Source organism: Lepidochelys kempii, chromosome 9 (assembly GCF_965140285.1).
Source record: "Lepidochelys kempii isolate rLepKem1 chromosome 9, rLepKem1.hap1, whole genome shotgun sequence".
Classification (NCBI taxonomy): Eukaryota; Metazoa; Chordata; order Testudines; family Cheloniidae; genus Lepidochelys; species Lepidochelys kempii.
The window spans coordinates 81,705,876-81,777,964 of NC_136388.1; the positions used below are offsets into that span (position 1 = coordinate 81,705,876).

General features: G+C 41.7%; 1 protein-coding gene across 4 annotated transcripts; it reads left to right on the plus strand.

The window, feature by feature from the left end:
- Window positions 1–5,361: 5,361 nt before the first annotated feature.
- Window positions 5,362–44,776, plus strand: LOC140917720 (ubiquitin carboxyl-terminal hydrolase 12). Of its 4 annotated transcripts, none has more exons than XR_012160960.1 (10): window positions 5,362–5,519; window positions 20,391–20,471; window positions 26,278–26,491; window positions 27,600–27,826; window positions 29,168–29,244; window positions 30,252–30,335; window positions 33,433–33,630; window positions 36,198–36,276; window positions 41,680–41,803; window positions 42,402–42,489. XR_012160960.1 is itself a non-coding variant. In XM_073361101.2 (10 exons), exons 1-9 carry the CDS (start codon window positions 5,472–5,474, stop codon window positions 39,298–39,300), a joined length of 1,026 nt encoding a protein of 341 aa, XP_073217202.1. In that variant the 5' UTR covers window positions 5,363–5,471; the 3' UTR covers window positions 39,301–39,347; window positions 42,402–42,489. The 4 variants fall into 4 exon arrangements, 3 of the variants coding, with proteins under 3 accessions (XP_073217201.1, XP_073217202.1, XP_073217199.1); XM_073361101.2 differs by lacking the exon at window positions 41,680–41,803 and adding an exon at window positions 39,283–39,347 and having other exon boundaries at window positions 5,363–5,519; XM_073361098.2 differs by lacking the exon at window positions 41,680–41,803 and having other exon boundaries at window positions 5,363–5,519; window positions 42,402–44,776.
- The last annotated feature ends 27,313 nt before the right edge of the window (window positions 44,777–72,089 follow it).

Here is a 72,089-nt window from a genome sequence, read left to right on the forward strand (position 1 = left end):
TGTATTTTGAAGCCTCTCAGAAAGCAATACCTTTGGGTGTTCGTAAGTTATTAGATGACACAAATAATGTCAATACTTTTCATTCTTATTGTTCAAGGGGAGAATCATTTGTTGATAGTTGCTTTATTTTTTTTAAATAGGTCATTGGTCAACAGTGTAACAATGCAATGAGTCTGTACTTAGACTGTGTGGGTATGTGTGTCAGCATTGTGCTAGGTCACAACTGTCCTTTTGGACATTTTAAAGTGAATTTAGTGCTGGTGATGGACTGTCAACCCAAGAGTCAAAAAAGGCCTACATACACCCCTGCTGTGCTGCTGTGCCCAGCCCAGGGAGTGATGGTGCAAGGCAGGCTCCAGTGTACATTAGGGCAGCCTTAATGTGTTCCATTGTTACAAAGATCTGTGTGTGGGTGATGAGCCAGCCGGATTTGGGAATACACCAGCCACTATCCTCTCCTGTCCCTGCCACACCTTTTGCACTGGAGCCTCCTGTAAGAGAAAAGGGTACAGAGCTGGCTATTCTGGGTCTGTTCCTTATACCCAGGAAATTCAGGGTCTTGCAGCATCTTTCAGTCACAGCATGGCTCTGAGTTCCCCCTAGAGTAGGTTTTAAGATCAAGAGTATGATGGTGACAGAAAACTAATGTAGCAGAATGGAAAATCAGGCCTCGGGTCTCCAGACTGCCAATCCTATTCTCAGTGCACTACAGCCAAGTTGTCAAAAGAGCTCCGTTTCCCATTTTCAAAAGAGCTCAGCATGCTGAGTGCATATTGGACGCTATGCTTTTGAAATCTGGCCTTGGTTCACAGTCGTCTAGGAAAATAGGCACAGGAGTCAAGTGACTTAGGAAGCTTCGGTTTCTCCCTTTGTAAAATGAGGCTGCTAATAATTACTCACTAAATAACACTTGTATTGAATTGCTATGGGAGGGCCAAGTTTTATTGCTTTGTAAACTATTATAGTCACTTCCAGAGGTGGGAATAGAACCCAGGAGGAACAGCTGATTCCCAGTCCTATGAATAAGCACCAGATCATGTAGCTTTTGGGGCATGGGTCCTCTCGCCACAGTTTCCAAATTTCTAAGAGTGACAATCTGAAAGCAAGTTCTCAAACATCAAATGATGAAAAATATGGCATAAGAAAGTTAATTTCAAAATTGCTCCAATTTCATAGAAGTTTTGTGGGAACAGGCCACATTTATTGGGGAGGGGCAGTGGAATTCTGATTGAATATATTGATCAAGTAATAATTCAGTTCTAAATGTGTTACTAAGCAAAAGTCTGAATATATTAAAAAAGCTTGATTTGAGGAACTCTTGTGATCAACTGGTAAAGCTGTCTTCTTGTGCCTGTCTTCCACTGGAAGATACTAATTAAAGGATGAAGGCGCCTTTGTTGTCATTAGCTATTGAAAGCATATGTAGATGAGTAATATACAAATAAGGCAATATATGCCAAACCACTGGGAGGCCAAAAGAGTGTCACCACAGGGAAAAGGCCAAATAAGTTAGCAATGTCACAAGGGATGTTGTGTATAAGCAAAAATGCTGATAGAAGAACATATACGTATTTAGAAGTCCTAAAGGAAGGCACAACAACTGATTTCAGTACATAATAGCAGAAACATTGTGATGGTCTTGTGATAGAAATGCCAGCTACTCTGACAAAAGCGTTCCTTGTTCCCTTTCTCCATTTATCCTGCTCTCTCACTTAGGCAAATTTCATGGAAGGTTGTTTAAGATCAATATACAGCAAAACTGTCAAGATATATTTATATACTTAAAAATAAATTTGTCACCTGTGTTACTATACCTTAAACTATTCAGCTCAGAAACACAGAACTGTAAGAGACAGATCCTCTGTAGAGGAAAATTGGTGAAACAATCGAGAATCTGGCCTGTGGTTATTTTTCACCATTAATACATCATTTCACTCAGGTTGGATCCTCAAACTAGACCAATCAATTTCTGTTTCTAATCAGTTTTGCTTTCAGATTCTTATGCACTATCACAATGCTCTTGAGTTTCTAACCATTATAGTTTCCAAAACCATGCAGAACTCCCTCTCCAGAACATATTTGTTGAAATTTTAAAAAATATATCATGAAACATTTTTATTCTCAATACGTTTTGAAAACCCAACAACCTTCCCCAACTCATTTCTATAAAAATCTTAAATTTTAGAATCAAATTCTTGAAATGGTTCTTTTAAACTATGTAGCAAAAGCCTGAGGCTTCCTAATCTTCTCTTTATCCAATTTTATAGATTGTCAAAATAGCATTTCACTGAGTGAAACCATATCACACTATTTAGGATTGTATAACTCAGAGTAAGAATTATTTTTCAAGAGGATCTTTATTATGTTGGTGTACAGTGGGTTTACATTTGACTAGGATAACATGTTTTTAATTAAACTTTCCCTGGAAAAACAATGGCTTAAATTAAGGGGGGAAATGTTTGCAAAACTCTAAGTATAGTAAAATCCAAAACTTTTTTCAATAGTTCTAGATGTTTCACAAAACACCCTTAGGGTGGTCCCATCCCAAGTTCTATGTGTGTGCATGTTGTGGGGAGATTGTGTTATTTATTTCTGATCCAACTTTCATACATATTTATTTACTAGTCTATGTTGCTTTTGGCTATAGCTTTAAATATGTGTTTTTACTTCTTTTATTTGGCACTCAAACACATTCAGGGAGGGAGCATCCTAAAAAAAATATTTTGCATTTCTAGCATATCTTCTATATGAGGATGACAAAGTGCTTTTAAAATTTTAACTAACCCTTGCAGATTTTACGGTGGGAGAGACAGATGAACAGAGAGGTGAAGCGATCTGCTCAAGGTAACACAAGTCAGTGACCAGGCTTAGAGTCAGACCTGTCTCCTATTCTTGTGTTTCAACTACAAGACTATTCTGCCTTCCCTGAAAATGTATTGATAACAACGGTTAATTTATATACTGTACATCCTCAGTTGTAGCAAACGGTCTCTGGACTGGTACATTCAGATGAGCCATTTTTGGGAAAAAAAGCTAAATAAAAGAGAAAATATACTTGTAGTAGGCTTTAGCTGATGCTGCGACAAGACTAGCTGCTGGCAGTTTGTGTATAACTCCTCTGACTCTGAATACATTTTAAACAACAATAGATTGCTCTTTATAGCTTTGTTTGACTTTCTTTGTGCTTTGTAACAGCCCTGCAGCCCAAAGGCCAGTTCTCATACCATACAGTGCTTCTGCACTAAACAAAAGTGGCATTTTTGTGATCTTTCTGCTCACTGTAGCTTAAAATTAGCATAATTGTGAAATGTACAAAAATATTCTTGCATTATATAAGAAAATGTAACAATAGAACAGTATCAAATATTGTGTATGTATGAAACAACCCTTACATTGCCTGGTCAGCCATTCACTTTGACTCGTGGGAAATATATTTTTTTGTTTTTGATTTGGAGGGAGGGGTAAAAGTAGAGTGTATGACCTAGCTACATCAGGAAATGCTATTTCAGAGGACTGTTCTTTTTATTCCATGTTTTACCTAGCACGTGGGAGTTCTGATTCTGATGGATGTCTCCAGATGCTACCATACTAAAAATAAATATTTGTAAGGATTTTGTTCTATTTTGGTGTAGGAGAGAGGGAACTAATTAAAAAAACTAGTTAAAGTTTCTGCTAATCTCATTGTCAATTTCCTGTTCCTAGTTTAGTTGCTTCACTCTCTATGGGAATGTTGAAAATAGTACTTAGCCTTCTTTATGTCTGTATTATCTTTTGAAATAACTGAATGTTCTCCCATGAGAGCAAGTACTAAATGACATGGAAAATGCAACATGTAAGAGGGAAAATAGCTGCAGGCAAACAACCCAGAGCTGAAGCCTGTGGGCCTCATTAAAAAGACTGACAAGTTTCAGAGTAGCAGCCGTGTTAGTCTGTATTCGCAAAAAGAAAAGGAGTACTTGTGGCACCTTAGCGACTAACAAATTTATTTGAGCGTAAGCTTTCATGAGCTACAGCATCCGATGAAGTGAGCTGTAGCTCTCAAAAGCTTATGCTCAAATAAATTTGTTAGTCTCTAAGGTGCCAGAAGTACTCCTAGTCTTTAGTATTATTAATCAGTACCTTTCAACTGAACTACACATGTAGCTAATAAAAAGTTATCAGATTATTTCTAGGTTTGATAAAGAATTCTACATAAAACTTAACTGTCCAGATAAACTCAGGCAATGTCCCTGGTATGCAATGTGCCATCAGGCAAAGCTGCAATAGCATTTACTGATTTTTCCCATTGATGTACAATGACCATTGTGATCACTCACAGAACTGTGCACTAAAAGAATCCATTTTGTAGTTCTGCTGAGATAGACAAACATGCTGCAGAAGGGCACAGAATTACTTAATGCAAAATCACTGTCAAGCTTCTTTATCAAATCAAATCTATCTCTAAAATCCAATTTGTTGGTGGTCCGGTCTCTTGTCCAGCATACAGAAAAAAAATCCTAATAAAGAAATTTCCATAAGGTCCTTCATGTCCCCTCTTAGTTTCATGACGAAAAATGTCCACCCCATGAGGCATGAACATGTACACCTCTCCTTATAATTATGCATAGCTGTAAACTCGCAGTGTCTCTCTCTACATTTGTTCAAGGCACAGTTCAATAGGTTGATCCTGAAGGGGGCCCCGGGGGCATATGCCAGAACAACTAATAAATATTAAGAACACTCTTCCTGAGTACCTTCTGCTCATGGATCTCAAAGTGCTTCACAGAGATTAATAATATCTCAGGTTTCAGAGTAACAGCCGTGTTAGTCTGTATTCGCAAAAAGAAAAGGAGTACTTGTGGCACCTTAGAGACTAACAAATTTATTTGAGCATAAGCTTTCGTGAGCTACAATTCACTTCATCGGATGCATTCAGTGGACTCACAGCACCTTCTTACGCAGTAGGTACCTGTGAGGTAGGTATTTTTTACCGATGGGGAAACTGAGGCACAGCAGGGCTAAGTGACTCGCCCCAGACCACTAAAGCGCTGGAGCAGGGGCGCTTCCCATGTGGAAGGAAGGCGCAGTAACTGCTGGGCGCATCCCGGGCCTCAGCAGCAGGGCCAGGAGCAAAGCCGGCGTCTACTGACATCCAGCCCTGTGCCTCGGCTCCAGGCCGCTCCCGCTGCTGGGTCGGCTGCCCCGCCAGGCGGGACCGCGGGGCCTGGAGCAGCGGCGGGAGGCGGGGGACTGGTCCCACGCGCCAGGCGAAGGGGTGACCTCCGGGCGGGCAGGGCGGAGGGGGGCGGGCCTTCCGGGCAGGGCAGCGCGGGTACCCGGCGCCGTTTCGCTGCCGCACCGGCAGCGCCCGGACCTCTTTGGCTGGTGCGCCACCTGCGGCTCTGGCTGCCGCTGTCAGTTGGGTGGCTGGGTCCCAACATGGCGTCGGCGGCCGCGGGGGCGGCTGCGGGGTCCGGGGCCGGGTCGGGCGGATGGAAATACTGATGACAGTCCGGAGACTCGCCTCCAGCTGTACCATGGTGAGTGTGGGGCCGGGGCGGCGGCGGCGGCTGGGGGCCCCCGGAGGCACCGCTCCAGGGCTTCTCTCCCCAGGTGGCAGGAGACTCATGTCCGCCAGGGCCCCCGGCCTGGCGCGGTGGGGTCCTTCCTCCCTTAGCCGCCACCTCCCTGGGGGCTAAGAGATCCCTTCCCCTCCCCCACAGGGCTCCCCTTCCCCAGGACCCCCGCCTGGCGTAATAGGGGCCCTTCCTTCTGCAGCCTCCACCTCCCAAAGGGCTGCCCTTCCCCCAGGGTCCCCGCCGCCGCCTCCCTGGGGGCCATGAGATCTCTTCACTTTTCCCCCAGGGCTCCCGACCGGCTAATGGGGGCCCTTCCTCCTGGAGCCTCCACGTCTCTGGCGTCCAGGAGATTTCCCCTTCCCCTCTCCCAAAGGGCTGCCCCTCCCCCAGGGCTCCCCTTACCCTGGAGCCTCCAGCTCCCTGGGAGCCAAGAGACCCTCCCCCCCCCGTGCCCTTTCCCCAGTGCTCACTCCTGGAGAGCGTGCCCTGTCCTTTCTCCTGACCCCCAAGGGATATCGTCCCTTGCAAGGATCAGGACACTCACACACACACATGCACTCTCCCTGGTATTAGGAAAATTTCCCTTATTGCAGGAGCCAGCTGATACCCATTTCTATCAGAGTAGATATCAAGAATTAAAACATTTTATTAGAATAATCCCCTTCCTGCCTCACCCCCCAACACTGTATAGAGCGTTGTATAGTTACTATTATTTATTTAGGTTGTGAGTGCGCCCACTGTGTGCAAGGTGCTTTGTAACCACACTAGGAGGTGCAGTCCCTGCCTTCAACAGCGTGCATTTTTAAAAAAAAGTTTTTATAATGCAAAATACAGGGATGACATGTTTATAAACACACCCTTATGAAACAAGGGGTGTGTAATAGGAAAACTATGTAGAAGGAAAGCTTCTCTGGCACTACATGATAGCTCTGATGAAAAATACTTAGGACAGGAAAGGCTGTACAGGCCTCCCTTTTTGTGCCCAAAGAGATTTCCCCAAACATAGGCCCAGAATCACACCAGTACAGACCTGCTCCCATGTAGAGACCACTGAAGTCCACGAGACTTGGTGCACCACATGATGGTGGTTCTCAGTTTAGGAATGGGGCCAAATCTGAATAGTAGTTTGTTCCACAATTCAAGAAACATGCCTCCTTTAAACAACCAGTTTGTCAGTTCTTTGAGTAGTTGCTTAGGCCCTGGTCCCACATGAACCTTTTAAAGTGTTTAAAAGTGAGGAGGGATGGACTAAGAGAACTGGAGAATGTCAAACTTCACACTTGCATTTGCAATCATTAGTCCCAAGAGGGAAGCTCCCATAAGCTAGTATAATCGTTCTAAATAAATTTGCAAACCTTCACTCAGGTTAATGTGTTGAATAAGAGTAGCATGAGTTTCGTATGTATTATTACTATAGGATTCATCAGACTGTACAGTAATTAAGGATTTTACATTTATGCAGCGCCTTTAATAAACTAAAACTAATACATGAATCGTGCGCCAGTTAATTTACCACTAAACACAGTTGCCTCTGCTGCAAAACGTTGCACCTGTAACACAATAGCACACGATAACTCTGCAACATTTAAGAACTCTTCTTCGTGCAGAAAAATCTTTTATCCAATGGAAATAGCTGCTGGAATTGAGGTTGGCAGGATATAATTATATGAACTAGAATTTGATCAGAGTGTTCAAGCTCAATGATCTTGTTCTTCATATAGATCTTAATAACCAGGAAGTGGTCAGAACCTCAATTTTCCATTGCATCCAAATGACAGTAAGTTTAGTAGCATCATGATCCTGGGATGTCAATTCACTATTGACTTGGCACCACTCTTCTTTCCTAGCAACTAGCCAGTTCTGCTTCCTGCAGCATTTTGAGGTAGTCTCCTGAAGTACTGACTACCCAATTTTCCTTAACTTGAGATCTGCCTGGATCATACTGTGTGGTATGGTTGCCGGTTTATAGTGCTAAGAGCCTGATTTAATTAAAAGTATAAATATAACAGAGTAATCTCTGCTACTAGTTTTTCTAGAACAAACCTCCCAGCTACAGGTTTTGAAAACTCCTCACAAGTCCATAGAAAAGTACACATGTTCATGCATGCACTTATGTTTCCCCACCGTAAACACAAGTGAAAATAAGGTCATGGGAAGTGGTTGGACAGTTGCTTTGATGCAGGGTTTGATGAAGAATTCCCTGCCCACCTTGCATGTGATTGACTCAGCCCCAGGTAGTACTCTGGACAAATTCCCCAGCTCAACAGGCTGAGCATCAGAGTAAGAGGATTAGGAGGGCAAACGTAAGGTTGAGTGATCCTGTGATCATGCAGCCAACTTCAGGTCATGCTTCCAATATTCAGTGGTTTGTTCTTGGTAACTATGGCCACAAGCATGCATTTTTGGATTGGTTCTACTCCTGTCCTGGTTTTGCTTTTGTTTGGTGTAATAGATTAGTGACTCGCAGATGCCCATGTTATATCAGTGTTCATCTTGAGGTACAACTTTCTGCAAGAGTAGGTAGTTAACCCTTTGTGTCCTCAGCAAATTCCAACTTTAGGGAGGTAGATTCTGCCTATTTGAATGCTCATTTTTGTTTCAGACGGAGAAGTTATTTTTCACGTCTACAAAAACTGTTATGCGGTGCTATTGGTGCAGACTGCTTTGCTTCGCCCCAGAGAGGACTGCTTGCTTAAAGATCCCTAATTTATGCACAGCATAAAGTGTTATGGCATTTTTCATGGTAAACATTGATACAAAAATGTAAAGTTATTTGATTTGCCTTGGCTGAGTTTATTGTCAAGTTCACCTATAGTTTTATTTTCAACTAATACAGAAACATTAGTACAGTATGCTGGTTGCAGTGGTTTTATTTAATTCAAACCAATATACTGAAGTTTACACCTTTGATGATTAAGTTAATGTCTAGTAAATCCAAAATATTATAATCTCTTCTACCATAATGTGAAAATGACTCTGAATAAACTATTTAATTACTTAAACAAGGTATGTTTGGGAATTAACTTTTCTTTAGGAGTCTAATGATGTGACACATGTTTTACATCTTCAAAGTACTCTATAGGCAATCCTCACAACACTTCTGTGGTGTTATCTATGTTTTATAGACTGGGACACTAAAGCATGAGGAAGTTATGACTTGCTCATAGTCACTCAAATGAGTCTGTGGTAGAACCAGGATGTATAGCTCCCAGATTGGAGCTGCTGACTCCCAGTCTCATTCCAATGGACAATACAACCTCTTTAAAATAAACAAATAGAAGATTAAAATTGATCATTTAAATTCTGTCTTTGTACTGTTGAGTTTCAATCCTAACCAAACCACCCTCCTTAAAGGGATCACAAACTTTTTGTAGTGTGGATCATATCTCAAGTGTCTCATGGACACCCTCCTTCCTCTGTGTGATCACCCTCCTTCCCATTCACAATTTAGAACATCCTGGGCCAACTACAGTTATTGCAAACATTAGAAATGGATGTAAGGAAAATATTTCATGTATTGTAACAGCCTTTGATTGTGCCTCCCCCCCAGGTAAGCGCTGCTTCGCACCCCAACCCCCTGCCCCGAGCCCCCTGCCACACACCCAAACTGCTGCTTGCCCAGGAGCTGGCCGACTTGTGCAGCCCCTGAGCCAGCCATGCCAGCCACTGCAGAAGTCACAGAGGTCATGGAAAGTCACAGAATCCGTGACCTCCATGACAGACCAGCAACCTTACCCATAGGCCATAGCCAAAATCTGTGCTGGGCCTGCTTGACTTTAACTCCCTTCCTACCAACAGATGTCTTTGTCACATTTTCCATGAGGTTAATTTTTGTGTAAATGGCTGTGATACTTATTAGGAGAATGTATGGGAGAGGATATTGGTGACATTTCCTTACATCCCCTTATGTCCCTTGGACAAACACATGGATCTTGTGCTGAAGTTTTTTAAAATCTCATACCTGAGCAGGTATGGTCCCAGTTATCTCTAAAATTATGTTAAATCATATGCTACAGCCTTCAAGGAAAGAAACAAGATATTATAGGACATTCATTAGCCCTGGCAGTACAGCCAGTCTGAAAAGCTTCCTCCCTCTGCTAGTCATAAAACTGAGCCTTAACACAGAAACCTTTGAATCGGAAATCAGCTTGTTTTATTGCTTTATCTGTAGCTTTTGCATTGACAGAACTGCAGCAGAACACTTGTATAGCAATGAGTGATGAAGCAGGGATCTGAACTTTTCCTATTTCAGATTCCTGTGATGTGTCTTAACAAGGACTTAACAGTAATGTTGGTGTATCACAGTATGCTAATTAAGGCCACTTCCCACTAGAGCCTCATCTAATTGCTCTGCAAAGCTAGCAAGGCACACCTGGAGAACACAAATTCAGCATACACATTAATGGTAGTCCTATTTTTGTCTCCCAGATCAGTACAGCATGGGGCCTATTTATTATCTTTATTACTGGTGCAAGGGAAGACTGAATACTGAGCATAGAAAACAACTTGCAAGAAATGAAATTAGTATTTTTACTATTCATTTTGTGCAGTTCACTTGCAAATAAACATGTCAGTTGCCATATGAGCCACACACGATCCACATCAGTGAAGCTTTTGAATTGTCTTGTTGCATTTTCACTGACATATTTTTAAAACTTTGTTATACTGGTAACTTTATGGGGAAGGTAACATCTATGGATAAAATAGTAAATAATGAGGGGAAATAGTTCAACTTTTAACTCAGACTTTTGTTTCCAATTGTGTGACTTGTATTACTTAAAATTCAGTTAAAGGAAACAAAAAGTTAGCCCCACTCTAAGATCAGAGATTAGATAGTTAACACTAACAAATATTACTCTTTTTAGAAAAAATTGTAACTGTATGTAACTCTTGGCAAATCATATAGTATGTCCTTTCTGGAAGATTTATGCTACTGCCATTAGTACTTGAATTTGAAGCCAGGCTTGGCAATAGCCTTTTCTTTGTGGAAGTTCCCATTCCGAGGTGTAAAAAAACCCCAAAACACAAAGTGGTTTAACAAGATGACTGACATCTTTCAGTACACACCTTTCTTAGGGAAGACTCTAGGCTTCTCCTCTGTAGTCTGGGAGTGTAGTTTTACTTTGCAGTTGGTGGTGCTGTCTAGTTTGGCTCTACACATGTGATGTCTCTCCCTGTAGTGGCTAGCCCAAAAAGATGGATAAGGAACCAATTATTGCCACCAATTGGGGAGAACTTCTTTAACTCAAGTGGGTAGAAGTTTGCAGTTTTGGAGCTGGGGTTTTAGTCCCAGCTCCAAAGGGATGCATATGATTTATCTAGTAATTGCCTCTTGGCAACACATAGATCTATTACAGTGGGTGAAATCTGGGGAGCCTGTGTAAGGGACATGCATGCGCTCTCTACATTGTGCATTCCTCCCTGCATGCTTCTGTGAAGTGGAGATTTGCAAGTGAGGCCAGTGAATGTGATGTGATTCATGGATCCACTGGTGCTGGGCAAGAACAGAAACTCCCTTCAGTTGCCTAAGTCGGCATGGTGGAGTCCTCTAATATTACAAGAGGCTGTCATGAAAGAAGGTTGAAATCCCATAGAAGGTCAAGAGACATCACCTTGTACCAATGCTAATTCTTTTCCTATTTCCATTAGCAGGGATTGGGCTGAGCTTCTCAACAGGCCCCTGGACGATTCTGGTGGTCCATCACCAGTCATTTGAATTGGTCTGTGGCTAGTAGATATCTGGTAAATTATTCAAGGTCAGCTGAGTCTCTGTAATTGGATCATTATGTTAAATGTTAACATGCTTTCCATGCTTTCACATAAAAGCATCATTTGTTCCATTTGGATTTATAAAGTGAAGCCATAAGATTTTCTGGGTATATGAAAAAATAAAAATATGCATATCTTCTTGGCCAATGTCAAACTAAATAAGTTGAGATAGAGATACACACTCTGATTTTGTGTTTTAGTAAGTCAGATCATTGCTCATCATGCTCCCTTTGCTGTGAAGCACAGAAGCTAGCAACTGTGGTTGAACTCAAATAGGAGGGAGAGCAGCAGCTGTTACTTTCTCTCCCTTGGCTCCAGACACCTCAGAAGTCCCAGGGAGCTATGGAGCTCAACATAGGGACAGAGAAAAACAATGGAGTTGAGTAGCTGTTCTCTCTAGCATGCTTGCCTGAGGGGGAGCGGGGTATTTCTAATTGTAGTTTGTGCTGTTGCACCATCCCTTTCAGGTGGTGGGGTTTTGAAGCACTTGTCAACAAGGATTGGCAATGTGGATCCTGAGGGAGCCTTGGAAGCTATACTGTAATCCCTTGGTCTCCACAGGGATGCTTCTGTAACATGTAGAATCTTGATATACCCATTATTCTCAAGCTAGCCACTGGTTTAAGGATCCAAACCCCTAGGTTGTTCCATGGAGTGGAGCACTATTACCCTCACCCAAGGGAACCATGGGAAACCTAGGTAAACTCACACTGAGGTGGCATATGAATCTGTTGTTCGAAACATTCACTGACTTGTGTATTAGAACCTTTTTGACATTGTGCTATGAGATGCTGACAGCTTAAACAGTGGGTTGTAATTAGGGAGAGCCATTAAAATAGCAAAATGTACCTGAGGTGATTCAAGTGGTGTTATGTATTGCTGCCTCTTCCTTGCCTGTTCTGCTTACAAGTGTGAAAGTTAGAGTAGTCACGATGTAGTAAACATAGTGTAAAGGTATATATGTCCTCTCCTCCTTGCACACCATGAACTGTGCCATTGTTTGGGACATGAGTTCACTTTCCCTGGCTGGTTGATCAGGTCATCAGTTTACAATGCCGTATTTTAAATGAGCAAGGGTTTCCTGAAATTTGTGAAAGTTTGAGTCTGAACAGAGGGTTCTATATTTCCTATCATTTTATCCATCAGTCTCTTTCATACCTCCTCCTTAGGTGGGCTCTTTAGGACTACAACCTTATTCTAGGACTGCATACAATTGCTACTCCTGAGAGAATTCTGCACTGAAAAATTAAAAATTCTTTGCACAATATTTTAAAATTCTGCAAGTTTTATTTGTCAATAAATAAAGACAGAGGTTCAAGCATGGCAGTGGGGAGCACAGGCCACTGGCTGCATGAAGATGGGAGATCACCATGCAGCTCCTCCCTTCCCGGATTTAGTGGTGAGGCTGCACCCGACTCTGACACAGCACAGGGGCTGGGCCTGCCCCAGGAATATTCTGGGCCCCTGCTCCTGTGCACTAGGTGCACCAGGTGTGGGGCAGGCAGGATCCAAGTGTGAAGGGGCTCAGTGTGGAGAGATCCAGGTGTGGGGTGAGAGGATTCTGTGTGGGACAGTCTGGCAGGCTGTGCAGGCAGCTCAGTGAGGGAGTCTAGGTGTGGGGGGATCTGGATGCACAGAGGCTCGGGGGAGGGCGGTGTTCCAGGTATAAGGGGAATGGGACTCTGCAGAGGCTTCCAGGTGAAGGTGGTTGGGGCTCGGCGGGGGGTCTGGGTGTGGAGGTCTTAGTGGGTGGTCTGGATGCTGAGGGAGTGGGGGGTCTGGGTGCAGCTAGTTGGGGGTCAGTGGAGTGGGGGTCTGGATGTGGGGGGGCTCCAGATACAGGGGTTGAGTTTCAGTGGGGTGGGGTTCAGGTCTGAGGGCTGGGGAGGGTCTGAATGTACAGGGTGAGGTTTGGCGGGGGGGTGGGTTCCAGGTATGGGAGGTTATGATGCATGGGGGTTTTGAGGATGGGGGAGCAGCTCCTCGTACACTGACCCCTCCCCCCGCATCTGAGGAGTGATGGGGCAGGAAGCAGGGGAGGATGCTGAGCTTCCTGTAGTCAGGGGAGGTTTCTGGAGGGTATCTGACACAGCATTAGCCACTTCTTGCAGGGGAAGAGGAAGCCCCATCCTCTCCTGCCTCCAGCTCAGACAGGACTAGCAGCTGATCCCGGCACAGGGTAAGAGCCACCGGCTCAGGTGTCCCCAATCCTGTGGTGATTTACCTCTCCGCTGTCTGCTCCTGGTGCCTGAAACGATGTACCTGCAATGCGAGGGAGGAGTGCATGACCACTCTTCCAGCTTCCCTTTGCTTCTCTATCAGAAAGACACTTTTCTGTGGGGAAGCAAAGAAATCTGTGGGGAACATGAATTCTGCACATGCGCAGTGGCGCAAAATCTCCCCAGGAGTAAATTGCAGAATATCATCAATGTGTGTGAATTACTGGCAGTTCCATTCCAAATTACTGCATGTTGTACATCAGTAAATAAGGACCACTTCCTGTGAAGTCATGAGAGCCTTTAAAACTGATTTAGGAGCACTGACATCTGGAAATCCATCATGGAGTATCTGGAGAGAGGAAAATAGCAGGGTCCGCAAAGATCTGTACTGAGACCTCTGCTGTTGAACATACTTGTAAATGATCTGGAAAGAGGTGTAAACTGTGAGGTGGCAAAGTTTGCAGATGATACTAAATTACTTAAGAAAGATAAGGCCAAAGCTTACTGTAAACTGTTACAAAGGGATCTCACAAAACCAGGTTAATGGGCAACAAAAAAGCAGATGAAATTCAGTGTTGATAAATGCAAAGTAATGTACGCTGGAAAAAATCTCAACTATAAATATAAAATGATGGGTTCTAAAATAGCTGTTACCACTCAAAGAGATCTTTGCATTATTGTGGTTAGTTCTCTGAAAATATCTGCTCAATGTGCAGCAGGAAAGAGACATAATAAGACAAAAAATATTTTAAACCCACTATATAAATCCGTGGTATGTCCACATGTTGAATACTGCATGCAATTCTGGTCACCCCATCTCAAAAATGATATATTAGAATTGGAAAAGGATAGAGAAAGGCAAGAAAAACTCATTAGGGGTATGGAACAGCTTCCATACAAGGAGAGATTAAAAAGACTGGAACTGATCAGCTTGAAAAAAGAGATGACTATGGGAGGATATGACAGAGGTCTATAACACCACGATTGGTATTACTCCTGGGGGAATTCTGTGCCATTGTGTGCATGCAGAATTCATGTCCCCCATAGATTTCTTTGCTTCCCTGCAGAAAAATGATTTTCTGATGGGGAAGCAAAGGGAAGCCGCAAGAGCAATCATGTGTCGCTCCCCAGCAGTGCGAGTGCATGGTTTTAGGTGTCAGGAGCAGCTAGCAGAGAGGTAAATCACTGCGGGGGAGGGCTGGAGACGCCCCAGCCAGTGGCTGCTACCCAGCTGCTAGTCCCAGCTGGGCAGAAAGGCACTTCCTCTTCCCCTGCAAGGAGCGGCCAGGGCTAGGTCAGATCCACCTTCAGAAACCTCTCCAGCCTAATACCCCAATGTTCTCAGAGCTACAAAAAAAAGCCCACACCAGTTTGTTTAGGTGTGTGTGTGTGTGTATATATATATATATATATATATATATATATATACACACATATACACGTACATAGGTTTTAAAAATATATAATTTTCAAAAATTTCACTACTTCAGCCCTATTTATAATATATTCAAAGGCTTTAATTATTCCTCCCTAGATTACTCTTAATAGACGGAAGCTCAATTGGTTAATTTAAAATAGTGATTCCATGGATAATTCCACACACACAGTGGATATATGACCGTGTGTCATTCTGCTAAGGTAACAAAGTTAAAATAATTTTTAAATTCAGAGCAGCATATTAATTTTATCATCACATATTTTATATGTCCATTTTTGGATCCAAAGCCAGTCTGTCAGTTGAAAGATTTCCATTGACTTCAGCGGGCTTTGTATCCAACCATAAGACAATATTTGTGCTCTTATAACAGAATAGAATGGAATGGTGGAGGTCTCAATCAGGACAGATTGTCACCATTCCTTGGAGCTCCGTAGGATTTGCAGTATGCTAGAAATTGCTGGGCACAAGTGAGTGTGGATTGTTTCTGATTGTCATGTGGTGTAAATAGTATCACCACTTTAGTCAAAACCATGAGGATGTGTTCTTAGAATCAGGCAGCCTTTCGGATGGAAGATTTATGCTGACTGGGTGAATTTATAATTGATGTTTAGTTTCTGCTCAAATAGCTACGTATAGAAAGTTACACAGTACTTCCTCTCTGAACCACTGTGTCAGAACAGTTTCTTACGGATAAGGTATTTATATTACAAGTTTCCATGGACATACTCTAAGTCTCATGGATGTACCTTTTGGAAGCTTTATAGATGGAATAATTTGTCCCTGGGGGTGGTAGATAATGAATCAGTTCTAATCTTGTACACCTAACAGCTTTATTTATACTACAAAGGCGTTACTTTGAAATACAAGCCTGCTGAGAAGTGAGAGAGATACAGAGGTGGGAGACAGAGTTCCTGTGCAAAAAGCAAGGAGAACCAGATTTAAATAAAAGTATTTCATTAAATGTTATTCTAAAAGGTAACATGATACGTGTGAATTGCCAGTGTTAAGATCCTGAATCTGATTTAACTAGGCTTAACCGTAGGCTTTTGAGTACTAAGGTGATTCAGAGTAGCAGCCGTGTTAGTCTGTATTTGCAAAAAGAAAAGGAGTACTTGTGGCACCTTAGAGACTAACCAATTTATTTGAGCATAAGCTTTCATGAGCTACAGCTCACTTCATCGGATGCATACTGTGGAAAATACAGAAAATGTTTGTTTTTATACACACAAATCATGAAAAAATGGGTGTTTATCACTACAAAAGGTTTTCTCTCCCCCCACCCTACTCTCCTGCTGGTAATAGCTTATTCAAACCTAATCCCCCATACACAGCTTGAATCATGTATGTTAAGTAAACCAAAATCTTGCATGTCTGCATTATAGGTGACACAGTCACTGTTGGTTTTCCAGCAAACAGCTTGCCATCCGGTCAAATGTAAATTCTCTTCCTGTATTTATCACCGTAGAATTCAAAGCTATTGTATTGCTGTCTATATATGGAATATATAACACTTTCCATTATGTAGATTTACTGCAAGCACAAACAGTTATGACTTCTCAAATGACAATTTATGGTAAGAGTTAGTAATACTTTTTGCACTTTTAACCCTTTAGTTCAATTTTGAATTGTAAAGAGCTTCCTAATTCCAGCACTTACGTTTGGAAACCAGGTACTGTTCTTCATTAACAGATTATATTTATCTGTCCTAAGGCAGCTCTCTAGTTAAAAATAAAACTGAAGTCTTGCCTCTTTACTTATTCTTTCAAAGTACAGTTCTAAACTTTTGCACAGCCTAGGTTGTTTTTCTTTTGTTGGGCAGGGGGGAAGAGTGCCAGGGAGATCTCTTTCATCCCCCTTCCCCAGTTTGCCATTGTGAGCATGACTATGTGCTTGCTCCATCAGATTACATTTTTAAAGCTGATTAGCACAATTTTATGATGTTTGAAACTTGTAGCATTTGAATTTATCTGATAATGTTAAAGAGCATTTCTTTGAAAAATGTGTAGCAAATTGCTATGCTAATTGAGGTCAATTATGCCACAAACAATGTGTGCTGTAGAAATTTGGCTACTTTTAAGCAGTCCAATTTGTCATCTAACAGTAGAATTAATTTGCAAACTATTAGAAGTAGTGGCAACATGATCTCTGCTCTGAAATCCGAGCATTAAAGGGACAGACTGTTTCTGTCATTTCAGCTTTTCAGAAGCATCATATTTTAATAACATCATGACCCAGGTTATTGTACAATCTTCAGCCTTCTTTGTCTGTCTGTTGTAGCTCTGCACTCTAACATTTTGAAGATTTTAGTGTAAACATTTTGGTGTCCCATAGGCATGGTTTTACCTAGGACTGTTGCTGATGAGTTTTTGGAATTAAATTTTGGGCTGTGACACCTCAGCAGTAACCTAGTTAATTTTATCACAAATCATGTTGCTTCTTATGTTTTGTGATTCCTTTCTATTTCTTCAATCTAGGTCATTCCCTATAGATTTGAAATAAGAAATCTGACTGCAGCGTTTCGCTACCTCTAGTTAAACTAGATTTTTTTTATAGTAAGTTTTCTACCTTTTATAACTAGTCATATCAGCTTTACAAAGTTACCATCATTTGTCCTAGTGATTGATAGTAAAAATGCTTATAGTATTTACTTGTTCATTAAAAACATTACTAACTGTGGGGAAATGGGTGAATAGCACTTTTCAAGGCTGAGCTATAGCATACTTAAACTTTTTGTTTTGTTTAATTCTTCTTCAGGGTTTCAGTGATTTAGGCTTGGTCTATACTTAAAATTTTGGTTGACATAGCTTTGTCAGTCAGAGGTGTGAAACATCCACACCCATGAGCAATGCAGCTATGCTGACCTGACTCCCAGTATAGGTGCAAATAGGTTGATGGAAGAGTGCTTCTGTCAACTTACCTACCATTGCTCAGGGAGGTGGTGTTCTACCTTGACAGAAAAATCCCTTACATCAGCATAGCCGGCATCTTTGCTAGCAGATTATGCCAGCATAGTTACAGTGCCGTAGCTATACTGGTATATTTCCCATAGCGTAGATATGTTTGTCTAGTCCCTGCGATGTAGACATACCCACCGTGTAAAGACTGTTCACCAGAGCTGTAGGATTTCTAATGTCTTAATCCTACCTGTTCTCCAGCTCTCAATAATGCTTTACGAGAACAACAGAGCAGAAAAGATTGAATTTCTAATGTAAAATATGAGCAGAAACTAAAACCTTGGAAGCTACAGGGTGAGAATCCTTTCTGTGCTCTTTTATACATCATAAAGATGCAAAAAAGGTACAATCCTAATTTTTTTCTCCTCTGCAGGCCACTTTTTTTTATCACTGTTCATCACATATCAAAAGCTTAAAGGATGTGCAAAATAGCCAAATGAATATTTCTGCTGGAACATCACCTTTTGCATTTGCTAATTTTTTATGATTTTCCACTATGCAAATGTCAAATTTCATTAACATCGTTTTTTTTAACTTAATATTTTAAGTTGCACTTTCAGTTACATTTATTTTAAAAAGCTGGAACAGCATTGAAAAGATTTTATGAGATTATTAAAAGTACTCAAAGCATGTCTAAGCATATTTAGATTAAAAAAAGAGCTATGGAAAAGTACTCTTCTTTAGTGATTCAGATGCCTTAAAATGCTGTTTGAGCTATAAATAGGAGGCTAACAGAAGACTTGAAATTGGAACCTGGCAACTGATAGGCACAATTCTAGATTATTCAGCAGTCTTCAAATACATTTTCATAGGTAGTGTCTTCTGGTAATCCAATTTCTTGAGTAGTTTGACTCCTTCAATGGATGATTCAGGGAGACATGTTGTTCCTTTCCTTTAGCACACTCCTCCACTTAAAGATCTATTTTCTCTCATGGCACCCATCTTGCCTACCATTCTTCCTGCCCTTCAGTCTGTTTTCTTTAATCCATCTACACAGCGAATTTATTTTGAGTTCCTTGTTTATTTTTACAGCACATGATCCACTAAATTTAAATGACCTTCCTGGATGACTGACTAATCTGAGATCTCCTTAGTGAATGTGGAAAAACTCTCTTTTTCTCTAGCAAATTTTTGTATAGATTCAAGTGCAAAAATCTCTCAGTTTGATCAGTAGTTTGTAGTTTTGATGTTCACCTCAAGATAAGACAGTATCTTCTTTTAAATATAAACCCATAGTGGGGTATTATAAAGTGGAGTTTTTAAGATGAAAGCATGATATCTTGATAATATGAAATGAATTTAAATGAAGTGTCCATACTGTGTTGCTCTTTTAGGAGTTGTACAGCTAACTGCAAATAACGTTTTAGGTCCTATTCCTACAAGCAGGTCCATGCAGGTACATTGAGGGATTGGGGTGGAGAGGGAGGGATAAATTATATTTTTACACTCTTGAAACTCTCAAATGTTATAAAATCATTTTTTCAAAATCATTTAAAATTTGTTATGAAAATATGGCAACTGCAACTGTTTGATTTTAAAAAAAGACCAGTCAGTACTCAATAATTTTCACATACTTTTTTTGTATTTGTAATATCTTTGGAAATATTGAAAATGAGCAACATTTCTGGTTTAAATTTTAAAGTTTCTTTGATTTTTAAAATTAATGCTACAAGAATTACATAAACCAAAAAAGATGTTGCTTTTCCATTGTCCAGCATTAATAAATTGTTTTTGTTCTTCACCGCCATGCTCCCCAGCACCTCTGCTGGAAGCTTACTACGCTAGAGTTAGTTGCACCAGCATTGTTAAGGTTGTGTTATAGTTTGTAGTTAGTTTCTAGAAATGATATAGAATCGAACATTTGAACAAAAATGTGTCTCATTACCATGTTGATTCCAGCCTTGCAAGCACACATCACTGTCTTGTAGAATAGATAACATTTGACTTAGTATGCAGGAGTCCAATAAATTCTCTGTAAAATTGTAAATTGTTGAAATTTAATTTTAGACTCACTAAAAGATTGTATAGCAAAGTTCAATATCTGTCTTTCATTAAGGTACATATTAACTTGCTTTGCCATCCTTCTTTAAAATCTGAAATGCACAAATAGTCTAATGTTGAATTAATTTTTGATAAAAGGGGACCTATTACATTAACAGCTAGCTCTGGTCCAGCTGTCTTATCCCACAACTTCTTAAGAATCCTGGAAAGAGATTTTAAAAAATTGTATTAATTGAACCCTGAAATCTAAGCTACAGGCTGATGGGCATTATTTTAAAGTATTACTTCACATCTACATTCACATCACCTTTATGTATAATATAAAATGTTAATTAACAGTTCCATTCTCACTCTCTTTGTTTTACCAGAAATGGCATGAATATTACAGATTTTTTTTTTTTTAGAGAATTTTTTCCTAGTAGTCATATGTGGGGGTTTTTGTTTTCCCCAGGGCGCCAATGCCTCTGCTTTGGAGAAAGAGATTGGTCCTGAACAGTTTCCTGTGAATGAACATTATTTTGGCTTGGTCAATGTGAGTGAATTTGCTTTACTATTTTTAAAATGCTGTTTTCTATTTCAGTCCTCCTCTTCTGAAATGGACAGGATTCTCTTTTAGACCTTTATCCATGGGTAGTTCTGGCACAAAGTAGAAATCTATTTAAGCACTACATCCTGTAACATGCATGCTAAATTTTGTTTTTAACTAAAAGATTAATCTTAAAAGTTAACTGTAGTGAAATAGAAAATGTTAATAATTACAAAATTCCGTGGGACATTCATACTTGGGCACACTTTTAAATATAGGATCAGAGTAATTAAAGCTGGAAAAGCCCATAAGATCATAGGGTAGATAAAAGCAGGGTATGGTCCTCCAACAGAGAGGAAGTATCAGATATTAAACTGTTACTTTGGTGGGTCTTAGTCCCAAAGACTCAAACCAAAACAATCTGTTTGCTTTTCAAATCTCATGTTTTTCATATGGGCTTAGAGGGGACAGTCGTGTTGAGGAAAGATCAGAGAATACAGAAAAATACCAGCTACGTCAATTCCCTTTGTGTAGAAATGTACTTTTTTCAGGCTTGCATCAGCATGAGAGCTCCTGTTTAAAACAACTGTTTGCCATAACTTCAGTCAGTTTTCATGTTTACAGTGTGATTAAGGCCAGTAAGGCCATAAAAATTGCCTAATTTGCAATGATAGAACTAAATTAAGGATTGTGAAAAGAATGCAACATTATTCCATCACTTATCCAGAAGCATTAATCTGACATCCTAAACATAAGGAAGGTAAATGTAACATTCAATCTGTCACATCCTTTTATTAATAATATGATGTAAAAAAGTAAAATGTTTACAATTGTCACAGGACATAGTTCATTTTTCATGTTGAAAATATGGCTCTGGTTAACTTCATTCACAGTAAATTAAACTTCCCCCTTCTTCCCTTAGTGGATCATTTAGACACTTATTTCACGTCAGAACTGAAACAACCTAATGTACTGAATAGTGCTAATATAGTTACTTAAAGTATTGCTTGCCTCCAGCTGCACATTGTGAGCTCATTTGATTTAATTGATCTTTGCTTTGTCCGTAGCAGATCATGTTGTCAGACACTCAACAATCGAAACCAGAGGTGGGCAAACTAAGGCCCGCGGGCCACATCCGGCCCACGGGCCCGTCCTGCCCGGACCCTGAGCTCTGGGCCCAGGAGGCTAGCTCCTGCCCTGCTGTTCCCCCTCTCCCCGCAGCCTCAGCGCGCTGCCAGCACTCTGGGCGGCAGGGCTGCACACTCATGCAGGGCAGCACGGCAGGCTCCAGCCAGGCAACACGGCTCCCAGACGTGCTGCTCTGAGCAGCATGGTAAGGGGGCCTGAGTCAGGGGGTTGGGTAAGGGGCAGGGAGTTCTGGGGGGCAAACGGGGCGGTTGGATGGGTGGAGGTTCGGGGGACGGGGAACGGGGGGCAGTTGGATAGGGCAGAGATTCTGGGGGGGGCAGTCAGGGGACGGGGAGTGGGGGGAGGGTTCAGATTGGGCATGGAGTCCCGGTGGACAGTTGGGGGCGGGGGTCCTGGGACGGGGTGGTCAGGGGACAAGGAGCGGGGCGGGGTTGGACGGGGGAGGGTTCTGAGGGGGGCAGTCAGGGGCTGGAAGTGGGAGGAGGTGGATAGGGGGCGGGGGCCAGGCTGTTTGGGGAGGCACAGCCTTCCCTACCCGGCCCTCCATACAGTTTCGCACCCTGATGTGGCCCTCGGGCCAAAAAGTTTGCCCACCGCTGATCTAAACGCACTGAATTATCTTCATTAAGTGTTGTGTTAATGGCCATTCCAATGGTTTTGAGATTTGTATCATAATGGGAAAATATGGAAGGCATGTTCTGTTGTAGCATATATACCAAAGTGATAAATAGTTTGAAGAAGAAAAAATTGCCTTCTAAAAGTAGAGAAAAATCCTTTTACCGGCCACATGCAATATTCAAAAGGACAAAATATGTTTCCTTCGATAATTTTTTTGGATTTTTACTTCTCTGTCAAAAATTCCTTCCCCACTACCTCATGTTTTTTCCTCTGCTTGTTCTCAACCCTCTTGGTAAAGTGTGAAAGCAGCTGGAGCACCTAAAAGGGTTTGCAGAACAGGTTTTGACCTCTGCAGATTTTAATCTATTGTGAAACTGTAACATTTTCAATTTTAAGAGGCTGCTATCCTCAAAGTGCCATCTGTTGGGAATTCTCTGTAAATGGGTAATTTAAAATTATTTTAAATTAATTAGATAGCGTTTGAGCTAAATATTTTGTTTTAAGCAAGATTTGTTAACTGAATGAATCATGTGTTTTGATTTTTTAAAAAAATTAGTTAAAAGTAATTTCATGTTATTTACTGGCCTGAATCCTCTAGTCATTTTTTGTGGATATACAATGACATTTTCCTGTTCAAAAAACACAAACAACTTTCCTATTGCTGTGTGGGCTCATATAGGGGAAATTGACTGTCTAGTCAGTTTCACTGTTGCTTCTTTATAAAGAGCTGTTACACAACATGAACAAACTGAAAAGGATATTTTATTTAAAATTGTATAGTATAAATGTTATAATTGTAATGTTTATTTCGGAAAGTGGTCTTTGTAATACAAATGAGGGCAAGGTCAGTAGCTGGGTTCTTCAGTACACTTGAGGTGATATCTTGGCCATCTTGAAGTCAGTAGAAGTTTTGCTATGGATTTCAATGAGGCCAGGACTTCACTGTTGGTGTTTTTATTACTTTTGGCCTTGAGATTCTAATACCAGCTCTTTGAGGTATGTGCTTTTTTGTGCTTATAAAGTACCTAACACACTTTTGGATGCAACACAGTTAATCACACCAGAGTTGTATACGCAGGACCTATTAATTCCACACGTTGTGACCTGATTCTTCTGTGTGTACCGTCAAAAATCACTTTAACCTTTTTGCTGCCATATCACAGCATAAACACTCTAACCCAGAAATTAGCAATGCTGAAAGAACTGGAGGTTAGTAATGGACAGCAAGTCCACTATTAACATCCTGTTCTTTCAGTATAGCTAATTTCTAGGATCCTGCCTGCCATTAAATATGTTTTGGGGATTTTCCCCCCAAATATATGAGCTAATATTCTTCCAAAAGATTTTCATTTTTCTTTTCTGCAAGCGTTTCTAATCTTTCCAGGTACCCTTGCATTATTTCTCTGTCATCATTGGTGTTGCCAAAACTTGCCAATTTTGTATCATCTACAGATTTCATGAATGTGCTGATTATTCAGTCTTATAGGTTATTAATAAAGAGATGGACTAAGAATAAACATAAATTAAATGTTTGTTCAGCTTGTGTATTTATTTTGATCATGTAACTAACAATTTTGAACCATTGTTTCTCATTTCATGTACCATGTAAAGTGATGTGAATGCAACTGTAACGATGATAAGGCTGTAACCTTTTGAGTTGCATAGATTAAATTTTAAATTTCTCTCAGCCAGAAAATTGACTATTAACTTGCAGTTGTTCTGCTACAGTAATTATACAAAATTCTGGTGTACACTGTAGCCATATTCCCAGAGTACCACTTAATGTGATTATCAGTATTCTACAATTGGTTTTTTTGTATGTTAATTATGTTTGTTTAAAATATTTCACCCAGAATGCTCTTGAGATGCAGAGCTCATTTACAAGAATATCCTCGGGACAGGCAGACCTGAAATCATTGTTACTCAAAAAAGCCAAACAAACAATGTTATGTAATCCAGTTATTATAAAATAAATTGCACAGATGACTATAAACAGAAGGAACCAAACCACCCAAAATGAACTATTTCATGTCATTGTATAAAAGCATCTAACTTTTCACTGTTTTAAGTGTTTCTCCTTGTTAAGCAATCTGGGACACATCGCCTCTAGACATTACATACCATCAGCCCTGTCCTCTAATGACACAGCCTTCAGATATGGCAGATGTAAAACAGCTGCTCTTAGATATCTCTGCATCATGTGTTTTTGCCAATATTTCATTGTAAACAGGAAATACTTAATGTGTTACTTTTTGTCTCAAAAGGCATATTGGTATCTGACACAGGCAAACATAAAATCTGAATCCACCTATTGTGACCTTGTTACAATACTGTAATAGAACTGATCACAAGGGATACAGTGATGCTACCAGTTACCATCCTGTCATTTTGCTCCTTATGTCCACATTATGGGCTTAGGTGCCACTGAGAGACCTATCAGTGACTGCAGCTTCAGGCCTGTGCAGGACTAATAACCATGCTGTCACTCGCTAGTTTTACCTGCCTGTGGCAAACCCTGGAATAGCCTTCTCTTAGCGGACATTCATTGGATTATCCCCCATACACATAGCCCTCCCCTCAATAAAATTAACTATGGTGGTTGCTTGTGAAATAAAATAGAATTTTAATACTAACTAAATTACCACCAGAAAAAAACTTGTAGATAAGATAGCTGCTTTGATCCAGATCCTTGGTAAGTTTGATAAAGGTATTATATTAACATAGTTACATAAGAAATGAGAGAAAGCAATACTGCTTCAGCACCCATAATGGAGAATCTGTTCCACCCAGCTGCTGCTCTTGTCAATCATGCCACCTTTAAATTGGTGTGTGTTAAGATCCAGATGAAACTCTGCTAGTATTAGTTCAATCCCCTGAAATATAGGATAATCTTTTGACCTTTAGGTCATATAATCAATGCTAAAATTTCCCATTTGATCCACAGCACATACTCATTATTCATTAATATGTACCATTCTTGATCATTGTTTTCTAAAAGCTGTAAGATGCTTGGCCTAATTTACCCAGATACTGTAATTCTGGTCTATTTTAGAGAGGGTCTTTGATAAAGCATTGTGGTAATTGAAACTTTGTTTGAGAAAATTTACTTACACACTATCTGGGCTTCCAAGATTGAAACCAGTTTGATCTAATGTTTACTTTCAATTACTCCCATCCGATGGGAATTATGGCCAAGATTTGAAACAATGACTAGTGACTCTGTTGCCTTAGCTTTTGCATGTCTAAATTGAGCCACTTTGGAAGGGCTTCTGAAAATGAAGCCCCTTCAAGGTTCATCAAGTTCTGTCCCAAAAGTCACTTTTAAAAATATCTTGACTGATGAACCTTTGTATAGTTTTCATTTAAAACTCTCCTGCGGTTGTAAAGAATGCAAATTCAGTAAGTATCCTTTCAGTGTTTCCTTTTACTTTTTTCTATTAGTAAGATGTTCCTAGTACTATGAATGTTCCTCACTATAACTATTGAGGATACCTGCTCATAACAGTAAAAAGTTTTTTTAGAAGGCCCTTGGTAACATCTTCCATAAAAATAGGCTTCCTCTCTACTTAACATGGATATTTAATTAGAAAGGTCATTAGTCTGTTTCTTTGCCAGAATTACAAATGTGAGTTATCAATACCTTTGCAATAAGTGATTGCTCAGAACACCAAAATTTGGATGGGTCTATCATGCTAAAAATCTTATGCAGAAAACCTTACTTTATTATATAACTATAGACAAAATTTTAAAAATCTCATTTTTCACACTTTGTGTTGCAGTTTGCTATGTTCAGACAAAGAAATTGTCATGATCTGTCGTTCACGTTTTGGTTCTCATGCTGCTGTGATTTAGGTTTCCAGCATTTCAGATGGAATGTCTCAGTTAGAAAAGTAGTTATGAAGTTTTTTAATTTCATAAAAATATTTCTCTCCATATTAGTTTTTGTACCCCTCTGTTGTTTGTCCTTAGCTTCCCCAGTCTCTCTTTGTTAGTTTCTTTTTAACAGATGTAATAATGGAAATATTTCTTGTTCTGTTTTAACCAGTTTGGCAATACCTGCTACTGCAACTCAGTCCTACAGGCACTTTATTTTTGTCGTCCGTTTCGGGAAAAAGTTTTGGCATACAAGGTCCAGCCCCGGAAGAAGGAAAGCCTCCTTACGTGCCTCTCTGATCTCTTCAACAGCATTGCCACACAAAAGAAGAAGGTGGGGGTCATCCCACCCAAGAAATTTATTTCCCGGTTGAGGAAAGAAAATGGTAAATTAATAACTGAAGTACCTGATCAAATTTCAATATTAGGATATTAGGCTGCTCATTTTTAAGTAACCTGAGCTCTTTTCAAGTGTATCTAGGGACTGACATTTAGCAAGTTTTACTAACTGGATTTTAAAAGGTTCATGCCCCAATTTATGTGGTACGAATTTTCACCACTTGTGTAGTATAAAGAGTGTGTAGATGGTCCCTGTAAAGTATCTTTATTTTAGGTGGGTTTTCCATCTGATTTAGTGATTCCATCCTGATGTCGGCCAATCACACAGCGGGTAGGGAGCTTTTGATGCCCTGGCTATTCTGTGCTAGTATAATGCCAGTATAGAGATCTGTAACAAGCCATTACAACTTAGAGCATCACTGGCAATGCTTTAAGTTGTACAATGAACTGGGTACACACATAGAGAGGGCCAGATTAGGGAAGCTCAGCGGTGGCTTAAAGTCACTCTCGCCCTCTTTCTCTGCTGTATTCAGGGCAAGAAAAAAGTAATAGGTAATCAGTTTCTCTCTTTGTATTGGGAATCCAGTAGTTATTTCCCAGGACTAGTTGTGAAGAGCCTTTGTGCATGTTAATTTACAATCTCTGATTTGGCTTGAAAAGATATCATTGATTTACTGTTATAGGATTTTTTTCATTTTCCTCATGAGGTAAGATATTGGACTTCATGTACCAGTGGTCCCTTGCAGCACATCTGAACTTACTCATCTTACCCTCACTCCCCAAAACAATCTACGAAGCCAATTTTACATGTTTGCCAGGCCAGCCGCCCTTAACTTAAGGAGCTTAATTAATTTTTAGAAGGCTGCCTTCTAAAAGAGAGAGTAACCTGAAGTCCAAAACATCTGTTGCTAGAACTACATAAAACTACATAATTACAGCTCTGTTCTGTATAGCATCTTTAACATAGTGTATACTGAAATGATTTAGAGAGTTAAATACTGTTAACTAATAGCAGTGGCTAAAAGAATGTAAAAATTATAGAAAAGAACATGCAGTGCTTCACAAGAGCAGAGTGGCCTTATAAAGTTTGTGCTTAACAATAGCATTGTTGTTATGCTCTTTTATTCTTCCCAATCTTTTCTGTTTCCTTTCCAGAGTTATTTGATAATTATATGCAGCAAGATGCACATGAATTCCTAAACTACCTACTAAACACTATTGCTGACTTACTACAAGAAGAGAAAAAACAGGAGAAACAGAATGGCAAACTCCAGAATGGCAGTATTGAGAGTGAGGAAGGAGACAAGACTGATCTGACATGGGTCCATGAAATCTTCCAGGGAACACTAACCAACGAAACCAGATGTCTTAACTGTGAAGCTGTATGTTGAAAAACAAAACATCTCTTTATTTGATTTTAAAAGGCACTGGACCATTTTCCCTAGTTCTAAACAAATTTTTTCATTTATTAGGGTAGATGAAATTGAACATTTTCTGATTAAAAATTGAACCTAACCTATTTTATGACTGTATCAGCTGTCCATTCAAACTAATGCTCATGAAGGTATGTTCCTTAGTAAAAATGCAGGGTCCTTTCCTTCCCTCTCCCCATTTCCACCAAAGCAGTTTGCACCTGGCTGATATGAGCCGCCTTTTTGTCCTGTTGTAATTTCTTGTGACGGTCATAGTGTATGTTGTGTTTCCACAAGAGTTACTCACCGTTTACTTACAATAGTTAAATTTGCAATGGTGTTGTAACCATGTTGGTGTCAGGATGTTAGAGGCTCGGTAGGTGAGGTAATATCTTTTATTGGACCAACTTCTGTTGGTGAGAGAGAGAAGCTTTTGAGCTACACAAACCTCTTCTTCAAGTCTGGGAAAGGTACTCATGAATTTGTGTTTTAACCACGTGTTTTCAAGTCAAAAGATTACATTTCTTGTTTTTAATCCATAATTACTGTGTTGAGAATGAAGGAGGGAGCAGAAAGACTGAAACTGAAAGAACCACTTTTGGGCTGGGAATTTGTACTTAGTCATGTAATCATTGGTTTAACAGTATTTCAAACATGAAAGCCCCATTGGGAGGAAAAGAAAAATTAGTATAATATTGGATAGCAACATTTTTTCAAATAGCTCCAAATACTAGTCAGCATTTTAAATCTAAATTATTGTTATGCTCTAAAAAGGGACTTCTAAAAAATGGCACCAAATGGGGCTCTTTCTGAGGGATTTTGAGACTAAATGTGATTGGCTCACAAGTCAAAAGATTGTTTTCCTAATGGCCAGGCCTTATCACTCACCCCAGCATCTGAAAATCCAGCTCTTTCTGTCTCTCATATCCTGAAGAGTGAAATATGGCAGATAATTGTATTGCTGTACAAAGTAGAATAGAATCCATTTAAAGCCTGTCTAGCTGTCTGAGTGCCGTCAGTGGCAAAAACTTGGTTTTTCAGTAAAATAGGCAGATATGACTTGCAGGCACACGGGGAAGTTGTTGTACAAGGAGGTTCTTTTTTTACATAGTCTCTTTTTGGACTGTAACTACACTTCAGATTGTTACAGTATTTCTTGAGTAGTGCAGGAAAGGGCCTCTTACTGCATTTATACATTCGTCAAATTCTGAAGCTTCCTACTTGCAATCACATCTGTACCATTTCAGGGACTTGAAGCAATTCTAAACCTGCCAGATTCCAAGCCGCAATGAAGTATTTATTTTTTTTAAGGTTAGTAGCAAAGATGAGGACTTCCTGGACCTATCGGTTGATGTGGAACAAAATACATCAATTACACACTGCCTAAGGTAAATGAAAAGGAATCTGGTTGAAAGAAACACATCTGCACACATTCTGAATGGAGTGGCTACTTGGGTATTCAGTTGTGCAGCAGTTTAGGACCCAAGCTTACCGTAAACTAATAAATTCTGCTCAAGATCCTGTTATACAGAAAGTCTACCAAAACTATAAGAATTATCCATTTAATTGTGTCTTCTAAGGCTGTTAATGCTACGTCATGTGTTCAGAGTTTCTCAAAACTAAGTATTGCTGTTTGTTTTCAAAACATTTTTACTTTGTCATCCTGCTGCTGCATTTTGCTGAAATGCTCCTGCTCTTTGCCAAAGAATGCTTGAGCTTCTGAGGGCAGGCAACAGGGCATTCTTGTTGAACAGCTCTCTGCTTTAGAATTCACTCTCTGATAGCCTGTCAAAGCCCAAGCTTATCAAACCAGCACTTTGCAAGATGCATCCATTGGACCCAGCTTTTTAATAGCTGCTAATGGCACTAATGATGAGTGAGTTGGGGGGTGCTTATGTGCTTTTGTGGGCAAAATTATGGCCAGAGTTAATGAGTTTTAATTTTTGTACATGTCCCCAAATATCACACAATAGGTGTGAACTAGATAATTGTACAACCAAAACCCATGACAGCCTATATACTGCTGTGTACTCTACTTCTCGGTCTGACTGATGATCAGATACTGGCCAGTTCATGTTCTGAAGGGAGCCATATCCAAATTTCTTTGGCTGGAATCTTAGATCCCACAACATGAGACTGGGACAAGTTTATGCTCAAGTTTATTTATGCTCAAATAAATTGGTTAGTCTCTAAGGTGCCACAAGTACTCCTTTTCTTTTTGCGAATACAGACTAACACGGCTGTTACTCTGAAATTTGTTTAAGAGAGAAATCTTCATCTGGGGTATATTTCTTTTCTGTGATAGCAGCAGGATAGTAAAGTGTTAAGTAGAGGTTTTGACTAAGGTTCCCACGTGTTTGTAATTCATTTTTTTTTTTGCTCTCAACTTCCACAGGGGGTTCAGTAATACTGAGACTTTATGCAGTGAATATAAATATTACTGTGAGCAGTGTCGCAGTAAACAGGAAGCACAGAAGAGGTAAGGTTAGGATATGCTGGAAAATGTTAATGTTCTCTCTTGGTGGGGACATATGTTAGTGTAAATTTTAGAGCTGTTGATTAATCACAGTTAACTCACGTGATTAACTCAAAAAAATGAATTGCGATTTAAAAAATTAATCACAATCGTACTGTTAAACAATAGAATACCAATTGAAATTTATTAAATATTTTTGGATGTTTTTCTCATTTTTAAATATATTGATTTCTATTACAACACAGCATACAAAGTGAACAGTGCTCACTTTATATTATTTTGATTACAAATATTTGCACTGTAAAAATGATATACAAAAGAAATCGTATTTTTCAGTTCACCTCATACAAGTACTGAAGTGCAATCTCTTTATCGTGAAAGTGTAACTTACAAAAGTAGATTATTTTTTTGTTATATAACTGCACTCAAAAACAAAACAGTGTAAAACTTTAGAGCCTACATATCCACTCAGTCCTACTTCTTGTTCAGCCAATCACTAAAAAAACCAAATTTGTTTACATTTATGGGGGATACTGCTGCCTGCTTCTTATTTACCTGACGGTGAGAACAGGCAAATTTTTGCATGGCATTGCACTTTTGTAGCAGGTGGTTGCAAGGTATTTACGTGCCAGATAATCTAAACATTCGTATGCCCCTTCATGCCTCGGCCACCATTCCAGAGGACATGCTTCCATGCTGATGACGCTCATTAAAAAAAATACATTCATTAAATTTGAATTGAATCAAATTGAATAAAAAATCTGAACTCCTTGAGGGAGAATTGTATGTCTCCTGTTCTGTTTTACCCATATTCTGCCATATATTTCATGTTATAGCAGTCTCGGAAGATGACCCAGCACATGTTCGTCTTAAGAACACTTTCACAGCAGATTTGACAAAACACAAAGAAGGTACCAACGTGTTATTTCTAAAAATAGCTACAGCACTTGACCCAAGGTTTAAGAATCTGAATGCCATCCAAAATATGAGAGAGACAAGGTGTGGAGCATGCTTTCAGAAGTCTTAAAAGATTAACACTCCGATGTGGAAACTACAGAAAATCAACCTTCTACTGGTGACATCTGACTCAGATGATGAAAACGAACGTGCATCAGTCCGCTCTGCTTTGGATCGAGTTATCGAGCAGAACCTGTCATTAGCATGGACACGTCCTCTGGAATGGTGGTTGAAGCATGAAGGGACATAAGAATCTTTAGCGCATCTGGCACGTAAATATCTTGCGATGCTGGCTACAACAGTGCCATGCGAATGCCTGTTCTCACTTTCAAGTGACGTAAACAAGAAGTGGACAGCATTATCTCCTGCAAATTGTCACCAAACTTGTTTGAGTGATTGGCTGAAGTAGGACTGAGTGGACTTGTAGGCGCTAAAGCAGGGGTGGGCAAACTACGGCCTGGGGGCCGCATCTGGCCCTCCAGACATTTTACTCCGGCCCTTGAGCTCTGTTGAGGAGCAGGGTCCGGAGCTTGCCGTGCTCCAGCAGGGGAGCGGGGTTGGGGGCTTGCCTCGTTCCACGCGGCTCCCAGAAGCAGCAGCATGTCCCCACTCCAGCTCCTACGCATAGGGGCAGCCAGGGGGTTCCGCACGCTGCCCCTGCCCTAAGTGCCACCCCCTCAACTCCCATTGGCCAGGAACCACATGGGTTGTTGGTCCAATGGGAGCTGCAGGGGTGGTGCCTGCGGACGGGGCAGCATGCAGAATTGTGCCTCCATGTAGGAGCCAGAGTGGGAACATGCTGCTGCTTCTGGGAGTTGCTTGAGGTAAACACACCCTAGAGCCTGCACCCCTGACCCCCTCCCATGCCCCAACCCGATGCCCCACCCCTGATTTCCCCTCCTGCCCTCCCAAGCCCTCGATCCCAGCCCCGAGCACCCTCCTGCTCCCCCAACCCCTCATCCTCAGCCCCACCCCAGAACCCGCCCCCCATCCCAACCCCAGCCTAGAGACCCCTCCCGCACCCTGAACTTCTCATTTCTGGACACACCTCAGAGACCACACCCCCAACCAGAGCCCTCACCCCCTCCTGCACCCCAAGTCCCAATTTCATGAGCAATCATGGCCCACCATACAATTTCTGTACCCAGATATGGCCCTCGGGCCAAAAAGTTTGCCCACCCTGCTCTAAAGTTTTTGCATGGTTTTATTTTTGAATGCAGTTTTTTGTACATAATTCTACATTTCTAAGCTCAACTTTCATGATAAAAAGATTGCACTATACTACTTGCATAAGGTGAATTCAAAAATACTGTTTCTTTTGTTTTTTTTACAGTGCAAATATTTGTAATCAAAAATAAATATAAAGTGAGCACTGTACACTTTGTACTCTGTGTTGTAATTGAAACCAATATATTTTAAAATGTAGAAAACATCCAAAATATTTAAATAAATGGTATTCTATTATTGTTTAGCAGCGCAATTAATCACGCAATTGCAGTTCTTTTAAATCGTGTGATTAATCGTGTTTAATTTTTTTAATCGCTTGACAGCCCTAGTAAATTTACAATATTAATCCAATGGCAATTCTTTGAAACCACAGAATAACTGACATTCTAGGTGGGGAAATGTCAGGGAAAATATAAATTCGGAGCAGCTCCTACAATCAGAGGAGATCCCAAATGGTCAGTTTCACATTCGTCCCCTAAAGAACTACCAGACATCACTCCTTTTTCCCTGTTAGTTGTAATCAGTTTGATGCCTCCAGAACATTTTCCCCTTCAGCCACAGATGTTGTAGAAAATCTATTTTTTTCATTTCTTAGTTAATAGAAGCCAGGCCTGAAGGACAGAGGTTTATTCCATTTTCCACTTTCCTGATATGATGAAAGCTGATTTGTTCAGCATAGGCAAGCAGCTGTCTTGCATGTGGATGTCAGTTGTGCTATAAATCTTTCCCACTTGTACCAAAATGCTTGTATAAAAAGCAGCTCTTCACAAATCATCTTCATTAAAACTGAATTTACGATTAAACTTTTTTTAATCGTTTAAACACAAATTCTAATTATTTTCTTTTAAAAGGTTTATCTAATGTAAGGAGTATTTTCTAATGTGATGTTTTATGTTTAATATATTTTATGGTCCAGAATGAGAGTGAAGAAGTTGCCCATGATTCTAGCTCTGCACTTAAAAAGGTTCAAATACATGGACCAGCTGCATCGATACACCAAACTCTCCTATCGTGTAGTCTTTCCCTTGGAGCTTCGGCTCTTTAATACTTCAGGAGATGCTACAAACCCTGACAGAATGTATGACCTTGTGGCTGTAGTAGTTCACTGTGGCAGGTATGTCTCCAGTGCTTTCTGAGTTTTACATGAGTTTCCATGAAAACGCATCCGGTGAAGTGAGCTGTAGCCCACGAAAGCTCATGCTCTAATAAATTGGTTAGTCTCTAAGGTGCCACTAGTCCTCCTTTTCTTTTTGCGAATACAGACTAACACGGCTGCTACTCTGAAACCTGATCCATGAAAATTAACTCACCTGGTCATTCATGTACATTTGAATACCGCTGCAGCAGCTGACAATGTAGAACAATCTCAGCAACATCTAAGCTAATTAACTGAAGGAATAAAAAGGTTTTTACATGTTTTTACATTTAAACATTTTTTTGAAAATATTTTCAGCCTATTTTTCTATTCAGTATGCACAGTCTCAGCCTTGTTCTTTTTATATAGCTTTAAAACATGCTAAAGCTTCCAGGAAAGCTAAATGAAATAAAGCAATTCTTGGAATAATAAAGTTCTCAAAATAGAATCAGTTTGTATGTTGTGACTTGCTAGATCATTACATTTTTTTTAAAAATGCTGGTGCCACCAAGTGGTTAGATTGCATACTGCTTTTTAAATCAGCTGCACAGGTTTGATCCAGCATGATTAAAACCGAATTAAAATAATTGAAAAACAAATATTTTTTATAAAAAACTTGATGCAAATAGAAAAGCCATTGCAAACACTGCATTATGTAAGAAAAGATAAAATGTTACTCACAGAAGTCAAAAATGGGATATGTTTACACTATGTTGAGACTGTACTAGCATGGCTAGGCCAGGATAGCCCTGTAGAGTAGACACAGCCTACACCAACAGAAGAGGTTTTTCTGTTGGTGTAGGGACACCTCTGTGAACAAAGCTAGCTACATCAAAAGAAGACTATTTGGGTCAACATAACTGTGTGTATGCTGGGGGTTATGTCAGTATAGATATGTCGGTTGAGGTATGTTTTTTTACAACCCTGAAGCTATGCTGATATTATGCTTCAGATTAGACCAGGCTTTAGAATGGGATGGTCGGGGATTATGTGTTCTTTGTTTTTTTGGAGTGGGGGGTAAATCTTAACTAGTTGGAAATCTAGCATAAGGTCTATAGAATATTTCCAAAGGATCAGTGTCGAAATTAGAGAGCCAGCAAAACCAAACACATGCCGGTATCTGTTGAATTATTTATGCTGTCTATGCTGTACATGGTTCTGAGATTGTGATATAGTTCTGAAATACATTTTCATACAACATATTGATGATGTAAAAAAAAAGGGTCCTATCCTGCAAACTTTCTCTTGTGAGTCTGCAAGGCTAGTTCCTAGGTTTGCTATCTGTGACACACATTCCAATAAGCATAAATACAGCTTTCAGTAATGATATATAGAAATGGCGGTTAGTGTGACTTTGCCTTATTGAAGGGGTCACCAGTTGTGCTCTAGAGCTGCTGTTTTGTAAACACTGGCTTTTTTTAGCAGTTCCACAGCTCCATTGTAAACTTGTATCAGGCTGGAACTTAACATATCAGGATAGACCAGGTACAAATTTATTTTCTATATATTTTAGATTTTTTAAAACATCTGTTTAAAATATTTTGCTTTGATAACTTCACTTTAATTTACACATTCATTCTAAAGCAGAAATTGTTAATCCAGTAAGTTCATAACACTGAATGGGGCTACAGAATCACTTTCCCGATACACAGTAAAGTCCTTTAAAAAAGCTGTTATTTTATGTTTTGTGTTGTTCAGATCCTAAATTAAACACAAAATAAAGCCAGAAAAAGTGAGAATTTAGTTTCTTGTTTTATCCTTAACTTGCTCCCTCACTGTCTGAGGTCAGCAGTTGGTGGCTTACCTAGTGCTAATGTATATTATTACACTCCAAAAATTCCTTGTCCCAATCTACTTCCTTTGCAACCCTTACCCATCTGATCTGGCTCTGGTCCCCGCTGCATTCGGATCTGGCAGCTTCCTCCACCACACTTCCAACAGGAGAGTACTGAGAGCACACACGAGAGGGTCTCTCTGCACTCGGTTCTGGTGATAGTGCCACAACAGCAGGAAGCAGCAATGGCACAGAAAGTCTAGCTGAGTGCCTGCAGCTCTGGTCTGAAGCATGCTCAGCACAGATGGAATCTTCAGAGACTGCAGCTGTCAAACTCTAACAGGTCTCTAACCAGCACAAACTAAGATTTTTTTCCCCCAAAGGTTTGTAACTTGGCTGATGTGGGCATTTTTTCATGAGAATCGCAAACGGCACATTCCTGTTTCTAAATATCAAATCCTTGCTCCAGAGCAGAGACCCTAAAGCTTCTCACCCAAACCATTGTATGGAACCATTTTTGGTGAAATTTTATTTTCTTTATTTTTAAGTAAATCTGAGGTAGATACCCAGCGTGTTAAGGTTTTGGCAAACTGTTAAGGTTGGGCAAAGTTATAGGCAATTGAAAAGAAGGTCTTACACTGGAAAGTATTGGTGAACCTTAACCATAGGTGACACTATCAGCTCCACCTATAATAGCTTGAGTTATTTACAAATGTTTCGTTTTTCATATGTAGGCATCAGTGTAATAAATCTTTGACATTTTTCCTGACAGCGGTCCAAACCGTGGACATTATATCACCATAGTGAAGAGCCATGGCTTTTGGTTGCTGTTTGACGACGACATTGTAGAGGTAGGTATACAGATTGCTTTTATGTTGTGAAAACAATATGGACAGTACCATTTTCCAGCTATGTGCAGGGATCCTATTTCAGTATCTAGGAATTCATTTTGCATCCATGAAAGATTTGTAACAAAATCTGTGTATGGGGCATCCTCGTCAAGTTCTGAGCAGATTTGTGTATATATAATTGACTTGTAGAACCGTGCTCAACTGAGGGGCTGCATTAGTCACTTGACAGAAGACTGAGGATGACATCTATTTGGTACAACCACAACTGTCCTGTTAAGAATGTAAAACACCAGGGTATTTTTTCCCATATCTCAGGCTCGCTCTTGAGACCAGTTTGCTATCTAGAGTCAACGGCTTGATCCTAAATATTTCTGATGGCTGTACCTCAACACTAAATTCAACACCCATTCATCTTCTTTTGTAGGTTAAGAGTATGTAAAAAGAAGGATTCTTGATTTTTGCTGCAGACAGGTAGCAAGAACTGTGGAAAGAGTTAGAAAATCAGAGACTTGTGATCACATGGGTAGTTAGATACTGAAAATATCCATAGGATTTTTGATCTTTAGCAGAGTATTTAGATATACTTTAGCTAAAATAAACTTATTTTATACTCCACAAAATATTTGCCTATAAATGTTTTGCATATGTATCTAAAATATATACACACATGTGGTAGCATTTTGTTGCATATCCCATTGAGCTGTATTGTAAAAACATGAAGGTTTATCTCTTGGCCTTTTTAGATCACTCCTTAAAATAAGTCCAAACTCTGATTAGTAGTAGCACTGAGGTAATCCCTTTAAAAACATGTATGGTTTTTAAAGAGGCCATAAAATAGCCATGTTATTATATATTCTTAGTCAACGTCTTCCATGTCAGATTTGCTCATTTTATGGGCCAAAGCAAAATTTCTCTGTCTGAAAACACTGATGGCAACTGTACTGAACCATGAGTAAGAACAGAATACAATTTAATCTCTTGCATGTGTGCTGGCTTGGTCTAGAAGACACACAGAGTAGATTTGTCTCCTCCAAAGATGCCAGATTTTCATTTACTTTTCTTACCTGAGTCATGCTTTAAAGTAACCTGAAATTTTATTGTTTACCTCATAATCTCACTGATCTGAAAATAGTATAGTCTGTGTGAGTTGTTTCTCTCTTGAATCTTCACTGTGCTCCTCAGGATTGGGAATACAGAATGTAGCTCTTGTAAAGCTGGAGATTCAGCAGTTGAAAAATCCCCTGGCAAGTGGGAAGCCTTCCCATATTAGGGGGAGGAGAGTGGCGGCTGCAGGGCAGGGGATTTTGTCATCAGTTTCTGCAGGATGAGAGTTTTCATTTAAAACAAGTTTCTATCCCATATGTTCTGAAAGTCACAGTTGAAAAATTAGGGATGGAAATGTTTGGCATAAGTAAGGTCCAGGCATGAAAGTCCTGTTGAAGTCCAGTCCCACTGGGAAGAGTGTAGAATATTCCTACCAAGAAACTCCACTCAATGACTGTCTTTCATATCTGCTTCTAACTGATAGGTGCCTGCTAAACTTGAAACTCCCCTCCCACCCTCCTCTGCCAGAAAAGCAATGTCTCTCCTGTCCATTCCCCATCTGTGCCCTCCAACCCCAGATTCAGCAACCCTGCCCCGAATAATGTGTTTTTGGGAATCATCCTGACTACTGTAATGATTAGTGAGATGGGGTGACCTACACTGCAGCAGGAACAGGGTCTGTCTGCAGCTCTGCCTGTCCCGTTTACTTTTGTGAGTCCTCTGTTCCTGTAAAAAGCTTTGCTCCTTGCTGCTGCTGCTCTAGCTTGTCCAAGAAACTACAGAGTGAAATTGAAATCATTGTCAGTTTCATTGCTCCCCACAAGATTTTGATTTGTGGCTCTGAAACTGACCATTTTGGTTTCCCGTCATGTTGCTGCTGCTTAGCATCGCAGAGAAACTGCAGGAAACTCAATACTTCATCAGGTCAAATTCAGAAAGATATGTTCACAATCATGAGGCATGAAAAAGTAATTTATAAAAATAAAGCTTAGATTCTGCAGAAGTAGCAGGCATAGACCTTATTATTTGCCAGGGGAAGTCCCTGCACACCAGGGACAAGTGGGCAAGTAGACTTTTCAAGCCCTGGAGATTTAACCTGCTAAGTATGAAACACATATAAAGTGAAGAAAGTTGTCTTCCTGAGTCTGCTAACAGATAACTCCAAAGCCTCTGTGCATGCTTTGCCAAGTTGTAAAAGAGCAGAGGATAAATCTTTTTGTCTCTATTGGTTTCATAATGTAAGACTTCAAAAAGCTTTGTCACCTTTTTATTATAAATGCTATGATTTTTTGGATCTGAAATGTACATTGGAAGCAGCTTACTCTTCTTTTACTAGTCTGAAGATTAGCTAAATGCAATAAAAGTGAAAGAGTCATGTTTTATTTTTGCTTGGGTGAAGGTTCAAGTTTCAAGTAAAATATCAGGTAAATGAAAGTTATTTAGGTAAAAGTGTATTATTACAGTATATGTGAAAACCTGTCACATGTCAAATACCAAAGGCAAATGACTTCAAATAGAATAATATACAAAGCCAAATTACTTGAAAGCAATATGGGTAAATGCACTTTTCTATGCTATTAGCTTGGCAAGCTGTCACATTGTAGCAACCAAAAGTGATGCAGCACAGTGTAAATGTCTATATGGAATAGAGGGGAGAGTGTCTATCCACATTCGTTCCCCCAAATTATGAGGAAAGATGAAAAGAACAAATTTGTAGCATAGCTAATAGTTACTCGGGAGAGCAATAACTCTTACTATTATTTGAGAGTTGTAAATGCTGTGGAGGGAAAGGTATTGTTTTGGGTGGACCAGAAAATGATAAAAGAAAATTTAGGTTCAATAGCAAAGCAAAAAAAAAAAAAAACAAACAAAAAAACCCTTAATATCAGGTTAGTTAAGATGTAGAACAGTCTCCCAAAGAGAATTGGTGGAAACATCAACTGATTGTTACTTTAAAACTAGGCTGGACAAAACTCTTGAGTATATTGGTGGAAAACAATCCTGCTATGGAAGGGGGAGGAGACAAGGTAATCAAATAGTTATTTTCTGTTTCTAATTTGTTAATCTGTGAATGTGGAAATGAGTTAGGATATATAGCTATGCTATCAAAGAATTTAAAAATATTTGTGGGATAAGTGAATCTATAAGAATATTTCCAGGTTATATTCAAAATGCTAGATAGTGGAAATAGACTTGATTTCATGGTAAACTAGTTCTTATTTAAGTTAAATTAACAGCAGAGAATGTTTGCAGAGCTGCCAAATAATTATATTAAGTCTGTTGGTGAATATGCTTTTGTGAGTATTTTTTCTTTTAGAATGACTGATCTTTCTTTCCTGAATATTCATATACAAGGCTTTCTGGGAAAAGAACTTTGGAAAAATACGCTTATTTGTCCCGTATACTTCTCCCCAGAACTTCAGAGCATTTTGAAACGCATGCATTTGAGGAATTTGGATTTTCAGACGACATAATGCATGTCTTGTTTCAAATCATATCTTTTGTAATTCCATTTTGTGTTCGTTGCATCTTTCTTGCAACTTACCAAGTGTGTATTGCCCCAGGCTCATAAGGTGGGTGGGGAAAAAGAAAAGTACTGGCCTAATCAAGTAGGTAATGTACATTCTCTTCAAAATTGAGTGCACCTACAGGCAGCTTTCATTTTTATGACTAGTGCTTTCACAGTAGACCACCAGAACAGTTGCTGAAGTTGCTGGATCTGTGCAGGCAATATTCAGAGAACCAATTTGTTCCTCATGCACATAAACATACTAAGGAACAAATTGGTGGTTCTTTGGGTATCAACTGTATAAATTCACATGCTTGGTTCAGCCTGTGCACTTTGCATTTTCTTAACTGGAAACTTCTAGAAAGCTTTGGTGGTTGGAGCTGCAGGCAAGTTCCCTTGTGGTACTGATCATTCAGCCTGAACATTATATATGGAGCTACAGTGCTATACTCTAGTTCCTGATGGATGTCTAATTGGAGTCCCTTTAGATTTCTCCAGCTGCCTTTCTGTTTGCTGTGTTTTAGGTTGTTACTAAACTCTCCTGCTTTTAATTATAGCTAGAATAGTGTAGTTACATCGTTGCAGTTAATTTGTGTGTGAATTGTTTCTCTGTACTGGGCACCTTTTATTTTCATAGGATAGCTGGCAAGGTAACCAGCTTCAAATGATGCCCATTGTAATGTGAAAATGTGCTGAACAGCCCTGCATATGTAATGCTGCCTGTGTCCCACTGAGGTGCACATACTGAAAAATGCCTTTTGTGCTACCTTAACCCTGAGGGCTCAAAAGGACCAGGAATCTCAGCTCTGGATACACCCTTAAAGCAGCTCAGTATGATATTTGAGTTGGCATTGAGCCTTTATTCCTTGCTTAATGCCATGTGGAAGTCTGAATCCCAAGAGACCCCTGATCTGATGAGGGAAATACTCTCTTTGGCCCAAGTACCGTGATGCCTCAGTGCCATTGCTCTCTCCCTCAGAACTGAAGTGTAGAGAAAGGAAAAAAAGAAAAGGCCACTGTTTTTGTCCTGAATATTTGATTCCATATGGATCTGTGAGCTCAGAACCAAGATGTTACCTATTCTGAGAGGCTCCTTCATACCAAGGACTGTACCTCCTGCCTATTCAGTACTAATAGCCATTTTGGTGTTAATGAGGTTCCTTACACAAGTTGTAGCTTGGGGCCTTCCTCTGTGTGTTCAAGCAGAGAATGTTCCCTGTTTCCTCCACCCAAAGTTTCTTCTTTGGACCTAGAATCTTGGTTCTGTGGTATCCCAAGGCCATCTTTGCTGCTGTGTGGGATAGTATTAAAGGTCACCCACCAATTCTTTCCTATTCTTAGTTTCTCTCTGGTTCCCAAATCTTCTATTTTGGGGATAGTAGAGGAGATTACAGCTTCAGTCGCTCTAGACTGATTTCCTCTTGGCTCCCCACCTCAGGCCATCCTCTTATTCTGGTGGATCATGTGACCTAAAGGCATTTTAAAATACTAAAGGAACCATTGTCTGCTTAGCAACAGAGGTCATGAGCATTCATTCCAGTGTTTCAGTTTCTGTACTGGCTCCCCATTGACTGCCAAATCAAATTCAGTCTTACATGGGATTAGCTCTTGCTGCCTGAGACTTCTTTTCCTGACACTGGCCTCTCAGGACAGCTGCATTCCCCTAGAACAATGAAATTATTGACTAATAATGAGAAATGACTCATTCTCAGAAGACGGACCACAACCGCGGAGTTCACACCCACAAGAGATAATGACCATAGGCCTCGCCACTTTGAGAGCAAAATGCAAACTAATTTTTCTGGCTGTGCTTTCCTGCAGTAATTTTCTCTCAATTTTAAATTGTGTAGACAAGAAATGTATTCCTGCCTGAATTGAAAAGAAGCTATTTCCCTGTCTAAATACTCATGAGGTTCTCAACATCACACTGGTCAGCATTGTACTAGATCCCAGGGAGAGCAAGCTCCATTTGTGGTATACTCTTACAGAGTTAATGTGAAAATAGTGATTGTGTGTTACATTATTGATAGGTGATCCAGATTAGTAACCAGTAGTGCAGGAGTTCTCTTCATTTTTGAAGCCCCAGTAACCTCTTGCGAGGTAGCAGTTCATTTAGACTGCCTGTTGAATTTACTAAAAATTTTGTGTGTACTCCTTATTATCTGGTGGAGATATTTTCCTATGTTAATAGCAGACTATTTTTCATCTGCATGCCGGCTGCATGGCTTTGGGTAAGGGAAGTTGGAGACTCCAGTTGGTAGAAAGAGCTGAGGGTGAACGTCAGCTTGAATTTTTAGAGCAGGCCTTCATAGAGCCCTTGTTTGTGCACTGTAGCTTCACAGTGCACTATTTTTTTGATCTGATAGTCTTATCAATTTATCCTGATTTAATCTTCTCCAAATTAAGCAGTTTAATCTATTGAAGAAATGTTTGGTGTATTAATATTGGGTAGCTTTCAGTCAACTTCTTCCATATACTAAACTGAAAATAGTATTTCATTGGGGGAGGGAGGTGTGTGCTCAGTGTTGGTTATTTTGAGTGGGTCTAATCTGAATGTCTTGTTGAATTGCAGAAAATTGATGCCCAGGCCATTGAAGAATTCTATGGGTTAACATCAGACATTTCCAAAAACTCAGAATCCGGATATATCCTCTTCTACCAGTCAAGAGACTAAAACTGAAATGATAAATGTGTACAAATAAAAGAAAAAAGGGATCAAGGTTATGTCCCAAGTAGGACATCAGTGACAGCAGAAACAATTCCTCATCATTGCTGTAGGACCATGAGAGATCCAGCAGGGAGAAGAAAGGTTTACCTCTGCCATTTCTTGGAGGATGAGTGCTGTCTTCTGTAACAAGAAGAGCTTTTGCTCTGATTTTCTTTCTGGGCTTTTTTTTTTTACGTTGCTAGCTTCCAAAATCTGGGTTACCTCTACTTGAAACCTGGCTGCTTATTTGTTCAAGAACTGAAGAAAGGTTTTAAAAGTAGCATTGTGGAATTCTTTACCATTCAGTGTCAGCCTGAGGCTATACCTTGGAGTCTGTCATCGTCGTTTTTCTGTATTTTAGCAGAATGATTTGAATATTCAGTGTCAGCTGAACACATATTTTGAGATATGAGCAGCAGCCAGTTGCTGGATATTTTTGGTGACTCAGACATGCGAAACAGTACAGTGCTAAAACACTGGAAACGTCAAGTCTGTAATTTTTAAAAAGGTAGACACAAAGCTATTTCTGCAGCATTATAAATCCCTCAGTATGTATCATCTTGGTTTTAGATAACACTAATAGCACTCTTTTTTGTATATTTTTAACTTTTACTATCCTATTCCCCCTCCAGAAGATGTAATTTTTTTTCCCACATTTAACCTAATCTGTTGTACTTTTTAATTTTTTAAGCAAAAGTTTGACTCTCAAAGCCACAATGCTGCAAATTCAAGCAAAGAAGCAGTTGAGCTTTTAAAAGTGCATGTCTTGCAACAAGTTGTTATAGAAAGTTTAAAGTTACAGTATTTCTTGGAGCTATTGCATACGCCAAAAGTGCCCTCTTCTGAAACAGGATCTGTTCAGCATTTCATTCAGTATATAGTAAACAGATGCAGGATCGTATCTGCCTATGATAATACACAGAAGCAGCACTAATTGTGAAGAGTTAACCAAGGGAAGCATTATTTACATAACTAATCCAGTTGTTCCTAGTCTTTGAAATTTCCATTAAGGAAGAAAAACAAAAAACAATGGTTAACACACTATCTTGCAAAGAGTTCCTCTTCATCTGGTTGGTTACATTAGTTTTGTCATGTGAATCATTGCCCCTGAAAATGCTCTCTGGTTTGATATGCCACTATAGGCCTTGCTTAACAGGGGACAGGTATATTTGTCTTATGAAGACTGAATTTAAGAAACTGTCCATTACAAATGTATATAGTATAATCTCAAGGATAATTAGAAAGAAAAGATTAAAGGGAATTTATAAGAAATCTCTGAAACCCTTTGTAATTTTCTTTTTGAAAAGTCCTGTTACAGTGCCAAAGCTTGTCATAGCTGGCTCTAAACCAGGAGTGGAAATTGATATTTTCCTTTCTTCATCTTGTTAAATAACACCAAAGCTGTCTTCTACCTTGTTGGTCTTAGTACAGCACTTCGTAGTACGCACTGGTGATTGTTATCTATGAGGACATTTAATTTATGCAATTCTGTGATTTGTATGGGATAAATAGAATATTTTTACCAAAATATTGTCCTCATGAAGACCCATCATATACATGCAGTCCTTTATGGTGGCTGTACTCATTATCTGTTGTTCCCTTTCACAACTGGTAACCTCCTGTTAGCAATTAATTCCTTTATTTTTAAAATGGAAGTTAGTAAATATTAGCATATTCCAATTGGGTACAAGTTCCATCCCCTCCCACCTCTCCTTCTCCAGAAGAAAATGTATGGACAGTCAATTCCTGATTTTTATTATGCAAAGTACTCTCATTTTCAGAGATTTAATCAGTAACAGTAAAATCTTTTTTGTCATCTTGTTGTTCCTACTTGTGTGAAAATTGCTCTTGGTTAGCAGTCCTCTCCCCTTGTTCGCAGAAAAACCCAGAGCCCCTGGATAGTGACACTAACAGAAATCTGTCATCAGTAACTCTTGCAAAAAGGAGAGCGCACTGATTTTAAAAAACAAATCTAAACAGTCGACACAAAAAAGTGATGTAGAACACTATACATGTATTTTGTATATCTGGTGATACATTTTTACAAATAAAATACCTGATTTGAGAGAGAGAATATTGAAAGAATATATACTATAGATTAAAAGAACTGTTAAAAGTGCACTTTTGCTACAGATTTATAAGGAAACTAAATGGGATTAAATTGGAAGAGAATGGTGTGATGTTACTTCTGTATAATTAATGACCCCACCTGTCTCCAATAAAGGTCATGTATGTTCACATGCACATGGCCCAAATGTTTTTCCTTGATTGGTGTGAATATCACTCGAAGACAAAAAATAAAAGTAATTGGTTAGTTTTGTCAAGAGTGAACAGGGCCCCTTTTGTTTTTTCTTCTCTCCATGTTAATTTTCTGAGAATATTTGTTGGTAACTAGTACCCACGAATCTCCAGCTTCGCCCAGTCCTTTAATTGTTAGACTTCATTCACATAGACTGGAAGGGATGACTGTGGAAATGGAAGGGCTATGAAAGGAATCCTTTGTCTGAGGTAGACTTTGCAGGACATAGCTGCTCAATACTTCATTTTACTAATCTGGTGTTAACCCAAGTGAAAAGATTAAAAATCTATCTGGTGCCATACATGTGTTTTGAGCTTAATGGCCAAAGTTGAAGTCCCTACCCGGAAGAGTTTGCCATCTATGTGAATTAACCCACTTCACTTAAAGGGAAAACTTGGTGAGTAAGGACTACTCACATAAGTAAGAGTTTACAGATCAGAGTATATGGACCTAAATAAGTAAATTATATAAGTAAGGGAGGTTCTTTTTAAAAAAAAAAAAAGAATTTAAAATCAGAATAAATTCCCTTCCTTATCTTAGTAGGTCACATATTGGCAATAAGCAATGGAATCATATTTTATTTTAGAACAAGTGGGGGTAATGTCCACTGATTTCAATAGGTATTTTACCTGTTTGCATCCAAGATGAATTTGGTCCATTGTAGTCTGAAACAAATATGAGAAATGAATATCTGATTACCTCAAAATATAGCTCAGGTCTGAAAGGTTCATGATTTGATTTTATAGTATATGCTTCTGCTGAAATAACTCTGAGTCAGAGTCTGCCATTTTAACTCATGCTCAATAGTGGTTTACTCCTCAAGTAATCCAGTTCGCTTCAATGAGACCGCTCCCTCCAGGAAAAAAACTAGTGCTCAGTGAGAGAGTGGCAGATTCTGGTCCTGTAGCCCATTTATCTCTGCAAACTGTGACAGATAGGAACCCCCACACCATACTATTATGTTGATATTCCAGTAAATCCCACAATGTGTTCATACACACGAGTACCTGCCCCACAGAGTTTATGCACGAGGAACGTTGTTTGTGAATTAGTATTTGTACTTGGAACATTCTAGTTAGCATCCCTAGAGTTTGAAGTGACCATGCCAGCTCAGTTTAGAAGGCCTTTAAAACAGATCCGATTTGACTGGTACAAGGAGGCAAATAGAATAATAAAGGTCCGTGAGACAAGTAAAACCTTCTTCTCCAGTCCTCGGTATTCAGGGAAAGGAATAACCCCCTGAAATGTAATTAATTCTCTAAATATGAATTCCTGCTAGCATTTGCTATTGTGCACTATTAACTTCTGGAGGCTTCCTCCCTTTTTCTGTGCAATTTGCTTCCACCTACACAGTCAGTTGGCTTTGTTTTGAGCTTGGTTCATATGTGCAGTGGTAAAACGGGATTAGATTTTTCTCTGCAATGGAGTTGAATAGTTATGGTTTACAGTATATATCGGGTGGGCAAAGTACGGCCCGCGGGCCTGATCCGGCCCCTCAGGGCTTTGGATCTGGCCTGCAGGATTGCCACCCTTGTGGCACCGTGGGCCCTGTGCTGCTGCTGGAAGCGGCTGGCACCACATCTCTGTGGACCCTGGGGGAGGGGAGCCAAAGGGCTCCATGCACTGCCCTTGCCTCAAGGCACCACCCCCTGCAGCTCCCATTGGCTGGGAGTGGGGAATCACGGCCAATGGGAGCTTTGGGGGAGGTACCTGCAGGCGTGGGCAGTGCTCAGAGCCCTCTGCACCCCCTCCCCCAGGTGCCGCAGGGATGTGATTTGAGGACTTCAATAGCTCAGATATAGGTGAGAGGTTTTTCGGAGGAATGGGTGAGCAGTGCGGCGCAGGGCCAGGGCAGGCAAGGAGCCTGTCTTAGCTCCACTGTGTGCCATTGCCACCACGGAGCTGCTCCAGGTAAGCAGTGCCGGGCCAGAGTCTGCACCCCAAACCCCTCCTGCACCCCACACCCCAACCCCCTGCCCTGAGCTCCCTGCCACACCCCTCTTGCACCCTTGCCCTGAGTCCCCGCCCGCACCGTCTCCTGCACCCCAACCCCCTTCCCTGAGCCCCCTTGAACACCTTGCACCCCTCCTCTGCCGCACCCCCTCCCACACCCCGCACTCCCTCCCGCACCCCAATTCCCTGCCCCAGCCCTACATTCATGGCCATGCAATTTCCCCACCCAGATGTGGCCCTTGGGCCAAAAAGTTTGCCCACCCCTGGTATATATGGTATTAGTGGAGTAATTGCAGTTGCGTACCGGACAACAGCTTGGGTTAAGAACACGAAGATTCACACATTTTTCTCCTTATTCCTTTAGAGACTGAATATTTTGCAAAGGGAAGTGACTTGATCTTTAAATGAATACTGTTTGTTCTTTACTCTGAACCGTTTACTTTAGCTAACTGTTGTTGGCATTGATATATGCTTTGAAGGGAAGCACCCTAGTACCCTCTCCATACTATAACCTATTTCTGTTGCAGTAATGCCTAGGAGCCCTAGTCATGGAGCAGAGCCCCACTGTTCTAGGTGTTGTACAAACACTGAACAGAGAGCATGTGGCAATGTTTGATGCTTTCAAACACTGACAATTTAACACAGTTGTAAACTGGTTCAGAAACCCTAGAATAAAACTAGTTTGGTGCAGTAATCTCTATTCCTTATGATAGTATCAAGAGGTCATAATCAAGGTGGAGGCCCTGTTATGCTAGGCATTGTACAAAAATATAGGAGAAAGTGGTCCTCATCCCAGAGATCTTATCCTAAAACAAGGAGGGGGGAAACGGAGGTGGGAAGACAACAGTAACATATGGTTATACAAGCTGCTTGTTATGTGCATATTTTGGTGGTTCTAAATCATTTTTAAGTTTTTAATATAAGATAAAATAACTTAAGTAGCTGCCAGCAATTTCCACTGGGCACCTGAATCATTCTTTGTTAATGAAGTTAGGGAAAGAGTTAGCTACCAAATCCTTGTCCAGAAACTGCTACAGCTGTCATAGCAAAACCATGCTGGAAAATATTGTCGTGCATAACTTTGGGGTTTGAGCAGTAAACACCACACGAGTGTTAGTAAGGGTCCCTGATGATCTGTGGGCCCACCTGAGTCACATATAATTTGAACTTCACTTTGGGTACATATTTGACCAGTCAAGCTTATAATTTTGTTTTTCATGATTATTTGTAATCTTGTGGGATGTGTGTGTCTTTTGGGCTTCCCCACCATAGGTCGTCCTCTGCCCAATCTGCAGAGGATGAGGGTCTGTTACAGCCCCAGTTAGTGTCTTGGCTCTTTAACTCAGCTTTTGCTTTTAGCTTGGGATATCCGCAGGTCAATCCCTGGTGTGTTGGCTAAGATGGGTTCTGTCATGTATTCATGCTAGCAAAATTTCTGTGCTTGAATGTTTGTTTGCAGAGAGAACCTGGGATAAGGTTAAATTGTAATGCGCCTTTCAATTCTAAGCAGACAATTTTGTCCATATCCATTCAAGTTTAGTTAAAATACAACAGTGCTCAAACATTGCTTAAGCATGAAGCTTTTTCAGTATTTTTCCCTCCATTCTCACCCAAGAGCCCCTCATTTTCCATACAATAGTGGTTTAACAAATTGCAGGAGATAGGACGGGGTGGGAAAGGGAGAACTGAGTAGTATTCTTGGCAACAGTTTCCAAATACATGATTTTTTTTTTAAACTGTTCATTTTGAGTTTGAGTCACAATATTTTTCAAAGCAAAAGGCCATCAGCTTGGAAAAAATCCAGATCATTTTTTAAAATTTGTTTGGAATCACTTCAGTCCAGAGCAAAAATGAAAAAGCTGAGCCACTTCAGCTGCGATTCGACATATAGATTTAAAAATTCTGGCAGTCTTTACTGAATGTTGCTCATCATCTTAACGATACGTGATAAGGGAATGAAACATTTGCGCCTCTGCCATGGGCGTTTGACTGCTATGTTGTTGAATGCCCTTTCTGTCTTTTCTATGCAAGAAAAGATGAGGTTTCTAAGGAACTGCCTATGTATTGAAAAGGTTATTCAAAGTATGGGGACCAATTTATTCTTGAAGCATGAAGTCCACTGAAGTAAATTGCTACAGGGGCAATTTGGATTAGATATATACGAAGTTGGTGACAACAAAAACAGGCAATGGAATAAGCTGCCAAAAGTAGTAATGGGTGCTAGAGGGTTAATTTTTGTCATGATTGGAGGAAGTGAAGAGCTGGTATAGAATCATAGGACTGGAAGGGACCTCAAGAAGTCATCTAGTCCAATCCTCTGCACTCATGGCAGGACTAAGTATTATCTAGACCATCCCTGATAGGTGTTTGTCTAACCTGCTCTTAAAAATCTCCAGCGATGGAGATTCCACAACCTCCCTAGGCAATTTATTCCAGTGTTTAAGCACCCGGACAGTTAGGAAGTTTTTCTTAATGTCCAACCTTGTCCTCCCTTGCTGCAATTTAAGCCCATTGCCTCTTGTCCTATCCTCAGAGGTTAAGAAAAACAAATGTTCTCCCTCCTCTTTGTAACAACCTTTTACATACTTGAAAACTGTTACCATGTCACCTCTGTCTTCTCTTTTCCAGACTAAACAAACCCATTTTTTTCTATCTTCCCTCATAGGTCATGTTTTCTAGACCTTTAATAATTTTTGTCACTCCTCTCTGGACTCTCTCCAATTTGTCCACATCCTTTCTGAAATGTGGTGCCCAGAACTGGACACAATACTCCAGTTGAGGCCTAATCAGAGTGGAGTAGAGAGTAAGAATTACGTCTTGTGTCTTGCTTACAACACGCCTGCTAATACATCCCAGAATTATGTTCGCTTTTTTTTTTTAGCAACAGTGTTAAACTGTTAACTCATATAAAGCTTATGGTCCACTATGACCCCCAGATCCCTTTCTGGAGCACTCCTTCCTAGGCAGTCATTTCCCATTTTGTATGTGTGCAACTGATTGTTCCTTCCTAAATGGAGTACTTTGCATTTGTTCATATTGAATTTCATCCTATTTACTTCAGACCATTTCTCCAGTTTGTCCAGATCATTTTGAATTATAAACCTATCCTCCAAAGCACTTGCAACCCCTCCCAGCTTGATTTTGTTCACAAACTTTATAAGTGTACTCTCTATGCCATTATCTAAATAATTGATGAAGATATTGAATGGAACCGAATCCAGAACTGATCCCTGCGGGACCCCGTATGTTATAACTCATGTATAAGACCTAAAACTGAGAATCAAGTACTAATAAGTGGGAAACCACCTGCCATGTAATGTTCTTAGTTATAGCAATATACAATGGCAGATGCTCAGCACCTCTTGGGATCTGGTCCTGTGTGAACAATCTAAGACAATAGGTTGGAGGGGAAATGACAGGAAGTTACATTATAGAGACAAGGTGGATGAGGTAATATCTTTTATTGGACCAACTTCTGTATTTCTTGTGTGGTCTCTTATTGTCCTGTGATCAGACATGACTGTTTTACCACAGAGAAGTGGGTGGAAGGGTTTAAGTGCCATCTCTCTTCTTATGAGATACTAAGTGAGAGTGAAAATACAGAGTGGATGGCCAGCTTCAGCTAGATTGATAATACATCCTTAGCCAAGGTCAAGGAAAGTTAGAGAAAAGCAGGAAGGGAAAAGGACTTCAGAGAGTCACAGGGAAGAGGGCTTTAGAGACAGAATGGGGAGGTAGCAGAGGATTCACAAAGTGTGAAATATCCAGAGAAAACAAAATTTAGATACACTAAGGTGACCCTAAAGTGGGTTTAAGCAAGAGGATAAACTGAGCTTTTGCCCTTATTTCTCTGCTGTATCATGAGAGGGGTGGAGAGAAGCCTGATATAAAAATATATTTGAAAGGGTTTATTTTCCTGCTTGTGTGCTTTTGTTTTTCTTTGGGGGGGGGGGGGGGGGAGGTTGCCTTAGAAATATCTGGAGTGTCACATTTTGTTTTTGCTGAAAACTGCAGAGATTGGGAGCTGTCTCAGTCCTCAGCCGAAGAGACTGGGGTTGTTGGATCTTTAACAAAGACAACTTTTCTCCCAAGCGTTCTCCTGTTCAAGTTGAGTAGGTGTTTCAAGCAGGCTGAATAAACATCACTTTCCTTCTCAGTCAATCAGGTTTCCCTTATATGGTATCTCTAGTGCCACCTACTACATCTCCAATCCTCCACAGTCTTAGCAAACAAAAAGCCAATAAGATCAGCAAGAGCTGCAGCCTGCGATTTGAAGACCATGGTATTTTAGTTTTTTTTTTAAAAAAGTAAGGTATTTTAAAGCAAAACAAAAACCCTTCAAAAATCACTCTGAAATCAAGGGATCTAGTTCAGTGTTCTCTGGAGTCCACAGTTCAATTCTTGGCTGCTGTTCTGTGGATTGAGAGTTGCAGTTAAAAGGGCAGTAATTAGAAAGCTGCTGTTCCTGTGTCTCGTGAGATGTGTCCCTACTCACAGGAAGTGCTGGCAATGAGACAAGCCAAAAGAAACCTGCTGCATTAAAAGGACTCTGCTGGAAGCATTTCAGGCTCCCTTAGTGGCACTGCTCTGAGCATTTGTATGAAGGAGTGAAAGTGCCAAATAGAAGAGGGGGACGTGGAGTGCTTCAAACAGATTGACAAGAAGGTGTCTATGGAAACTTCCCATTAAAACCTCACCAAGAGTGGAGCAAGGTTTGAAATGTCAGTGCTTTTATGTAATTAAAAGAATCCATGTGAATGGGAATGAAAGCACTGCTAGTAGGAGGATAGCACTATGGACACAGCCCTTACAATTTGAGGGGATGAGAGCACCCCTTGTCACCTGTTTGCAATGCTCAGCAAATAAGGTCTGTGCCAGAGCAGTTGATTTCCACGTCTGCTCCTTTCTGAGCTTTCCCAAGTGGGTCCGTCTAGAGGAGCTTCTTTGCAACAGCTGGAATCTAGAATGAGTGGTTTGCTGTCACTCTAGTGATCATGCAGGGGTGTCCAGCTGTTTATTTTCCACATATTTTTTTAAAAGCAGCGAACTGACATCAAACATTCTGAATATTTTGGTGACCGCTTTGCTGCATCCTCTTTAATGGGTATTTTCTATTTGGTTTTCTTTTGTTGTCTGCAGCTTGCCTGTGAATTTTCAGTGCTGCAGTCTTCTGATGTCAACAGCTATTAGGAGTTTGGTGGCTTTTGGAACAATGGGGGAGGAATGCTTTGGGACTAATTATGCAATGTTTGACTTTGAGTTCATGAAATAACATGCAGAGAGAACTGGCTGGTTTAGCTTCAGACTGAACTGACTGGCCCTTAAGAGGTCTGTGGAACTGTTTAAAAAGCAGTTGTGTTAGGTAACAAACTATCTGCATGTCTAAATGCATTGAAATGAGAGTGGGAGAATTTGCAAAAGCCCAGTGCTCCCAATCTGGTACCCATCGGTAACATGTTTTGGGTACCATGCAAGGCACTGTGCTTAGTCACTTAGGACTGTACGGGCCTGTATCCCCAAGCTCCTCCCTGTACGGGCTTGTCCCCCCAAGATTCCTAGATCTTCGGAAGATTTTCCTCCTCTCCTTTCCATCCTCTTCCATCCACGCTCCTGAACTTTATCTATAAGCTCTGAACACTTCCCTTTTCAAGGACTGGTCCCACCAGGCTCTGTGTCTTATTTCTGCCCCCTTTCCTTGCCATTACACCAGGTTTTTTGAAGTGATTCCCTAGCTAGGTCCTGTTCCCCAGAGGACACTGGCTTGTGAAGAAAATTGGAGAGATTCATCATTACACAAACTCAGAGAGGTTGTACCTCAGACTCTGGGGACAATGTGCTGCTTTTACAAGCAGTCATAGTCCTGCTTCCTTCTTGAGATTCCTCCGGCTCTGATCTCCTAGGAGATCAGTATCTTCCTGGCTTGAGGACCTGATCCTGAAAGGGGCCAAGCAGCTGTAACTCCTCTCAGGTTGAACATTTAGAGATCAGCTATGTAGACCTGGAAATCGTAATTTAAGTGTGAGCTAGAACCATAGGACTCTTCCCCCCCGCCCCTCCAAATATGCCTTCCCAAGTAACAGAGAGCAGAACTTGGTACAAAGTACATTCATTTGTTGTTTAATCCTTTTATGGCTCAAAACACCATTCATCTCTCTGTCTTCCTAACATTTGCACTGTGCTCATTACCATAGTATCTGGCTCTTTGGCTGATATAGGGAAAGTGCTACCAAACTTCAGGAGTGCCTTAAAGCAGGCTCCTGGGGATAGAGCCCTTCCTATCCTTGTCACTTGCCAGAAGGAGAGCCAGAACCCTTTTTTGATACTGACACAGTGAGTTGGGATTGGATGGTAAGAGCGCTCATGCATGAATGTGAGTCTCCCCGCTCTTTTGGAGGACCAGTTACATTGCCTTGGATCTATGTATCTGGAGCAAAGCAACTACATTTGGAAAGTGTTGTAGATCAGCGGTTCTCAACCGGGGATCCACAGCTCCCTGGGGGGTCTGTGAGCCCTTTCAGGGAGGCTGCAGGGCCCTGTGGCTGAAAGCCAGTGCTCCTAGCCCCGGCCCTAAATCTTGGAGGGGCACAGGCCTGAAGCCGGTGCCCTTCCTCCCCCCAAAGCTGGGAGCGGCGTGGGGCCGAAGCTGCCCCCCAAAGTCAGGAGCAGCACAGGGCTAAAGCTGTCCTCCCACCCCCCCGAAGCTGGAAGCAGCATGGGGCTGAAGCCGACAAGCACCCAAGCCAGGAGCAGTGTGGGGCTGAAGCCGGGAGCCCTAGCGCCCCCTCCCACACGTTGAAGCTGGGAGCCACACTGGGAGCTTCCCCAGCCCATACACAGTCCCTAGCTACCCCCCGCCTGCACCCTGAGCTACCCCCTTCTCACACAGCCCCTAGCTATCCCCTGCCTGCAGAGAGCTCCTAGCTATCTCCTTACTTCACACAACCTCTGGCTACCCCCTCCCTGCACCCTGAGCAGTTTTTAAAACTTTTTGAACTGAGTTCTCCATTTGAGTTATATTTTTTAGTTGCACCCCTCCCCTGCCACAGCCCAAACAGGCTGGGTGGTTCCTGAGTGAGTCGGGGGTGGAGGTGGCACTCCCTCTCTGGACCCCGCTGTGTGAACCTGGCTCGAGCCCCACCAGCCCTTGCCCCCACACCAAATAGAAGTAAAACTATGCCTATTCCCAAGGGCCCCCTGTGATGGGCTCGGTCATAGGGATCCCCTTGGGACTGTCACCTGATGTGCTGAAATTACCTCTGAACCTATTTTCCCTGCCAGCTTTGGACTTCAGAACCCTGCCTTGTAGAGCCAGACACGCTAGCCTGCTGCAACACAGCCATGGCCCCGAAAGCTGCAGACTTTAACCAAAAACAGCTCAGTAGGTTACCTCTCCAGCACCCAGACACCAGTTCCCAATGGGATCCAAACCCCAAATAAATCTGTATAAAGCTTATACAGGGTAAACTCATAAATTGTCTGCCCTCTATAACAATGATAGAGAGAGATGCACAGCTGTTCGCTCCCCAAGTATTAATCACTTACTCTAGGTTTATTAATAAACAAAAGTGATTTTATTAAGTATAAAAAGTAGGATTTAAGTGATTTCAAGTAATAACAGACAGAACAAAGTAAGTCACAAAGCAAAATACGCAAGTCTAAGCCTAATACATTAAGAAACTGATTATAGGTAATATCTCACCATCAGAGATATTCCAATAAACTTCTTTCATAGACTAGACTAGACTCCTTCCTAGTCTGGGCCCCATCCTTTCCCCTGGTACAGTCCTTGTTAGTTCCAGCAGACATCTCAGGTGGTCAGCAAGGGTTTTCTCATGACTGGCCCCTTTTGTCCTGCTTCACCCCCTTTTATAGATTTGGCACAAGGCACAAATCTTTGTCTCTCTGGGTCTCCACTCCTCCTTCTAAATGGAAAAGTATCAGATTTAAGATGGATTTCATTATTAGGTGACATGGTCACATGTCACTGTAAGACCTCTAGACTCCATTCTCCATGGGCTGGCCCACACGTACACTGGAAGGCTTTCAAGTAACTAGGGCTATTTACAACTGTTTGTTTCTGGAGCACCCTTTATGGCTTCCACTTAATATGTTTACATCAGTAATACAAGTTTATATCTTATTCGCCTAACTCCAGACATAGAAATAATACATGCAAACAAATAGGATGAACACACTTGGTAGATTATAAGCTTTGTAATGATACCTTACAAGAGACCTTTTGCATAAAGCATATTCCAGTTACATCATATTTACATTCATAAGCATATATTCATAAAGCATATGGAGTGCAATGTCACACCCCCACCAGGCCAGGAGCCCCGAGGTGTCCCTCCCCCCCGCTGGGCCTTGGAGTTTTTATAGCATGTTGAGGGGAGGCTCAGCAGGAAAAAGGTCTAGAACCCCTGTTGTAGATTGTACAGCAATTGTTCCTGTGGCCAGAGGTTGCCAGGCATGCGTCACCAATCACAAACTGGTTCTTAAACACTGTCAAAGTTTTACTCTTCTGTGAAATAAAAGGTGGGTCCTGAAGTTTTCATCTGAATGCCCCTCCCCCTCCTCCTCCTCCTCCCACCAAAGCCTTTATCATCACTCCTGAGTTAGTCATATTCCGAAGGAAAGAAAAACCAGCATGCTGGTGAATGACAGTTACTAAAGAACTGTAACTAATTATATCTCAGCACAGTGAAAAATAACATGAAGGGCTTGAGAAGCTTTCTGGAAGGAAGCCCAGTGCTGCTTCTTTGAGCAACTGTCTTCAGGTTCTGGGATTTCTGGTGTCATAAAATTGCTGCAGCAGCTTCTGAGAGTCTCCTATCAGTGGTGGAATCTCACCCCCTTCCAGTCATACGGATTCTCTTTCCCCCGCATCCCATCCGTGTCTCTGATCAGGGTTTAAGAACAGCTGAAGTTCAGACAATCCATACAAAACTCCACTCCAGATTTTCCACAGGGGCTCCAGCTGAGTTGCATGCCTTCAACAATGCTGCCACCCTTTAATGAGGTGGCATTGTGAGGTGCTCTGGTTTCTTGGTAACTCCCGTATCGAATTTGCTTAGTTTACAAGTAAAGAGATGTATTGTTGTTTTTCTAACTTTCACTGCCACAAACTCATACTGAGCTTTGGAACTGCAGCTGGGTTCTTTCCAGCTCATGCATCTTCCAGTAACATCCCATTTTGGCAGGTTTCAGAGGAACAGCCGTGTTAGTCTGTATTCGCAAAAAGAAAAGGAGTACTTGTGGCACCTTAGAGACTAACCAATTTATTTGAGCATGAGCTTTCGTGAGCTACAGCTCACTTCATCATCCCATTTTGGGTACCTGTAGTAGAACTGAACTAGAGTGATGTCGGGAAACTTCTGCAAAATTGCCAGTGTAGACCAGGCCTGTGTATGTATGAAATCCTGTTTGGCTATCAGGGTGATAGCCAACTGAATGACATCAAGCATGTCAACATTAAATGGGAAGCTTTGGAGAGAAGGGAAGTTGACAGGCAAGGATGGCAAATGCGGGTAGCCCAATGTGCAGCAAAGCACGGGATGGACAAGTTAAGTTATCAAGGTGATAGGTGCCCTGTTGGTAGATATGTCCTTCTAGTGAAGTCTGGTCACAAATGCCTTGTCTATACAAGGGTAAAACTGCTTGCTAAAACACTGTAAACCATTATTTAAACAGAGCTCATGCTAATGTGGCCTAAAGGCTGATGACTCTGGTTCCCATGGGTAGAGACCAGCCCCAGATCTTCAGAAGTATTTAGATGTCTGTCTACTATTGATTTCAATTTAGGCACCTAATTACTTTACGGATTTGGATCCTAGGTTGGAAAGCTGTTCAGTAAATGGTCAGGCCTGAGCTACATTACTCAGAATAGCCAGGTTTAGATCCTGTGCGTGGGAATTGTATTTAAAGGGGGTTCAGCTAATGGATTAATCGCTAGTGTAGTCAGATTCATTTGCACTCTGGCTGCAGTGTCCAATGTGAATCCACTACTAGACTCTTGAGCTGAGCAGTAAGCAGTTATCCTAATTTTCTAATCCCATCTCTCATATAGTTTCCCCCTCACCACCCCTTGGTGCCCAGGCACAACAGGTAAAGTAGCAGGCTGTCCATCTCTTTACCAGCGGACTTCTCCATGTGTCTTTGTAAGGCAAGCTGCCTGTGAAAGGAAATAACTTGCAAGGTGCTCCAAGACTCATAGAAGCATGGAGCATCATTCCACTGGTGTGGTAACTCTACTCCTGGAGAACTGAGTTGTCATATGGAGGGCTTGCCATATCGGACCCAACTAATGATCCATTGATCTGGTATTCAGCCTCCAGCAGTCGTCAGTATGAGATGCTTCAAGGAAGACCTGAAATAGGATGGTGAGCTGGGGATTGGATCAGAGGGTTTGAAGCTAGTACTGATTCTTTTCCCATGTTTCATAAAGCCAAGCTACACAGAAGCTAATCCTTCCCTTAGCAGCTTCCTTTTTCTAATTCTCACCATTCTCTTCAAATAATGGTAACATCAACAAAATGGTATCATCTGTTGGCAATTGTAACAATTCCGTATGACAACTCCCATCACACTAATGCTAGGGTGTCGTTAACTAGCTTCTGCCTTGCTAATAAGAATAAACATTTCCCCTAAGAATACATTTATGGGGAAAAGGAGAGACGTGAGAGAGTAGCAAGGGCAAGACAGTGCCTCGTGTAGGGGGTCTGCAGGGACAGACAAGTTCTGCTCAGGCAGTCTGAAGAGCGTGACTGATTCTCCAGTAACCTCTTGCTGTTTTAATCTCCTTGCCCTCCTGACTTTGGGAGTTGGTTCTTCTCCTTTGCACTCTGTTCTGCATAAAGCAAATTGTTCTCTCATATATAGTTTTCACTTCACAAACACCAGGCTCTTACGTATCCAGAGATGGCAGATTCCCCCAGTGAATGGCTTGGAAAAGTGAGGTCTGTTGGCAAAGATGTGGCAAATGTGTAACTGACAAGGTGTCAGAAACTGCTGTTGCATGCATGAAGTAGGTACATTCTGCCCCGTAGGAAATCCAGACACCTTTGACTATCTAATAACTACCTGTTACCTAGCCTATGGCACAGTTTGCACCAATTTGTAAGTATCTTCTTGATGCCTATGAGTGCAATCAATGGTTCACATGTTGGGTTGTTGATGAGCTGAAAATATAAGAAAGGCTCATATTTAAATGGATTTATCTGTCATATAAATTCCAGTTTGAGTTTGGGCTCATGCCCATAAGGCTAGGAGAGATAGAAACAGTACTACATCAGTGAACTCTGCTGTATTATGGATACTGCGCTATATTAGGCAAACAGGAGTCAGGTGAACCTGGAGGCTACTCCAGATTTGCTATTAATTTTCCCTCTGTTCTTTGATAAGTCACTTAACTTCTCTGCACCTTAGTTTTCACCATCTGTAAAATGGTATTAATAATATTTCCTGTTTGTAAAGTGCTTTGGGAGTTTCAGACGAAAGGGAGGACTCTCTGGGCCAAATGCTGCGTCTCTGTTACGTTGGTTCAAGCTAGTTGACTTTCATGCAGTTGCAGTGATGTAGATGAGGGCAGAATTTAATCAAATACATGCAAAGTATTATTCCTTGTGCAGAACTACAGGAGACTCAAGATCGTAGTGTGCCATGGGCCTTGTATTGCCTTAACCTGGCTCTAACTGCACTCCACTTTCCCAAAATCTTTGTCCTTCTTGGCATTCAAGGCACCAGTCTCAGCACAACTGATGGATCATTGAACGTGAGAACAAGGGAACTGATGCTGGTAAACTCCCAGTTGTTGGAAAAAGATCAGTGGGGCTGATGAACTCTAAGAAGGGACCTGAAATTGGCATATTAAAAGGGCCACTCTGACTCTGTTGACTGCAGCATGCAGAAATGAAAGGGCCTAATTCTAAGAGCGCTTCTACTAGAGATGACTACTGAATTTGGTGAGATTATCTGGGATTTTATACTAGTCTAAATGTGATCATGCTGTGGATAGGAACATAGAAAACATAAGCACTGCTGCACTGGATCAGGGGCCATCTAGTTCAGTACCCAGTCTCCAATGAGGGCTAGTACCAGATAACCCTCCAGTAGGCAGATGTAGAATAATCTGCCCCTCACATCAGGTCTCATCCTGATTGCACTGAAACATTGACTTAAGCACGGGGGCAGGAGGTTTAGCATCCCTTCCAAAATGTTTGTTGTTATGATAGCCAGAGTTATAATTGTCACCTATATCAGCCAATCCCTTTTTGGCTCCTTTGTGAATCTGAATTGGGTAGGATATGCCCAATGTGCCCACACTGCTAACGGTGCTGTCTGAGAGGAAGTACAGCAGCAAGCAGCTCCTCGACAGTGCTGGCAGCTCACGAATAAAGCTGGGTTGACGTTGTCTGGCAGTAAAAAGGAAGCGAGGGACCAATGAAAATTAATGGAGGGCTGGTTCTGAGAGATCTCTTTTTTTCAGGCTTAATTAGTGGTGGATGTGACTAGGCTCATAAACCTGTCCCCATGCTTATATGCTTCCCTAAGGTTTCTTATTTGGCTTCTGTGTTCCACTTCATTTATTTTACAATACAGTTCTCACGCAAGTGTGTCTGGGAGCCCAGGAAGTGACATCCCAGTGTCCTAGACTGTTCATTAGCTGACACTTCGTGTTTCTTAATGAAACATCATTCCTCTTCCACAAAGGTAGGTTTTTGCTTCATGCTAAGCCCTAGTGAGCACACTCACCAAGCAGGACACAATAATAAGAAGAGGCCAATCCCAAAAGATTTTCTACTGTGGATCTTCAGGGTTGGGAGGGCTTTCTGAGTGGTCTATGTCATACCAAGGATGCCAATAGGGAGCCATCAGCATCCACTCATTGAAAGGTTTAAAAGATGCATTGTCAAAGCAAGCAAAACAAAGGAAAAATACAGCTCCTGAACCAGATGTTGCTTTCTGTGACAGTGGTATAAGTCTGGAATAAATGTATTGCAATCAGTGGAGTCCCTTCACATTTAAATTGCATAACTGAAAATGGAATCAGGCTCTACATTTTCTTTAAACAGAGCATCTTTGCTGTTTCCTCCTCTGTAACAAACACCTGGCAACCAGCACTGTTTCTATTTCCCCCTGCCCTGCAGTCAGCGAGGATGCCATTCACTGATTAGAGCTGAATCAGAATCCAGTTTTTTATATCAGGGGAGATAGGCTGGTAATGAAGAGCCATAAAAAGAAAAAGCATTGCATTATCACAAGCGTAACATCCTTTCCTCTTTCTCAAAGGCCTGGGTGTTAATGACAGACCTTCTGCAATCACGAATGAGGAGCATTACTTTACTGTCTGTAATAAGATATTCATGATTCATGATAAACTCCTGTGAGTCAAAGCTTTCTAGAAATACATACTAACAAATATAAGCTAAAGTTTGGTATAAAAGTAATTGGGGGTGCGGGGGGACATGGATTCAAGTTTATTTGTTTTCACCAAGCTTGAGAGACTATTAGGTCACCTAGGCTGAACTGTATGTCAGCTTAACTTCTGTACCCGGAAAGATAATGGAGCAAATCAAACAATCAATTTGCAAACATCTAGAAGATAATAAGGTGATAAGTAACAGTCAGCATGGATTTGTCAAGAACAAATTATGTCAAACCAACCTGATAGCTTTCTTTGACAGGGTAACAAGCCTTGTGGATAGGGGGGAAGCAGTAGACGTGGTATATCTTGACTTTAGTAAAGCTTCTGATGCCCTTCTCATAAACAAACTAGGGAAATGCAACCTAGATGGAGCTACTATAAGGTGGGTGGGACGTACTGGCCGCCGCTTCCCGCAGCCCCCATTGGCCGGGCACAGCGAACCGCAGCCAGTGGGAGCTGCGATTGGCTGAACCTGCAGATGCGGCAGGTAAACAAACTGGCCCGGCCCACCAGGGGCTTTCCCTGAACAAGTGGCGACTCTAGTTTGGGAACCACTGGTCTAGATAATAGTTAGTCCTGCTATGAGTGCAGGGAACAGGACTAGATGATCTCTCCAGGTCCCTTCCAGTCCTATGATTCTATGTCACAGGCCATAGAATTTCATTCAGTTACTCTTGTTTTGAGTCCATTCACTTGAGTTTGACTAAAGCTGATCTTCCAGGAAGGCGTCAGTCTTGTATGAATGAGAAGCAGCAAAAGTGAGATGTTTCAATGGTTTCAGAAGTACCTTTTGAATTCACCAAATGACTTCAGTTTAATTAATAAATACATTAAAGAATTGATCAGTGAACAGGATATAATGCACATTTTTCTCATGTGTGTGCATAAAATCAGTGCTGGTAAACAGGGCAAGACTGACAGGATTGTAGTTGAAGGGGCTGATTCTAGTCTGAGAGACATTGGCCAAAATCCAAAGTAACCCTGCTGAGGTGAAACAAGCTACTCTGCAGTTTGTACCAGTGTAGCTGAGATCAGACTCCGGCCCCATGTCCTCAGTTTGTCTACAGAGCAGGTACAGTCCAGGCATCACTGTATTCCACCCCAATGAGAAGAGAGTCCACCTCTGGGAGGGGTGGGGGAAAGGAGCATATTCAATCCCCAACGATGCATGCCATACTTGGCATCTGCTCAGCCAGGCATCAAGCAGGCCCAAGAGTGCCGATTATGACGATGTGGATGTTTGTCTACTGAATGACAGAGCGAAGTCACCAAAATCCATTGGACATAAGACACTTAAAAGACATCGGATGGCGGAGGCTCTTGGTCACTATGGCCCAGATCCTCAATGGTAATTAGATGCCTGAGTCTGTTTGAGGAGCTGGACCTACCTCCTTGTACTGATAACCTAGAGGTAACAGTCTTTCTGTCCATTAGCAATTGCCTGAGGATCCTGTTCCTTGTAGGTACATGGAGATTATATGTATGTAGTTTTAAATAATTGCTTCGCCCCTAGTGACATGAGTCAAGATCTAAGTGATGCTTCAGCTCTGAATCTCCTGTATTTATAGTATAAGCTTGGCATTTTTTAAAATGCAATTTTGATGTTTTCTCACCGTACTAGCTTAGGGATTTAGTTTAGATACAAATTAACGTACGGAAGGTATTGATCAGTCAAAGGAGCCAGGCCTGCATGCAATCACAGATATTCTCTATTCCTGCTCAGAGTATTTACTTCCTAGTTACAGCAAGTAGTGACAAAAAATAAATAAATTCTGTGTTAAGAAGCCTTGGGGTGAAAGGGTGAAATCTTGGCTCCATTGACTTCAATAAGGTCAGGATTTCACCAATGGTAGGCTCTATTTACTCCTGTGGGAATTCTGCACCACTGCACATGCACAGAATTTATGTTCCCCGCAGATTTCTTTGCTTCCCCGCAGAAAAATGACTTTCTGATGGGGAAGCAAAGGGAAGCCACAAGAGCGGTCATGTGACCCTCCCCAGCAGTATTTTTCAGGTGCCCAGGGCAGTCAGCAGAGAGATAAATCACTGTGGGGCAGGGGGCGGGACTGGGGAAGACCCAGCTGGTGGCTCCTACCCTGCACTGGGCTCAGCTGCTAATCCTGTCTGGGCTGGGGAAGACAGGACTTCCTCTTCCCCTGCATGGCATCTGGGGCTGTGTCAGACCCACACCCAGATTTCTCCATCGGCTGTAGGAAGTTCTGCAAATTCCGCCCTGCCCCCCCCCACTTCCTGTACCCATTGCTCCTCAGCTGCAGAGGAAGGGATCACTGTACAGGGAGCTGCTCCCCCATCCATCCAGACCCCCTCATACCCAGATCCTCCAACTGAGCTCCACCCCCCCCATACCCAGAACCCCCCTGACGAGCCCCACTCCCTCTGGACCACCCTGACAAGCCACCTGCACCCAGATCTGCACCATACTGAGCCCCAACCAGCTGCACCTGGATCCCCACCCCACTGAGCCCCACTCCCCCAGCATCTGGACCCCATCACTGTGCCCCCCACACCCAGACCCCCCTGCTGAGCTCTATACCCCCCATATCTAGACACCCTCCCCCCACTGAATCCCAACCACTTTCACCTGTACCCCCCTGCAGAGTCCCAGTAGTGTTGCAACCAGAACCCCCAACTGAGCCACCCGCACCCAGATTACCCCACACAGAACCTTCTCAACCCACACCAAGCCTCTCCACACTTGCATCCTGCCTTGCTGAGCCTGCCTGCCTGCTTACACCTCATACACTTAGCACAGAGGGGCAGGGCCCTGGGGTGTTTCTGGATTAGGTGCAGCTTCACCACTGAGTCCATGTCCCTGGGGGAAGCTGCACTGTGATTTCCCACCTCTGTGCAGCCAGTGGCCTATGCTCCCCAATGCCATGCTGGATCCGCCGCACTTATTTGACAAATAAAATTTGCAGAATTTTAAAATATTGTGTGCAGAATTTTTAATTTTTTGGCACAGAATACCCTCAGGAGTATCTATTGTAGCCACTATTATAACAAAGATACAGTAATGTGATTGCAATGTCCTAGGGATTTACACTAAGGCCAGGGTAGTCTGGGACAGGACTGTGGGAGTTTAGAAAGGGCTTTGTGGATATCGTGAAAAGCAGCCATGATCATAGTTATGTCCCTTACTACTGAGTCTTGGTGCCTTGATTTCTGCAGTTCCCAGTAACCAGGAGACTAGAGCTGTCATTTTCAAGGTTGGAAACACAGCCATACAAAACTTGTCAGACTTCTGTCAATTTCAGAACACCTTACATTCCGGTCCTTGAGGATTGTTTTGAGTTTCAGGTTCAGTTGATCCCATGATCACAAAGGCAAAACTCAAAATGAAGCCAACAAGTTGGACTAATCACAGTGGATTGCATACAGGGATGCAAGGACTCATTCAGCCCAGAAGATGCAAACATATGACCAGCCATTGCCATTTTTGTCACAAAATCAAAATAAAGCCACGACACTCCATTTTGAAAAATCCATGTCTATTTGGAGGCTGCAAAGATGTTTTGAGTTTCAGTTGAAAATCAAATCTGAACTTTCCAAAAGAGCTAGAGCTTTGGGTCCAGCCCACCTGAGAGAGTTTGGATCTGTTCCCACATTGCTGTGGTGTTCAGCTCTTTGAGTTGAATTTAAGCCCATCAACTCTGCTGAAAAGTGCTAAACCCATTTCTCCTCGGTGTCTTTAGGTTCACCGCTGGGCAGCATTTTGCAGTATCATGGAGATTTCCTGTGCGCTCTTATGGTCAAAGACTGCTTTTATTTTTGTATACTATATAGTTTGTATACTATATATACAAACATATCGTGGGTGCTAACCCAACAATAATCATGTCCACCTGGAATTTTTATCCATCTAACCAGATCATTCAGCTGGTAAATATCACAGCCTCCATTGTGCCATGAAACATTCTACAGACTGGTCCATTTCCATTCTCCAGGGAGGCAGAGAGAACAGTTTTGAGGGGGAGGCAGGAGAAGTACACTTTACATTATTTCCCTTTTGAATATGTAGAAAACAATGACGGCACTGGGAAAACCCGGGTGCTTTAGACAGCAGCACTAGCTGCAGCTGAGGATGTCGGAGTGTGTGCAGAATGGTCATTGTCTTGGTGCGTGTGTTTGAGATGAGAATGTTGGCACTTTTTGTCTGTCACATGAACTACTCCCATTATGGATGAGACTACAACTGGAAAAAAAAAAGATGATCAGTTTCATCAGTTGTATTTCTATGATGCTTTTGCACTTTGGCGCAAGTATAAGTGCCTCACTTTCCATCGCAGGATCCCCCCAATGATCTGCGGGGGACTCGGATGAGAACATGTTCTGAAGCTGTCTCTTGTGCCAGAACAATACTGGTTTGAGAGGAAAGATCAGCACAGATATTTAAGGGGCTGGAGGGAATGACTTCTAAGGAGGGAGCTGAGTGATATAGACACCATTATCTCATTAAATATCCACAGAAATCTGATTTGGGCAAGATCTGTGACTTTGGCAGAATCATTGTTGTACCACACTGTCCCTTGGAGTATGGGGACTGGCAGAAGTATGGGATATGAGTGGAAGGGGAAAGGGAGAGAGTACCAAGGCGACTCAGATGCCATAATGGTGAGGACCAGGAGTAGGAAGATGGGGGAGCAGACTAGGGGTGTTCAGAAGGCATGCGGGTAGCTATATAGCCTAGGCAATGTACTCCATAGCTCTCTTCACCCTTCATGTGGCCTCCTCACTGCAATTGGTACTGGACTGCTGCAATTTGCTCCTGTCTCTGCCACCCAGCAGAGGTGAGCATATGTTGCCTGACAGAGAGAGCATGGTCAAGTGACAATGAAAGCTGTGTATGAGCAGTGAACACAAGGGTACAAAGGGTGTAAACACTGGTGAGGAAAGGGCATTGCTTGTAGTGGTCTTGAATGGGTGGGATATAACTAAGAGTATTGGGATGAAGCCAAGCAAAGGAAAATATAGGCTAGACAGCAGGGGAGAGGGCCAAATTTGTCTCTAGTGTAACCGCATTAAAGACAAATTTGGCTCAGACAGTCCTAGCAGTGAAGGCTATTAGCCCCAGTCTCTCCAGTGGAGTCCCCATCTTTTGCATCATTTAAAAGTGGACTGAACAAAGTCCTGGCAAAGGCACAATGGGGAACAGTCTGACATTGGCCATGGGTAGGTACTGACTAGGTCTTTTCCCTCTCTGATTCTCTGGGATTTTATTGAGCTGATGCATTATAAAGGAGCAGAATGGGTAGCATGGCAGTAGGTGGGCCACCGGCATTCTCCAGATAGTTTACCATGTGTAAACAGAGTGAAGGGCTGGTCTCGTTTTGCTTTCTTAAAGAAACATAGATAATACAGTAGATATATACAGATAATACAGTATAGAGATATACACACTAGTTCCTGCTCTCAAGATTCAGGTCCCTGATAGCCCTTGAGTTTTAGGTGCTGGTGTCACTGTGCCTCAGTGGGTCACAGCTGAGAATACCAGATTCAGGACAGCCTGCTGAGAAATAGGGAAGATTCACCCCAAACTGGTGATTATTCTTCCATAAAATATACCAAACCAGCAACAAAAGTAAACTTCTGTCTCACCACGCTAGTTAACAAGAAGTCCAAAATGCAGTCTTCCTGCTTTACTACCCAGACACTGGACTGTATGATGAGTGGTTACTGAAAGCCAATTTCATCACATATAGCGTCCTCTAATCCCAAGAGATCAACCACATAGCCAAGTCAATATATAACTCAGATCTCACCCAATAATCATGCTGTTGCCAATCCTTTAGTAACTAAAATTTAAAAGTTTATTTATAACAAAAAGAAGAGGAGAGTTAAAATGGTTTAGGAAGTCATATATTTGCAATCATTACAAAGTTCTTGGATCAGGTTTGCAGCACTGATGTTACAGACTGCTGGCTTATAAAGTCTCTGGTGATTTCCAAAAGATTGGAAGGTCCTCAGTCCATAGTCAATATGCTCCTTTTAGTGTAAGTCCATAGTCCAGATATCAGAGCAGGGAAGAGGTAAAATGGAGATGCGTCCAAGGTCCTTTATACCTTCTCCCATGTGGAGGGGATGCTCTCAATCTTAGTTCATGGAAAATTACAGGCACAAGATGGAGTCCAGGATCACATGAGCAAGTCACATGCCCTTACATGCTTTGAGGACTCACAAGAGCAGCCATTACCCAAATTTTGGCTGAAATGTCCAGAGGAAGGCTCACTAGGAGGGGACAAGCTTCTTCTATGTCCTATTGTGTTCTTTAAGGGGCCATCGACTTGAATGGTTCATTCACAATGTGCTGGCTAGACTGAATATAAACTCCCTTGTGGGCGTTACCCCAGGAGCAAACACATTGGAAATATTGGTACATAGTCAATATTCATCACTTTAGATACAAAGATGATACATACCTACAAATAGGATAATCATATTTGATAGATTGTAACTTTTCCATTGATACCTTACATGACATATTTTGTACAAGATTTGTTGCAACTATCTAACAGTGGCAATATTAATGATACAAATGGTCATATTTCAGTCACACAACATCACAGCTGGCATAATGCAATTTGGTGTGCAAAGCCCAGCCAGCGCTGTGTGTATGTCCTCCAGTAGCTGTAAAAACCATAATTGCAGGTGGCATTCAGAAGACAAAAGAGATGTGCCTTTTCTTATAAACAGCGTGAGCTTTTTGCACTGAACCCCTCCCCATCACCCTGGGGTTGGAAGTGACATGCAGTAGGTCATCTTGTCCCTGTCTGCATGGCAATTGATCAGAACATCATGGAACCTGAGGCTAGAGAGCATGACCGCTTAGGTCATGATCTCCACCTCCCCTCTGCCAGGTCAGGGTTGTTGGGGAAATTCTGCTTTGTCCATTTTGCTGTTTGCTGGGTTTGGAAAGCTATGAGTGCTCTGAGGGAGGGATTGACAGGTGGGGATAACTACAGGTGAGGAAGTCACAAGGGGACAATGAATGCAATTTATCAGATGCCATTTATCGTGTGAGCATAGTCATCACATTATTGTCATCACATTGTTATTTATTACAGCTTGTCACTGTGCACAAGGAAGAAGATACAGCCTCTGTTCTGAGGAGCATGTTGTAGCTATCAAGATGGACACAGAAGTAGGCTGTCTAACCTAGGTAAATATAATGTGTGCAATCTGGGACCCACCATTTCACATATTATTAAGGATAGCCAGAGCCACAGAGTGAGTTCCTTGAAGTTCTGGTTTGTTGGGAGCCAAGGTGTGGGTTTGGGCCTATCTCTACATCCTGCTTTCCAACTTTTGCACTGCTTTAATACCTTTGGATGAGAGATTGCAGTGCAGCTGCTATAACTGGTCATGTTTTGCTGTGTGCTGTCAAACTGAATTCAGAGCGATCTCATTGAAACTGCTGGGGAAAAGGCTTGGGGTCTCACTCACTGTTTGCACAGGGATGGGAGGTGCATTATGAATTGATATGCAGCAGATTTGAAATATTTTGGGTCTTTTCTTTTTGACAGAATACGTGAGGTTTTTATGTTGATGTTGTTGTTTTAAGAGGGCTTGGAGGCTAAAAATAGAGCAATGGTAGCCTGTCTGGAATATTATAGTGTGAATCTCCAGCAGGCTGCTTTTCAGAGCTGACCTTCAAAGCTGAAAAGCCAGCTGTGTGAAGTTTGTTTCCCGCTTTCACTCTTGCGCATTGGCTGGTGGCTGCCCAGTGTACTTGGCTATTTAAAAGGATGGATTGAACAGCCCAGAGAATAAATATGCCTCTGCCGTGTAGCAAAGAGACACCTGACAAAACTTTTACTTTCCCGTTCAAATGGCCAGCTTAGCTATGCAGGTGGGCCTGGGCTTCAAGATTGGGGTCTGGAGCTCTTTGGTGCTCAGGGGTGCTCAGATCAGAGGGTTTTGCTTCAGTTCCATCTCCAACCATGTGGTGCATTTAAAGGTCAAGATCACTATGTTCTGATTTACAGGGGAAAAGTATACTTGTGTAGATACCCTGGGCTTGGCCCGCCTTCATACATTGTACCAAAGCCTGTAAGTACCTCATTCAGTGCACAAACCAGATCTGCTCTGGGGATGGATCAGGGTTGTGTACTGAAGGAGGCTGTTGTCTGTAAGACCCCCTGCTTCATCTGTTGCCAAAAATGGAAGGTATGTAGTGAATGAGGCTGGGAACTGCAGGAAGAGAAAGGATAGCTTCAAGGTTAAGGCAATTAACTGCTGCCCTGGAGAACTGGATTCTACCCCTTCCTCTGTCACAGACGTCCTCATCTAAACCGAACTTTTTACAGGTGTAACTAATTGTGTGTTCCTCTTCTCAGGGTACCTTACCTGAGACCCAGGGATCTGATTTGCAGAAGTGCTGAGCACTGACAGTTGCAAGCTGTGATTTGAGGATATAAAGTGCTATATAATGCTTAGTACTCCGAAAAGTCAGGTCCTAGGTGTCTCACACTCGGCACCCAACATTAATGGATACTTTGGAGTAATTGAAATTAGTGAATACTTAATCTCTCCATGCCTTAGTTTCCCATCTGTAAAATAGGCATAATACCACTCCCTCACCTCACAGGGGTGTTGTAAAGAGACATTCCTTAATGTTTATGAAGGACTCAGATACTATAGGGATGAGCACCATAGAAAAGGCCCTGAGGAAGTTCATAATTCTGTCTTCAGAGTAGGGTCTGAGTAGTGTGCCATAAATATAGCCTGGGGCCACACATTGAACAATGAGGAGAAATCCTATTGAATAGCTGCTCATTATTCAAGCACTGTCTGTCCTGTGTACTGAATGAGTCAGGGGTTCTGTGGAAACAATAATAGGTGATCATGCAATTTAAGACTGTATCATAATGCATATGCACAAGGGGGCTGAATTAAGGTTACACGGGCAACACACAGTTCTGGCATTGTCTCCGTACAGGGGCCAACAGTTGAACTACTTTCCTTTTCCTAGAGGTATATCTGTCCAAGCCAGGTCTAATGGTGCAGGGAATGCTTATATTGCCCTTGTCCATGATGCCTCTGTTCTGTGGATAAGCCAAAGACATCAGTCTGGTGCTGTCAATATGGCAACTTTCATTGGCATAAAATTCACTTAACAAAATTAAACAAGGCTCTGGGAATCTGTGCAGCAGCTACTTGAGCTGATTTTGTGACTTCCTCCTTAATACCTGCCACATTGTCCCGGCAGAAATTTTTTATGATTCTAGTTTCATAAGCACATTTATGAATCTGCCCCCAGAGATCAATTACGTTGACACGCTGGCACAGACATCTCATCAATCAGCATGAGGACACCTATGGCTATTAATGTATTTGCCAGTTGAGTTCCATTTTTTTAGAACAGTAAGTCAAGGTAACAGGGCTGTGTGTTTCACTCCGTAGCAGAGAAATCACACTGTGGTGTCAGAGATTGCAGGTGAATGAGTGAAATGATTACAACAGAGGGAGGCAGATTTTCCAAAACTATAGCACAGGAGTAGACTACACTTCCCTCCTCCCCACTCGTCCCACATTCGCCAAATCAGCCAAGGAGCAAGCAGCCGTTCTGTGTCATCCCAGTCTCTCAGAACTTTCTCTAAACATTTCCTTGGGATGGAAACGTCACTTGTTGGGGGAAATGGAGCACAGATGCAATAACTAGAAACAGGATCAAACCAAAATCCTGTATCCAGCCCCCCAGCACATCATTCCTCCCCTACATAGCCACACATTTTTATTCCTTTTGAGAGCCCAAAAGTACGCTAGGTGCTTCCCATTAACAAGTGAAGAGATGATCCTTTTCTCCCAAAGAGATTACAGGCTAAATTCAACAGGATACAACAGTTGAGGTTGGCTGGCTGGACTGTACTGCCACCCATCAGCCTCATATTTTAGGGCCACATTTAGAAGATATTTAGGAGCTAAAGATGCAGCTAGGCACCTTGGGGGATTTTCTGAAGTGCCTAAGCACCTAAGTCCCATTAAATCTGACAAGATCTGGCCCTTATCACCTTCCAGGTAAAATAGATGAGTAATAGGGAGGTCCTAGGGAGACTTAATGGAATCTGTTTTTTTTCTCCCTTTTCTCATCAACAACAAAAGCGATGAGTGGAAAAGAAGGTAAAAAAGGACACCAGTGAGACAATTAGTATCAGGACCCTAGGAAGGGCTATACCCGGTGTGGAGAATTGGTACATTTTAATAATATTTGTAATGGATAATGTGTGACTCAGTTTCCCCACTTGCTTGGTATTGTTATCCACTGGGTGTGAAAGAGTTAGATTATCCTCTGGGACCTTGAGATAATGGATAGGATATTGATATCTGCACTCATATGAATGAGCTATCAAGAACTGTCCACATATGAAAGCAGTTGTCTCAGAGATACACTGGAGGCCAAATATCGGACACCAACATTTAATGATGGAAGCCAAGGGAAGCAGAACACGCGCAACATGCTGCAACTTGAGTCAAAGGGCTGGGTGTGAGCAGACTGTGAGACATGATGGCTGTTGCCCAGGGCAGAGAGAGATGAAATCTGGGAGGTTTTGGAGAAGAAGGCAGGTGACACTGCCCACATGGGCTCTCCGTGAAGTTGTGCTTTTCTGGACTAGCCTAGGGATCCTTGAATCCTGTGTTCCAGTTGACTAGTAAATGCTGGCTTGTTTTGAAAAGGCTGCTGTGCGTTTCTACACAGACCTGCTGGTGGAATTGCTCTCCAAAGGAGTAAAGTCTCTATCTGGGGTTTAAACTCATTTGAACTCATTGGAGAGCCATGGTGAGAAAAAGGAGTGCAGAAGCCAGAGAGCCCAGTCTCAGGGTAATGGAGCTGCAGGTCTCACCCTTGCAAAAAGTGGAAGCCTAGGGCCTGGCCCAGTAAAGGAGATGCTCACAGAGAGACTGAATTAAAGCTGGAGGCATAGCACCCTCTGACACCAGGATGCTGAGCGAGAGGGACTAATGGTGAGACCCAGCGTGGCCCTTCCAATGTTCCTCCCTGCTAACAGACAGCCATACATCCCAGGTCTGACTGGCAGCTGAGCTGCTGCAGATTGTACATCTATACAAAGCAAATGTGATGTTTCCCAGATAGGAGCTGCTCAGAAAAGAAAGAGATGGCAGCACAGAGCTGCAGAAACAAGGGAAAGTGAAGTGACAGATAGTTGACAGTGTGAGCAAAGTGTAAATGAAGTCTGTCTGCCAGAGCCAGTGTGAAAGCGGTGAAAGCAGTTGCACTAGCTGAGTGTTTTTCTTCCCTCTGCCGGTAATTACCTCCTGTTCCCAGCAGGCATATTGGAAAGGTGGGTAACGCTGGCTCTTGTGGTAGCAGGTAGGAGCACGTCTGCTGTGCATCCTCCGACGTCCGTTTACACTGGAGTCCCAGGAGAGTTGGCCAGAATGACTGGAAGTTGGTTATGGGGAGGGAGAGAGGTTTCTATTCATGGCTGTCCGCTTAGCTAGTCCTGTGTCAGTTGTGTGACGAGAGAATTGACTGATGTGCTCGGATCAGGAAGATGACCCTGTAAAGCCAAAGCTTGTTACTGCTGTAGCGCAGCTCTTCAGATAGCGCTACAAACGCCCCAGCCAGGAGAGAGCTCACAGATGTGTCTCTGTGAGATATGCCGAGGGCACCTTCAGGAAAAGACCAGCACCTCCCTGTTTGGCCAAGGAGAGTAGCCCCCTCCCGTCCAGCAGAACAACTGTTTACGGACCACGGGGCTCTTGGTTCATTTGCTGGGTATGGCAGTGTGCACAACTCATTTGTGTGGCAAGTCTAATCACCTGGTTGACAACTCTGCTACCTGCTAAGTCTGCTCCAGGGTCGGACCATTGGTGAGAGGACAAACCACTATCTACA

What these genes read in the sequence shown, in the direction of transcription:
- LOC140917720 (XM_073361098.2), top strand. Translation starts at nt 5,472, where the DNA reads ATGGAAATACTGATGACAGTCCGGAGACTCGCCTCCAGCTGTACCATG. An exon ending in CCGGTTGAGGAAAGAAAATG is followed by an intron (nt 26,492 to 27,599) that starts GTAAATTAATAA and finishes TTTCCTTTCCAG; the next exon opens with AGTTATTTGATAATTATATG. An exon ending in TCAATTACACACTGCCTAAG is followed by an intron (nt 29,245 to 30,251) that starts GTAAATGAAAAG and finishes CAACTTCCACAG; the next exon opens with GGGGTTCAGTAATACTGAGA.